The sequence below is a fragment of the Schistocerca piceifrons genome, chromosome 2, assembly GCF_021461385.2.
Source record: "Schistocerca piceifrons isolate TAMUIC-IGC-003096 chromosome 2, iqSchPice1.1, whole genome shotgun sequence".
Taxonomy (NCBI): Eukaryota; Metazoa; Arthropoda; class Insecta; order Orthoptera; family Acrididae; genus Schistocerca; species Schistocerca piceifrons.
This window is the reverse complement of record NC_060139.1, coordinates 80691027-80763115: the sequence shown is the minus strand read 5'-3', so window position 1 is coordinate 80763115 and position 72089 is coordinate 80691027. Positions and strand designations below refer to the sequence as shown.

Here is a 72089-nt window from a genome sequence, read left to right as displayed (position 1 = left end):
TGTATTCTTTTTGTTCCTTTTTCTTTCCAAGAGTTGTAGATTGCTGTTGAGAAATTTTACTGCCATTTAAAAGTATATAATTGAGTATCTGTAGAAACAGAAACATTCAGAGCAGTAGCTAAACATGTGTGACCGTACTCTGCGTACTGCCTCTAAATGAAAATATTGTTTCGAAGTCTTGGCACGTGTGAGATGTCACGGCTAAGCAAACCACATGGTATACTATGTACACGTGCATGCGTCACCACCCAAAACAGAAACTCTACAAAATAAAGTACCAAAAATTTTAAAACTTGTATATAAAAGAGGGAACAGGCTATTTAAACAATCTTTAGTTTCGAAAGTAAACCTATCAGATTTTGGCCTTCAGCTTTATATATGTGGACGTTGTGAGATTCCTGACTGCATATTCAAGAGAATGAAAATACTTCTATTGCGTCAGTCAGTATTTTATTGTTACCTTTCTTTGATCGGCACTACGCGCTTTGAGAATACAGTTTTTTTATAGCGTGTCTTTCCGTTCAGTTCTGTTCACCTTCTAGCCGTTTTTGTAGCCATATATATCTCTTGATGGTACGTATCTAACGACGCAACTAGGAGATAGTTGTCACAGAAAAGAAATTTCTTTAGCTTTACATACTCTACGAACATATATATGGCTTCCTTGTGGAACACAGACACGCGAACAGTTGTAAACAATACAGATACTATATATATATTAAGATGGTATCTGTTCTTTCGGACATGTCCGAAAGAACAGATACTATCGGTGACCATGCAGCACGTTAGAATCACATTACAATGAAATGAACACTCTTAGCTGCTTACAGGCGTTGACATACGTCAACGTGGACAGATGAAAATGTGAGACCGGACCGGGACTCGAACCCGGGATCTCCTTCGTACATGGCAGACGCTCTATCCATGTCAGACACCGAGGACACAGAGAATAGCGCGACTGCAGGGATTTGTCTCTGACACGCCTCCCGCGAAACCCACATGTCCGAAAGAACAGATACCATCTTAGTATACATATAGTTAAGCCTCACCGGCCACTTGATCATCTTCTTCTACTGCGAATGCACAAACAGTGCCCGAACTCTTACGGGGATCGGCAACGCGCCGCGATTAATGAGTATAATGGGCGGGGGCACTACGAATGTAGTGCGGGACAATACGTTGAGAATGTGGGTTTCGTGGGAGGCGTGCCAGAGATAAATCCCTGCAGTCGCGCTATTCTCTGTGTTCTCGGTGTCTGACATGGATAGAGCGTCTGCCATGTAAGAAGGAGATCCCGGGTTCGAGTCCTGGTCGGGGCACACATTTTCATCTGTCCTCGTTGACGTATGTCAACGCCTGTAAGCAGCTAAGTGTATTCATTCCATTGTATTTTAACACAGATACTCACTTATGCGGTGACAACAGCTCAACGATAATTTATGAGCTATGAACAGGAATTTATGTGTAAGATGCGTATCCCACTGTTAGGAGGGTTGATCGTTTTTCATCTCTGTCTTCAGAGCACGCTTCTGTGGACGTAGATTGTAAATGGGCCCTGTACGCCTGCGCGCTGGAAAAACCGTCAGGCGAGTTTTCTCTGGTGTTCCGACAGATATTTTAATTTTCGTTTTGCTCATCACGTCTTTCATGTGACTTCCAGTGTCGACGGAAAGCCTCATTTCGCTTCCCGTTACAAGAAAATGATTTTTAAACTGAAATTTGAGACGTCCATCCGACAGAACGGTGTCAAGTTGGTTTACTGCGGTATTTGTTTTATCGATATGTGTCTACAGGGACAGTAAAACATGAAAGATAACGAGTACTCCAACAGCGGCTGAGCAGCGCCGGTGCAGGGCGACAGCCGTCAGCACGGGCCACGGCGGTTCCGTCCCTACTAGACTACTGGTTACTCTTAATGTTTTACTTTCCGTCTAAATACGTATCGGTAAAAGGAGGAGCTCAGTAGACTAATTTGAGACTACTCTGATGAGAATGCCGGACATTTGCCACGCCGGACATTTGCCACAATTGGCCCTTCGCCAGGTAGCGATCCCTCAGGTAAGGGACGCCATTCCTCGTACTTCTTCTGTCCGCTTTCAAACCGCCGTCTCCACATCTTACTCGATACAACCAGTACGTAAGGGACCTTCTTCTTCGACATCTTGGCGAAAACTGAGCTTCTTTTCCGAAATCGAAATATTTACATCTTTTGGGAAACGAAAGCAAATCCGATCCTTATGTCGGCATGTAATCAGTTCTGCCAAGTTTAAATATAGACCCCTCTGTCTGTACGGTAGCTTTCTTTCGCGCTTACTAATTGCGATAGGAAGTCCATCGCCATGGGAGCAACAAGAAAGGAACGCTGTAAACGGAATGCGAATGTACGCTAATCATTTATTTTTGATCGCTGCATTTGTGCCTGCTTTAATTACTACAACTGCATGCCCAAAAGACAATAAGGAAAGATGAAATGCCTATGTGAATGTTTGAAAAGAAGGACGACATACTCCATATTAATTTACTCAAAATCCGATATCCCTTGTGGCGAAACATTAGTTAATAAAGTGTAGCTGGACAATGGTCAAAACATGACTGAGAGTATGTTCAAGAACAGAGATAAGAACATCTATGATTGACATGTCATCTAAAGTCGAAGTACAATTTTAAAATGTTAGAAATAAGGAAATGGATTAATACAGAATGCTATGCTTGAACCGTACGTTGTTGTTCTACATTGTTTAGCTCTGGTATTTACAGGGTCTCAGAGAAAGCATCCTAGGTTTTGGAGGGAAAAGCCGTAATTGTAATGATCTCCACTAAAACAGAAACAAGAAGAATAACAGGAAAAATAATGTAATCTGTGTTCCAGCTCACAAGCGACATTGAAGCAGGTAGTTCCTGTGACTTAGTATGGACAGAGGTTATATTCGACAACCGGAATAAATTAATAACTGGCTCCTTTTACCAACCCCGCATCTCAGATGAAACAGTTGCTGAACATTTCAAAGAAAACTCGAGTCTCATCGCAAATAGGTACCCTACTCATACAATTACAGTTGGCAGTGAATTCAATCTACGTTCCGTATGTTGACAAAAATACATTTGCAGATCCTATTGTAGATAGAAAACAACTTCCGTAATTGTTCTAAATGCTTTTTTTAAGATTATTTTGAACAATTAGTTCACGAGGCCATTCAAATTGTAAATGGTTACGAAAACACACTTGTCCTCTTAGCCACAAATAATCCTGAACATCAAGACGGATACAGGGATTAGTGAACACACAGTCGAGCGAGGCTCAATTCCGTAACAAAGAAATTCACCAAAACTAAATGCGAAATATATATATTTTTAAAAGCAACTAAAAATTCGGTTGACGTCTTTCTAAGAGACACTCTCCAATCCTTCCAAACTATGTAAGTGAAGACCCTATGTGGCTTAAGTTCAAAGAAATAGTATCAACAGCACTCAAGAGTTCATACCATATAAATTAATATCAGACGGAACTGATACCCCATGGTATACAAAACACGACAGAATGCTACTGCAGGAGCACCGAAAAAGGCACGTATAATTTAGAGGAGCGCAAAATTTCCAAGATTGGCGAAGTTTTACTGTGGCTCGAAATTGGTGCGGATTTCAATGCGAGATGCATGTAATAGTTTCCACAACGAAATTCTCTCTAGAAATTTGGCGAGAAAGGCCGGCCGCGGTGGTCTAGCGGTTCCAGGCGCTCAGTCTGGAGCCGCGCGACTGCTACGGTCGCAGGTTCGAATCCTGCCTCGGGCATGGGTGTGATGTCCTTAGGTTAGTTAGGTTTAAGTAGTTCTAAGTTCTAGGGGACTGATGAGCATAGATGTTAAGTCCCATAGTGCTCAGAGCCATTTGAACCATTTTTCTATAAAAAAGAGGAACACTGAAAAGAGGACAGAAAGTGTCTGGATGAAATACCGATGAAACGTGAAAATGAGAGCTGCAGAACAGGGTAAACACCGGACTGTGAGCAATATAAAGAGGGTAATAATGCCCAAGAAATTGTTAAATGTACCTCAGACTACATAACTTTATGTAAAAAAAAAACTCTTCTGTCACTGCCTGCGTACAAGTCTGCCAACAAGTAACTGGTGAACCAAAAATTTTATCCTCAACGTAACCCAGCAAGAAAAGTTAAGAAGAGACTGGCGGAAGTCGTGGCCACGATGTGGCGGCGCGCGACCTTGTGGAAAAACTGACCATGGTTGAAATTCCTTTCAGAGCATTTGTAGGCGTCATTCAGAAAAACGTCATAAGTTAAGCTACCGAGAACTCCCTAGTGAGATTAATTCGAAATTGTTGAAGTTTAACAGGAAACGCGTGCAGGCAGTGCAGTAATGACCGGAAACATATGTTGTGAAAAAAGAATTCTTACGTTTCCTGATCACTTGGGAAAGTGTGTCCAGACACAGCCAGGTGATATTCCGCTAGCCTGGGAACGGAGTTGTCTTCACTCGTAGAGCAGCTGCATCAGGTACTGGCGTGGTGCGGAGCGGGCTTTGCCTGGGCCGTCAGCCACCGCCGTAGGACGCAAGAAACCCACGTCTGCCGCGCAGAGCTAGCGCACTACTCGCTGCTCCCTGCGCACCCTTTTGGTCAGCGGTCCTCGGGAGAGGCAGCGTCCTGGATTCTCCAGTCCAGAATTTCCGGTCTCCGTCTCTCGTGTCGCAGATGCCACAACGGGTCGCACTCACAGTGCACGAGGTACTACCTACCCGTCTTTCACAATTGTAGTTGGAAACAGCAGTTAATGCTATAGCTCATGCGTATGGCTGCTGCAAAAAATTGCAACGTCGCCTGGATATAGGAAAGTATGAACTATTTATTCTGGTATGGATTAATAGTATCTTAAGTTGTTTGAGTAGAACTTTTCAGTGGAAACTCATAAAAGTCTTGAAATACTGAGCATCAACAAATTCGAATATACTAGCACAATATGCTTACAGTTCGTTACTCAGCAATGGTATGGCTACTCGACGGACATGTCGATGATGCTATATTTACTTATACCTGACAAAGCTCTCTCTCTCTCTCTCTCTCTCTATCTATCTATCTATCTATCTTCCCCATCGCCCCTCTTTGTCATTAAGTGAAAATTCCACGTGGTCTTATTAAACAGTCACTGAGCACAATTTTGCACCGATTACTATTACAGGATGTCAATAATTTGAAAAGGAATAACATGACGAAATGCAGCGGCCAAAACCTTTAGGCAACTAGCTATATTTCATCATTCGAGCACAAAAGTGTTGTAGGTCTCTGCCTATTTGTCTTTAATTGGAAAGAGAAGGGAAATAAATAAAAAAATATCATAGCGCAATAAATTACGCAATACATCCTAACAGAAGAAAAAATTCCGCTATATCTAAAACAGAAATTTATACTGGTGAGCATTTTGTTATAAAATAAAAATAGAGGATGTGATCCCTCAAGTTTTCGTTCGGCGATTGCTTAACACTGTTTTTACGGGCGTTCTGACGAGTTGTTTTTAGCATGCAAACAACAAATCGGCATCGATAAGAGGGATCACATTATTCATTCAATTGCAGTAGCATTGTGATGATAAAAAGAGGAAATATGTTTAATTATTTTTTTGCATAGAGTTAAAATATGGACTGAAATAACTGTCATATGATGTCTGCAGATGTCCAGCTAGCGCAGTGTAGAATTAAGAAATCAGTTTCATCGAGTTTTCACACTCACAACGCGAGAAAGTTTCTATAAAAAGACCGGCCGCGGTGGCCGAGCGGTTCTAGGCGCTTCAGTCCCGAACCGCGTGACCGCTACGGTCGTAGGTTCGAATCCTGCCTCGGGCATGGATGTGTGTGATGTCCTTAGGTTAGTTAGGTTTAAGTAGTTCTAAGTTCTAGGGGACTGATGACCTCAGCTGTTAAGTCCCATAGTGCTCAGAGCCATTTGAACCATTTTTCTATAAAAAAGAGGAACACTGAAAAGAGGACAGAAAGTGTCTGGATGAAATACCGATGGAACGTGAAAATGAAGGCTGCAGAACAGGGTAAACACCGGACTGTGAGCAATATAAAGAGGGTAATAATGCCCAAGAAATTGTTAAATGTACCTCAGACTGGGAAAATCGAGCTTTTTTTGCTGGGTAATTTTAATGCTCTATCTTTTTTTTATTTCATTTTTCCGTTGTCACATGTGATTCTCGAGTGTTGAATTAGCTAACATGCAACTCATATTACTGTAATATAGTAGTGACTTGCTAATCTACTTTAATAAAACTGTGTTTTTAACCCTACTGTTTGAGTGATTGCGTCGCACACTACGCGAGTTAACTGCAGCATTATTCTTAAAGTTACATGTGTACTGCATGGTTCTTCCCATTTTATCCACGGGTGGAGAGGTTGAGAATGCTGCCAGTTCTGACACTCTGCAATATGTAATGTGTCTAGGTTTACACGTACTATTTGCACCTGGATGCGTACTGCCATGTATCTCCACAACATCTAGAAACACCACGTCAAAATGCACTGAAAAGAATAAAGCTAGAAACGAAGAGAGGAAGAGGTGAACATCTTATGGTCTACTTAGTTGTTAGATATGTGTTTGTGTATTAGTGGCGAAAGTAACGGTAGAATATCGACCGTGGCGGCATCAAAGGGAACATCCTAGTATTAAAAGGTTAGGAAATAATATTTTTCTAACTACACGTATTAATACTCTGTAGAACTTAGAGAAGACGAAAATATATCTTTGCCCGTTAAAATATTACCTGTTGGCGACCAATAATAGTGAAGCAATGCATCACACTTCTTTGAAGTTCCCAGTGAGATACCCTTTCATCCTGTAAAGAAAAACACATAGGTTGTGGTGGGAGAGCTCATAACAGAAAAAAACAGTCCATCAACGGCTTGTATAACTCTTAAGTGTTAAGTGACATGAGGGTGCCGTGTAATAGACGAAACACGTCAGGATACATAAAAAAACGGAAAAACTGTAGTTGGTTATGGTTTATTATTCTCTTTTATTGTCGTCTGAAATCAAACGTCACGGATACGAACTACGATAACAATCGTGTTTCTTTTTCAAAAATTCAGTCATTTAGGACAAGTAATTTAGCGACTCATGCAGGTACGTGCGCGCGTTACCACGCCGCTTCCGGAGGTTCTGGGAGACATTTCAGTCCAAGGAAGAATCCTCCCGGCTTATTAACGATGAGGGTTAGTGTGCCAGCCGTTTTGATGTGGTTTTTAGGAGGTTTTCTACATCCCACCAGGTGCATACCTGGAAAAGTTCTCACACTTTCATATAAAAACACACACATACTGATCCACTCTCTATTACCAACATTGCCAAATCCTGACTAACAGGCCGACCCGATGGCGGTACGGGGTAACGCCAAAAATCCAATCGGAGTTCAATTAATTTTGGGTTGCCTGAGATATCACAGCCGTTTGCCATTTGAAAAAAATGGAGGTAAGGGTGGAGAAGCAGCTAGTATGGGCACGGAATGAAATTTATAAATGACGTATACAGCATAATATTTACTTCTTGCCAATTACGCCATTAGTTTCGTTGTTGTTATCCCTCAATCGCTATAATGACAAGACATTAATGCCTCAGAATATGTTCTATCAGCCGACCAAACCTTTTAGTCGTGTCACAAATTTCTTTTTGCCCAAATTTAATTCAGTACCTCCTCATTAAATATCCGATCAACCCATCCAGTTTTCAACACACGTTTACAAAATATTGAAAAATCTTAAATTCCATTTTTGTTCTGAACTACCTCTTGTCCATATTTCACTACCTTACGAAACTATGCTCGATACAACTACCGAGCGAGATGGCGCAGTGGGTTGTACACTGGATAGCACTCGGGAGGACGACAGCTCAAATTCCAGTTCGACCAACATGATTAAGGTTTAACGCGATTACCCTTAATACATTACTGGACATTAAAATTGCTATACCAAGAAGAAATGCAGACGATAAACGGGTATTCATTGGACGAATATATTATACTAGAACTGCCATGTCATTACATTTTCATACAATTTGGGTGCATCGATCCTGAGAAATCAGTATTCAGAACAACCACCTATGGCCGTAATAACGGCCTTGATACGCCTAGGCACTGAGTCAAACAGAGCTTGGATAGCGTGTACAGGTACAGCTGCCCATGCAGCTTCAACACGATACCACAGTTCATCAAGAGCAGTGACTGGCGTATTGTGAAGAGCCAGTTGCTCGGCCACCATTGGCCAGACGTTTCCAATTGGCGAGAGATCTGGAGAATGTGCTGGCCAGAGCAGCAGTCGAACATTTTCTGTATCCAGAAAGGCCCGTACAGGACAAACAACATTTGGTCGTGCATTATCCTACTGAAATGTAGGGTTTCACAGGGATCGAATGAAGGATAGAGCCACGGGTCGTAACACATCTGAAATGTAACGTCCACTGTTCAAAGTGCCGTCAATGCGAACAAGAGGTGACCGAGACGTGTAACCAATGGCACCCCATACCATCACGCCGGGTGATACGCCAGTGTGGCGATGACGAATACACGCTTCCAATGTGCGTTCAGAGCGATGTCGCCAAACACGGGTGCGACCATCATGATGCTGTAAACAGAACCTGGATTCATCCGAAAAAATGACGTTTTGCCGTTCGTGCATCCAGGTTCGGCGTTGAGTACACCATCGCAGGCGCTCAAGTCTGTGATGCAGCGACAAGGGTAACCGCAGCCATGGTTTCCGAGCTGATAGTCCATGCTGCTGTAAACGTCGTCGAACTGTTCGTGCAGATGGTTGTTCTCTTGCAAACGTCCCCATCTGTTGACTCTGGGATCGAGACGTGGCTGCACGATCCGTTACAGCCATGCGGATAAGATGCCTGTCATCTCGACTGTTAGTGATACGAGGCAGTTGGGATCCAGCACGGCGTTCCGTATTATCCTGCTGAACCCACCGATTCCATATTCTGCTAACAGTCATTGGATCTCGATCAATGCGAGCAGCAATGTCACGATACGATAAACCGCAATCGCGATAGGGTACAATCCGACCTTTATCAAAGTCGGAAACGTGATGGTACGCATTTCTCCTCCTTATACGAGGCATCACAACAACGTTTCACCAGGCAACACCGGTTAACTGGTGTTTGTGTATGAGAAATCGGTTGGAAACTTTACTCATGTCAGCACGTTGTAGGTGTCGCCGCCGGCCCAACCTTGTGTGAATTCTCTGAAAAGTTAATGATTTGCATATCAGAGCATCTTGTTCCTCTCCGTTAAATTTCGCGTCTGTAGCACGTCATCTTCATGGTGCAGCAATTTTAATGGCCAGTAGTGTACATTAGAAATGAGTGCCACTCGTGTTCCTATCAGGGGACTTGGAGAGCCCTCATGAAAGCTGATGATGCAGCTCTTATATGGATTACGAGCTTCGATATTGACATATAGTTAATTTTATGTGTAGTTTTGTATTTAAGTATTCTTCTAGTATACATGTACTAACGTCATGTTCCCATACTTTTAAATTGAAAGTGAGACATACGAATAAATACAGGGTGTTTCAAAAATGACCGGTGCATTTGAAACGGCAATAAAAAACTAAACGAGCAGCGATAGAAATACACCGTTTGTTGCAATATGCTTGGGACAACAGTACATTTTCAGGCGGTCAAACTTTCGAAATTACAGTAGTTACAATTTTCAACAACAGATGGCGCTGCAAGTGATGTGAAAGATATAGACGACAACGCAGTCTGTGGGTGCGCCATTCTGTACGTCGTCTTTCTGCTGTAAGCGTGTGCTGTTCACAATGTGCAAGTGTGCTGTAGACAACATGGTTTAATCCTTAGAACAGAGGATTTTTCTGGTGTTGGAATTCCACTGCCTAGAACACAGTGTTGTTGCAACAAGACGAAGTTTTCAACGGAGGTTTAATGTAACCAAAGGACCGAAAAGCGATACAATAAAGGATCTGTTTGAAAAATTTCAACAGACTGGGAACGTGACGGATGAACGTGCTGGAAAGGTAGGGCGACCGCGTACGGCAACCACAGAGGACAACGCGCAGCTAGTGCAGCAGGTGATCCAACAGCGGCCTCGGGTTTCCGTTCGCCGTGTTGCAGCTGCGGTTCAAATGACGCCAACGTCCACGTATCGTCTCATGCGCCAGAGTTTACATCTCTATCCATACAAAATTCAAACGCGGCAACCCCTCAGCGCCGCTACCATTGCTGCACGAGAGACATTCGCTAACGATATAGTGCACAGGATTGATGACAGCGATATGCATGTGGTCAGCATTTGGTTTACTGACGAAGCTTATTTTTACCTGGACGGCTTCGTCAATAAACAGAACTGGCGCATATGGGGAACCGAAAAGCCCCATGTTGCAGTCCCATCGTCCCTGCATCCTCAAAAAGTACTGGTGTGGGCCGCCATTTCTTCCAAAGGAATCATTGGCCCATTTTTCAGATCCGAAACAATCACTGCATCACGCTATCTGGACATTCTTCGTGAATTTGTGGCGGTACAAACTGCCTTAGACGACACTGCGAACACCTCGTGGTTTATGCAAGATGGTGCCCGGCCACATCGCACGGCCGACGTCTTTAATTTCCTGAATGAATATTTCGATGATCGTGTGGTTGTTTTGGGCTATCCGAAACATACAGGAAGCGGCGTGGATTGGCCTCCCTATTCGCCAGACATGAACCCCTGCGACTTCTTTCTGTGGGGACACTTGAAAGACCAGGTGTACCGCCAGAATCCAGAAACAATTGAACAGCTGAAGCAGTACATCTCATCTGCATGTGAAGCCATTCCGCCAGACACGTTGTCAAAGGTTTCGGGTAATTTCATTCAGAGACTACGCCATATTATTGCTACGCATGGTGGATATGTGGAAAATATCGTACTACAGAGTTTCCCAGACCGCAGCGCCATCTGTTGTTGAAAATTGTAACTACTATAATTTCGAAAGTTTGTCTGCCTGAAAATGTACTGTTGTCCCAAGCATATTGCAACAAACGGTGTATTTCTATCGCTGCTCGTTTAGTTTTTATTGCCGTTTCAAATATACCGGTCATTTTTGAAACACCCTGTAAATAAATAAAGCCCCTTCAGAGTCCCAGAAGACCGTTGCCTCGACTTTCCAGGCCGAGGGTGAGCTTTTGTACTTTTTATTTGGACCAGACGTGGTGTGGCGCCACTCAGTGGATACCCTTTTCTTTCAGGTTCGAAGTGATGAACCCATGTTTCATCACCTGTAACGATGTTCGGCAAAAAAATTGTCGCGATCAGCCTCGTAATGAGCAACCAATTCGGTACGGTTTGTCCTTCAGTGTTCTTTATGGTTTTCCGATAGGCGTCGATGAACCGGGAGGGCACACACCTTTCGGTACCTCAACTGGGGGACGAGTGTGTGTGTACCGCCTTTTGTGGACTGGCAAGACAGCCAATCCACTAGGACGGGAGGCCGAAGGGCACGCCTTTAAGCTCACGCAGGATGGCGTGAGGTCTGGAACAGGACAAGGTCTTTATAGTAGCAAAAATAGTACGTAGCTTCTGGAATACTTAACTTTAATCCATAATTGGTGAACATCGGTCTGACGGTACATGCATCACAAGATAAATAGCAATTGATAATGGCGCCTTGCTAGGTCGTAGCAAATGACGTAGCTGAAGGCTATGCTAAACTATCGTCTCGGCAAATGAGAGCGTAATTTGTCAGCGAACCATCGCTAGCAATGTCGGCTGTACAACTGGGGCGAGTGCTAGGATGTCTCTCTAGACCTGCCGTGTGGCGGCGCTCGGTCTGCAATCACTGATAGTGGCAACACGCAGGTCCGACGTATACTACCAGACCGCGGCCGATTTAAAGGCTACCACCTAGCAAGTGTGGTGTCTGGCGGTCACACCACACCGCCAACAGCAGTTGACCGGCGTTGTCTGGTGAAACGTTGTTGTGATGCCTCGTAAAGGAGGAGAAATGCGTACCATCATCTTTCCGACTTTGATAAAGGTTGGATTGTAGCATATCGCGATTGCGGTTTATCGTATCGTGACATTGCTGCTCGCGTTGGTCGAGATCCAATGAGTTTTAGCAGAATATGGAATCGGTGGGTTCAGGAGAGTAATACGGAATGCAGTGCTGGATCCCAACGGCCTTGTATCACTAGTAGTCGAGATGACGGGCATCTTATCCGCATGGTTGTAACGGATCGTGCAGCCTCGTCTCGATCCCTGAGTCAACAGATGGGGACGTTTGCAAGAGAACAACCATCTGCACGAACAGTTCGACGACGTTTACAGCAGCATGGACTATCAGCTCGGAGATCATGGCGGCAGTTACCCTTGTCGCTGCATCACAGACAGGAGTGTCTGCGATGGTGTACTCAACGACGAACCTGGATGCACGAACGGCAAAACGTCATTTTTTCGGATGAATCCAGGTTCTGTTTACAGCATCATGATTGTCGAATCCGTGTTTGGCGACATCGCGGTGAACGCACATTGGAAGCGTGTATTCGTCATCGCCACACTGGCGTATCACCCGGCGTGATGGTATGGGGTGCCATTGGTTACACGTCTCGGTCACCTCTTGTTCGCATTGACGTCACTTTGAACAGTGGAAGCTACATTTCGCGTATCACCCGGTGTGATGGTAAGGGGTGCCATTGGTTACACGTCTCGGTCACCTCTTGCTCGCATTGACGGCACTTTGAACAGTGTACGTTACATTTGAGATGTGTTACTACCCGTGGCTCCACCCTTCATTCAATCCCTGCGAATCCCTACATTTCAGCAGACTAATGCGCGACCGCATGTTGCAGGTCCTGTACGGGCCTTTCTGGATACAGAAAATGTTCGACTGCTGCCCTGGCCAGCACATTCTCCAGATTTCTCACCATTTGAAAACGTCTGGTCAATGGTGGCCGAGCAACTGGCTCGTCACAATACGCCAGCACTACTTTTGATGAACTGTGGTATCGTGTTGAAGCTGCATGGGCAGCTGTACCTGTACACGCCATCCAAGCTCTGTTTGACTCAATTCCTAGGCATATCAAGGCCGTTATTACAGGCAGAGGTAGTTGTCTGGGTACTGATTTCTCAGGATCGATGCACCCAAATTGCGTGAAAATCACATGTCAGTTCTAGTATAATATATTTGTCCAATGAATACCCGTTTATCATCTGCATTTCTTCTTGGTGTAGCAATTTTAATGGCCTGTAGTGTACTTTGAATACATTTATTTAACACAGGCATCTGCCACCCCAGTTAGAACTTTCCCAGAACCGTTAGCGACGAACTTCGTGAAGTCGTTGCTTTGACATATATCCTGTCGAGATCTCGTTCCGTGTAAGAAGAAATTCCCGTTTGTAGTGATTAGCCTAATTGCCAACGGTTACAGGGATAAACTGAGACTGGGCCGACGAGCAACGGGCAGGTCTTAACCGGAACGGCGCGAAGCATTCGTTGTAAGACCGCGTCCCGGGCAGGGAATACGGGTCGCCCTATCCAGCTACGGGACGTTTTTGCGGCCGGCGGGGCAACCGACGCACACCTGCGGAGACGGCGCGTACCGCTAAGGAAGACAGGTAGCGGGAATTTGCATCATAATCGGCGCGTCCCGAGGCGAATCGGTCCCCACGCGGAACTGGAAGGCCGGGCCGGGCCGCTTCATTAAGCGAGCGCCGGTTCCCCTCCGGCATGCGATCGGCGGTCTAGACCAGACCGGATTAGTTCCCGGCTCCAGCGGCAACGCCCGCGCCCCCCTCGCGGCGACAGGTGAAGTCGGCCTGCGTGGCAGGTCGGGCGAGGCGCCAGTCTCGCGAAACCGGTAGCGCCAAGACGGGCGCATTCCTCGCCGGCCGGAACCGGTCCGGGCCAGGAAGAGGAGACGAGAGGAGCAGCAGGTGGGCGCGTTTTAAGGAGCTGCCGGTTAGCGGCGCTGGCCATTCCTTTAACGTCCCGTATCTTCCGTTACACCGTGTTTAACACGTCTACCTCTGCGCCTCTACAACGATCTAGAGGAATCGAGTTTAAGAAAACGCGGTTTGGCGTCATCAGAGCGTTGCGAGACTAGTTCCGCGGGGTAGCAATGGGAAGCACAGTAGGAGCCCGTAAGGGACCGGTGTTCAGTTTTCGGGGAGCGCGGAAAAGAAATAATCCTTCGCACTTTTTACGCGCTTTGGCTCAGTGTTGAAGTGTCAGACTACAAATTCAAAGGTCTTGGGTTCGACCACGGGTGAATCCTGGGCTCTTTGTCTGTCGCCTATCACCTCTTTCGGCTCTAACAATGTTTGTTGATTTGAAAAATCTGGAGTTTCACCATGGTTCGGAGTCCACGTTGAACTGTACGTCCCTCTGTAACTGGGCGGCTAGGTCAGTTCAAAAGGCCGGGTAAGGCCACGGCATACCTCCACCAAGACGACCACACCTCGTAAAGCATTGTGGTGCTCCAAGCAATTTTCGGAGTCGTTGAACACGAAACTTTGTTTAACGGACACCCACAACTAAAAACCGTCATGTTGAATAAAAACACTGTTGCAGCTGTATGGTTATTTTGCTTCAAAATCACTATCAGTTTCGTAATATCAGTTACATCATCAAGTAAAGTCAGTTACAGCATGATGCTGGAGTATCATATGACATAAAATTCTAGGAAGAGGGGTGTCTGGGGGGGGGGGGGGGGGGCGGAAGCTTAGTATCACCTGTGCTGCAGCATGATGTAATTTACTTCACCTGGTGATGTAACTAACGTTACGAAACTGGTCTAGCTGATGAAATACAGTAACCATATGACTGCAGCGGTCTTTTTATCCAACATCCAACATGAATCTTCGAAGTGATGGTTGCTTTGCTTATGTTATGTTACGTTAACCGAGGACCTAGAAAGGACGGAAAGGCTCCGTCCCCGCCGCAGCCGCAGTGGTCCACAACCCCACGACGACTACCGCAGTCCACTTCACCCCTCCGCCGCCCCACACCGAACCCAGGGTTATTGTGCGGTTCGGCCCCCGGTGGACCCCCCAAGGAACGTCTCACACCAGACGAGTGTAACCCCTATGTTTGCGTGGTAGAGTAATGGTGGTGTACGCGTACGTGGAGAACTTGTTTGCGCAGCAATCGCCGACATAGTGTAGCTGAGCCGGAATAAAGGGAACCAGCCCTCATTTGCCGAGGCAGATGGAAAACCGCCTAAAAACCATCCACAGACTGGCTGGTTCACCGGACCTCGACACAAATCCGCCGGGGACCGGCGCTCCATCCCGCCTGGAAATGCTTTACTTACTACATGCTACCTCACCGTTTCTGAAGTCCAGTTTTCATATCGAACATTTTCTGCTGAACTGTTGTTCTTTCTCTTTTGTGCTGGGAGACAAAACACGAAAACTAAGATTAACAAGCAGTTGCATCAGCATCTACATCTACATTTATGCTCCGGAGATCACTGAGAACAGAATGGCAGGGGCGGAGCGTTCCAGGCGCGGATCCGATATTCAGTACTGGAGAGGGGTCTCATATACTGTAACTGTCTCCCTCACGTCACCTCCACTTTCAACGTGCCACATAGTATTAAATAGATAGATACACACTCCTCAACACACTAAAAGACTTTGAAGTGAGTTAAAACACAAGATAATTACTTAAAGGAACATTAACTGATACCAGTTATAAAGTTAAATTTCAGGATGAAATGTCTGAATCTTTTCATATAACAACAGGGGTCCGATAGGGAGACAAGCATATCACTTAATGTTTAATCTTTTACTATAAAAAGCAATTATGGCATGGTAAAAATAAGTAAAAGCAATAACCCTTGGCAGACTATGTCAAATCAAAATTCGTAAACGATATTTAGCTTATACAGACGATCTAGCGATCTTCCCACACGATTGACAAGAGTCGACTCATTTCGTTGGAAAACTCCACGAAATAGCAGCTAAAAGTGGACTGAACTTTTTCTTGAATAAACCCAATTCATGGGAGGTTTTCCTCGACACTTAGATGGACAACTCATGTTTACAGAGTTTGGTAAAATATCTCAAGTACCCAAATTTAAATATCTAGGAGAAATCATCCAACCCTCTGGATTAAATCGCGAAGCAAACAAAGAAAGAATGATAAAATTACAAAACCTCATCGAATTACATGGAATAAGTACAATAAAAATGAGTACACTATGTGATCAGAAGTATTCGGACACCCCCAAAAACATACGTTTTTCATGTTAGGTGCACGGTACTGTCACCTACAGGCAGGTACTCCGTATCAGCGACCTCAGTAGTCATTAGACATCGTGGGAGAGCAGGATGGGGCGCTCCGCGCACCTCACGGACTTCGAACGGGATCAGGTGATTGGGTGTCACTTACGTCATACGTCTGTACGCGAGATTTTCACACTCCTAAACATCTCTAGGTCCACTGTTACTGATGTGATAGTCAAGTGGAAGCGTACAGGCCGACCTCTTCTGTTGACTGACAGAGACCGCAGACAGTTGAAAGGGGTCGTAATGTGTAATAGGCAGACATCTATCCAGACCATCACACAGGAATTCCAAACTGCATCAGGATACACTGCAAGAACTTTGACGGTTAGGCGGGAGATGAGAAAACTTGGAATTCATGGTCGAGCGGCTGCTTATAAGCCACACATCACTCCGGTAAATGCCAAACGGCGCATCGCTTGGTGTAAGGAGCGTAAACATGGGACGATTAAACAGTGGAAACAAGTTGTGTGGAGTGACTAATCACGGTACACAATGTGCCAACAGTAAAATTCGGAGGCGTTGGTGTTATGGTGTGGTCGTGTTTTTCATGGAGGGGGCTGGCACCTCTTGTTGTTTTGCGTGGCACTACAACAGCACAGGCCTACATTGATGTTTCAAGCACCAGCTTGCTTCCCACTGTTGAAGAGCAATTCGGGAACGGTGACTGCATTTTTCAACACGATCGAGCACCTGTTCATAATGCACGGCCTGTGGCGGATTGGTTACACGACAATAACATCCCTGTAATGGACTGGCCTGCACAGAGTCCTGACCTGAATCGTATAGAACACCTTTGGGATGTTTTGGAATACGAACTTTTTGCCAGACCTCACTGACTGACATCGATACCTCACCTCAGTGCAGCACCCCGTGAAGAATGGGCTGCTGCCTTCCGCAAGAAATCTTCCAGCGCCTGATTGAACGTATGACTGCGAGAGTGGCATCTGTCATAAAGGTTAAGGATGGGCCAACACCATATTGAATTCCAGCATTACCAATGGAGGGCGCCACGAACTTGTCAGTAATTTTCAGCCAGGTGTCCGGATACTTTTTGATCACATAGTGTACCTCGTAAGGCTAAATTAAAACATAACACCACAGTAGTCAAGCCTGAAGGTTGCATGCATCAGACATCGCAATCGTTTGAGGCAGATCTTTAACTAAAGACACAGAAAAAGATGAAACGAATGTATAAAGGAAAAGTTTTTGCTCGGTTTGTGTTGAGGTAATCTGGATGAGATGGAAGTTATAATGGTCGCCTAGTCGTAGATATTGCTATAATCGCACTATTTCACTCCCATTTACTGAGCTTGTTAGAACTTGATGTTAGGTTGTAGCCATTAAAATGCATTGTGGTAATCGCTGCTGCTTGCTGGATCACTGCTGTGTCTCGATGCTTATGCTGGCTCTAAATCTGGTTGTCTAGGGGTAAATAGATGAAGGCCCGTGTTTTTGATGTGCTTTTATGATAAATAATGAGCGAAACCAACAAATATTTAAACCTCAAATATTTATTACTCTGGAGGCCATCTTAATTCCACTGTCCATCAAAGACAATGACACAACACAAAGTAGCACTTTTTTTACAAGTTCTTTGCAATGTTTATCCACCTCGAACAATAACACACATACACTTTACCAACGCGACATTCAGATTCCGTCCCCGACCCTCCTTGCTGCTTGTATTTATAACCTTGTCAAAGAATTACTAAAAAGAGATATAGTTTATAAGTCACATGTACATCTGTTATCGTAAGTTGTGCAGAAAAGTTATTAATTTGCATCGAGTGACATAATTTAACATGTTATTAAAATGACAGACAGATTTGTTGACTTGACAGAATAATTCTTTGTTACAAAAAGGCCGTTTTTTAGAAGTTTGTCAATTGACTTCTCTAATTTGCATAAATAAGTAAATAACATGAATTATTAAGAATTACATTGGTTTTCGTCTAAAATAGGAGTGTTTACGTGAATACTGAGTGAAAACGGTCCTAGTGAACAAATAGGTTTCACTGGGTATTTTTATTTAAGGAGATCCAAAATACGTAAGTTGGTCACCATTTTTCGTACTTCATATTAATTATTTAAGATGAATTTAGGGTTTTTACATGATGACATTTGCTGTATCAGTGATCAAGTGATATTAACTTTTGTGTGTGTCAGTTATTCAGTAAAATTTAATGGGTTGACTGTTTATGGGGGCATGTTATGCAATCATTGTTAACATACACAATAACTTTTCTATAATCATTAAATACTCGTTAAACTGGTTGAATTTGGAGGGTATCGCATACTTCGGTAAAGTAAAGCCTTTAATAGGTTCCATTACAAAGTCTAGCGAGCTATATAAAAATTTGCAGAAAATCTCGAACACTTTGATGAAAAGAAGGTTAAAATTTTATGGCCGCATTCTCGGATTTAAAAAAAATACACTCTATCTTGCGCTCTCAATGAAAGTAAAAAATCAGTGGGTAACTGAAATTGAAAAAGATGTTGAGCAAAAAGGCAAAATAAGATTCTACAGAACAAAGTTGCGAACAGAACTTCAACTGACAAACATTAGTTGAAAGCTGAACCAACTGATAAGTCCAAGAGATCACAAGAAAAACCACAACGAGAGGGTGAAGAGATTTTGGGAGAAGAAAAAGCAAGCACATTAGCAAAATAAATTCAATTGCCCTGCATAGCAGGGCATAAAAATGGAAGAAGGTATAAACTGTTTAATTACAATAAAATGTATGAACTGCTTTAAAATAACAATAGTGAATAGGTTTACATGCTTAGAACTTCGCTTCACCATAACATTGAAGATATTGTAATTCATAGCAAAAACATCATTCGAGAAATATTCTTCCGAAATTTGTGGAGTGCAAATTTTATACAATTATTTATGAATCATAACAGGGACGAACTGTCACAAGTTTGGCGACGTGACATTTTAAGCGATATAAAATTGTAGTGTGTCCTCATCATGGTCAGTGGTTCACTTAGCGTTATGTCTGTGAAGTTGGCAGACTGCTATCCGCGTGCACAAATGAGCCACAGGATGTTACTCTCAGTCGTGTCTGCCAACGTTGTGGAAGTCAGTCCTGTTTTGGTGGAGAATTTTTCCTGTTTTGTCTTAACTGCGGTTTTCCTGTTACACCTGTAGACTCATGAAACGTGTCGGATTTGGTGTAGACCGTTGGTACGGTCAGCCTTTACCTGGATGAAATGTTACCTGTCAGCCTAGCCTGCAAGTCCATCCAGGTGGACACGCCGTCACGTATACAGCTGAAAACTATTCCTGGTAAACACAGCTAGCAACTTCTAGAATTTCTTGCCATTTACGAGACTCTTAATGTTCATGATATATATTCTGGAAGTTAACAGAAATATATGAAAATTTGTTCGCATAAAAATGTAACGCATTTACCAAAATGTTTTCCATTTGGAGAGGGGGCATTAGCACCATGACTCCCCCACTGTATGCGCGTCATGAGAGTACTTCTACTTACACCATGGATCAGGGTTTCTTCCCGTTCCATTCACGAACTGAGTGCGAGAAAAAGGATTGCTTGAATGCACCTGCACCCACTGTAATTAGTCTAATCTTGTCTGCATTGTCTAGGGGAGCGATAAGCAAGGAGTTGTACCATTTTTCTAGCAGATTCCTCAGTATCTTGAAACTTTTTAAGTAAGTGTTTCCGGGATAGTTGGGGGCTATCTTCAAGCGTCTGCCGGTGCAGGTTTTCCAGCATGCGGTGACACAGTGCCGTAGGTCAAACTAACCCTTGACAATTCGTGCTGCGCATCTTTGTTCCATATCTCCTTTGCTCCTGTATGACGTGGGTCCCTCATCCTTGAGCAATATTCTAGGGTGAATAGCAGCAGTATTTTATAAGTAATTTCCTTTGTCGACCTATTGAGTTTTCCCTATATCCTGTCAATGAACCCAAGATCACAGCCTACTTAAGCTACAGCTGATCATACGTGATCTTTCTACTTCATTACCCTATACCTTGCTACACCAAGGTATTTGTATGAGTTAACTGATTCCAATCATACTCATTTCTATTGTGATTAAAGGATACTTCCTATTCTTGTTAAGTGACATGCGTAATTTTACGTTCCTGGCGATTTAAAGCAAGTCACAACTTTGAAAGCTTACCGAAATCTGCTGAAATCTTACCGAGATGTGATGGAATATTTGTGCCGCCTTTGTCAGATTAGAAATTAATTTCAGATAACTCCATCATCTGCAGGAAGTTCGACACTACTAATAATGTGGACGAAAAAGGACAATGGAAAACGTAGGCACAAGAATCCTTCGGAAAATCTGTAGACAGAAGCAGTTGGATAATTCCTGCTAGGTACTATCAAATAATTCAGCAGAATATCTCATGGGGCTCCCCCCCCCCCCTGCTCCGCCCCCCCCCCCTCACTCGCTCTTGCTCATGGTTATTGCATTCTCGGGCTCGTACCCATCATCAGATGCAGTTACACAGAGCAATAACACAATATGGGTACGAAAAAGCTTTTTTATTCCATAATATTTTGTGTTAGAGCAATCACTGGATTAATTTAAAAAAAATATGAAAAGAGATGCAATGTCGTCCAGAAATCTTTATTTTGTTCAAGAAGAAGGATGGACTTTCAGTTACTTTATTGAACCAACTATCCTGTGTCCTCGAACATCTAATAGCACCAACGAAAACTGGATGCGCACGTGCAACGATGAAATACTAATATTAATCGGCAGCAAGATAAGTCGCAAGGTTTGAAATTTAATCTCGAATAAGAGCGCAATTTGTGACCAAAGATGGTATTTTTTTCCTGGTATAAAAAACTGAAATAAGTAAACTGAAGAAACTGAGATCCAGGCCAATACGGAAAACAATGTTCGTACTTATTTTAACGTGTAAGACTTACGGAAGGAATAATCAAATATTTCTCTTATTGACGGAAAAAATCGCAACACCAAGAAGGAGCATAAACGTCAGTTGTTAGGCGTGTTTCTACATCTGGAACTTGATGTCTATACAAATATTGCGCCAGTCGCAGGAGAGTGGTGTTAGTGGTGCCACTATGAGGATGCAAATCAGATTTGCTTTTAAACAATCGAGGCAACGGTAATTGTTAATTATGTTTGAGATCGAACGTAGTGAGTTGATGTAATTCAAAATTGCCTTTAAGGTGACAAAGGCAACGGTCTTGCCGCAGTGGATACACCGGTTCCCGTGAGATCACCGAAGTTAAGCGCTGTCGGGCGTGGTCGGCACTTGGATGGGTGACCATCCGGGCCGCCTTGCCCTGTTGCCATTTTTCGGGGTGCACTCAGCCTAGTGATGCCAATTGAGGAGCTACTCGACCGAATAGTAGCGGATCCGGTCAAGAAAACCATCATAACGACCGGGAGAGCGGCGTACTGACGACACGCCCCTCCTATCCGCATCCTCAACTGAGGATGACACGGCGGTCGAATGGTCCCGATGGGCCACTTGTGGCCTGAAGATGGAGTGCTTTATGGTGACAAAGACGCCATCATCAGCACCTGACTGAGTTTGAACGGGATCGTGTAGTAGGGCTACTAGAAGGTGAGACTGCATAAAGACTTGGCAGGAATGTGACCACTGACTGCTGACATTGGTGGTCACGAGAATGCGCGGTCGCAAGAAGATCGGGCTCCGAACGGCCATGTGGCACTGCTGAGAGGAAAGACCTCCACTGACCCAAAATTACCGCTATTTGCGACTTCAGTGGTGTCCAGTGGTAGCTCACTGGAGGGCAGAATGGAGATATGTTGTGTTTTCTGATGAAAGCTGTTTCTGCCTCGGTGCCAGCGATGGCCGCGTGCTGGTTAGGAGGCCACTGGAGGGTCTGCACCCAACCTCTGTGCATGCTAAACGCACTGCACCTACACATGGAGTATGACAGCAGGAGCCCTCTCGTGATGATACCACGCACTCTGAGTGCAAATTTGTACGTCAGTCTGGTGATTCGACCAGTTTTGTTGCCGTTCACGAAAAGCATTCAAGGAGGTGTTTCCCAACAGGATAACGCCCGCCCACATAGAGAGTCTGTAGAAGGGTGATGTACTTGAGGACAATATTATGGAAATGGAAGAGGTTGTAGATGAAGATGAAATGGGAGATATGATACTGCGTGAAGAGTTTGACAGAGCACTGAAAGACCTATGCCGAAACAAGGCTCCGGGAGTAGACGACATTCCATCAGAACTACTGATAGCCTTGGGAGAGCCAGTCCTGGCAAAACGATACCATCTGGTGAGTAAGATGTATGAGACAAGCGAAATACCCTCAGACTTCAAGAAGAACATAATAATTCCAATCCCAAACAAAGCAGGCGTTGACAGATGTGAAAGTTACCGAACTATCTGTTTAATAAGCCACGGCTACAAAATACTAACACGAATTCTTTATAGACACATGGAAAAACCGGTAAAAGCCGACCTCGGGGAGGATCAGTTTGGATTCCGTAGAAATGTTGGAACACGTGAGGCAATATTGGCCCTACGACTTCCCTTAGAAAATAGATTAAGGAAAGGCAAACTTACGTTTCTAGCATTAGTAGACTTAGAGAAAGCATTTGACAATGTTGACTGGAATACTCACTTTCAAATTCTGAAGGTAGCAGGGGTAAAATACAGGGAGCGAAAGGCTATTTGTATAGAAACCAGATGGCAGTTGTAAGAGTCGAGGGGCATGAAAGGGAAGCAGTAGTTGGCAAAGGAGTGAGACCGGGTTTTGGCTTATTCCCGATGTTATTCAATCTGTATATTGAGCAAGCAGTAAAGGAAACAAAAGAAAAATTCGGATTAGGAATTAAAATCCATGGAGAAGAAATAAAAACTCTGAGGTTCACCGGTGACATTGTAATTCTGTCAGAGACAGCAAAGGACCTGGAAGAGCAGCTGAACGGAATGGACAGTGTCTTGAAAGGAGGATATAAGATGAACATCAACAAAAGCAAAACGAGGATAATGGAATGCAGTCGAATTAAGTCGGGTGATGCTGAGGGTATTAGATTAGGGAATGAGACACTTAAAGCAGTAAATAAGTTTCGCTATTTGGGGAGCAAAATAACTGATGATGGTCGAAGTAGAGAGGATATAAAATGTAGACTGGCAATGGGAAGGAAAGCGTTTCTGAAGAAGAGAAATTTGTTATCATCCAGTATAGTGTCAGGAAGTCGTTTCTGAAAGTATTTGTATGGAGTGTAGCCATGTATGGAAGTGAAACATGGACGATAAATAGTTTAGACAAGAAGAGAATAGAAGCTTCAGAAATGTGGTGGTACAGAAGAATGCTGACGATTAGATGGGTAGACCTCATAACTAATGAGGAGGTATTGAATAGAATTGGAGAGAAGAGAAATTTGTGGAACAACTTGACTACAAGTAGGGATACTTTGAGGCATCAAGGGATCACCAATTTAGTATTTGGAGGGCAGCGTGGAGGATAAAAGTCGTAGAGGGAGACCGAGAGATGAATACACTCAGCAGATTCAGGATGATGTAGGTTGCAGCAGGTACTGGGAGATGAAGAAGCTTGAACAGGATAGAGTCGCATGGAGAGCTGCATCAAACCAGTCTCTGGACTGAAGACCACAAAAACAACAACCCAACATGATCTAAAGAGAGTCGACATGTTGCCTTGTCCTCCTCGATCTCCAGATCTGTCTCCAATCGACCACATATGGGACATCATCGGACGACAATTCCAGCGTCTTCTACAAACAACGTTAACCGACCTTGTATTAACCGACCAAGTGCAACAGATACGAATTCCATTGCAAAGTCTGACACCCGGCACCTGTACAACACAATGCATGCACTTTTTCATGCTTGCATTCAACATTCTGGCGGTTACACCAGTCATTAATGTACCACTAGTTCACTTTTGCAATGGCTTATCTTGCGCTTACATTAACGTGTGATCCTGCAATGTTAGTTACTTAAATAAGTTACCTACAAATGCATTTCCAAGATTTCATTACTCTAATGAATTATTTTTTGGTGTTGCGACTTTTTCTCGGTCAGTGTATTAATTAGTGCTTTGATACATACAGGAACGCGGGTGGATGACATACAATATCAATATGAATGCTATTAGCTGAACGTCGCAGTGCTGGCACTCCGAAGAAATCTTTTATCATATTATCGATAGCAGCTCACTCATGATTATGGTGATAAAAGAAGTGAAGAAACATTCGCGCATTCGGACTTCACAGCGCTGTTTGACGAACTGTAGGAATACAAAAACATCTAACAAAATTTCGTACTGTGCGTATTTTCAGTAGAAAATGGACCTCGAAAATTGCAATTTGGCAGCATTGTAAGCATATGTATGGTAACTATCTTCATTCAAGCCATATCGGAATCTGGAAACGTGGGAGACCAGATAGTGCTAATTAATAGCATTAAAATCGCGTTACTATGTGGTACTTTTGGTCCAAGGCATGCTACCTAGAAAAAATATAATTTCAGTGGCGGTTTATGTTGGCACATATGCAACCAGTCGCTTTTAGAATTTTTTATACTATTTATTTTCTGCACCACTAACTAGTTTTCGAGCCACTGTAGTCGCATAATCAGATGACGGTATCACAAGGAAATTTTATCTGTTCCATTCCCTGCAACATCTCCAGCTGATGATGAGTCCACAATGGCTCGAAAACTAGTTACTTCTACAGAAAATAACTCGCTTCAAAAATTCAAAAAGAAAAGACTGCTTGCACATCATAATCACAAGAACCGCCAGTTAAAATCAAATTCGTAGTGCGTCATTCAAAATGGATGTGATTAAAATACGATTTCTGTATTGAAGAACAAGAGAAGCAGGGGTGGAAAAAGAAGAATATGGGTGCAGTCAGCGTTTTTATTTTTTTTATTTTTTTACTTTGCGCGAACGCGGAAGCAATACCGACAATGTACCGGAAAACAAATAGAAGTGTGACACGTGGTAAGGAAAATGAATGAACGCATTATTGTAAAATGCGTACTTTCTATGTTAGTGTTGAGTATTTGCATTTGTTTTCTAGAAAATTTGCTGTATCCTATATCATGCAAACAAAATTATCAAATTTATCTATAACAGGAACCGAATCTTAAACTTTGGGTAGCACTGTTATAACCTATTGAATAAATATGTTTGCCGTACGAATAATTACAGGGTTGAGAAACAGCCATTATTCGCCGTCAATATTGCTAAAAAATTTTAAAGACATCTTTTCATTGCCACTGTGCAAGGAATCACGCTAAGTGCGAATTTTTCATCATCGCATGTAAGATTTAATGTAAACGAAAAAAGATTGTAGAGAAGAGTGAATAAGTGATAAGCGTATTATAAACAGTAGTAGACATTATTATAAATTCAAACCACGTCCACATTTCGTGGCCCAGTTTTTGGTGTCGCAATCTATGTGGGTCGCATGGCACCACTTTCGACTCCCGGCCAGGCCAGGTCGGAGACTTTGTTCCCTCAGAGTCTGGGTGTTTGTGTTTCATCCAAAAAAAAAAAAAAGGAGAGATGCATAAAAATAATACGAAAACTGTATGAAACCTACATAATACACTTTAATAATATTTACTGTAGGTGTTTGTTTGTATTGATACCCAGCAGCAACGAAATGTCTGAGTACAGTCGACAGTGCGATTGTACAGAGATGTGCGTTCTGCAGTTTCTTACCTCAGACGACTGCTGCAAGATCTCTGGTGGCGACGCTGCGTTGTCTCTTTGATCGCTGGTCTGCCAGAATACCCCATAAATAAACTTTCACTGGTTCAGAATCGGAACTGGATAAGGCCAGTCAATCAATTTAATACTGAGAATATAGATTTCCACAAGCAACAATGGACGGCTGGCCGAATATCAATGCTGATGTTCAATCCTTCTGTTATGCTTCACATCCCCAAAATTAAACTGTTTATGAGCTCGGAACTCACGCAGATTCCGATGCAGTTTTGAGCATACTAAACCAAACCATTGACAGTTTACTGACCCAAACGACAATAGTCCGTTTCAGTGGTGGAACACAGGTTTACACGAAGCTGTAACACAACAAAGCTCATCATCGTTCCTCAACTGTCTCTTTTTACGTGACGTTATTCACAGATATTAATTTTCCCAACGGGGCGAAGCATCGACCATATGTAACATAGACCGCGCATTTCCCTATCTCTGGCGTGTTAAAGCTTGAAACCAGCATCTAAGTCACGTGACTGGGGGGGGGCAGAATGCCGAGTTCCTATCTTCAAGCACTGTGTGAAGTGGAGCTGAAAGTTACAGTTTTTTCTATTTATAGCTGAAATCAAGCATTGATTTTGACAATTCAACGAACTGTAGTACCACTGTTACACATGTAATAGTGTAGTTAACGTATTTTCTCCGAATTTCCTGATAATAAAGCAATGGTTATCGTTTTTACATGTGGTCAGGTTGAAGCGTATTGACAGCTCTTTTTAACAAGCGACAGAATATTTGTTATTCAGTGAATACTCCTTTTTGGCACTGTGAATTCTTGTAGTTCACTACTTCCGCAGGAATGGAAGACAATATAATAATTCCGCACGCAACATCAGTTTTCTAAAGATTCCACAAGAATGTGTGTGCAGTGTTATGTGCTATTGTAAGAAAGGAAATTCGTTTATGTGCGTAATTCAGGTATTTACATAAAATACGCGCAAATATTTTCTGACTTTTTCTCAATGCAGTACAGACACTGAAACGATATTAAAATAGGAAGCGTAATATATTACGAAACGTTGATTATGCTTGTGTAATGAGCTACATATTAACAACATGTCGTCTTAAAATCTTAGTCATTCATCAAGTTTTGCATCAAAGGACCAACAGCCATCATAACTTTCGACTCATGGAAATACTTCTGCAAGTATTTTGAAATAGTTACCTTTCACAATTAAGATTTTCATCCGTTTGTGAAGTGTGTAGGGTGAAAGCAAGACTTCTCTGGGCATATATTTAGTGAAGAATTGTAATTTTGTTGCTGGTAAACAGAATTGTCAGCACGTTTCACCCGGCCACACGTAAAAACGATGACCATAGCATTAATATTAGGATTTTCTGAGCAATCTGATTAACTGCACTACTGCATGTGTAATAACAATAAGTCAAATTACTTTCTTGTTAAAATAAGTGCTTCATTTAAGCTACAAATGAAAAAAGCTGTGTCAACTCCACCCTACACTGTCCGTAATAACAAAAACTCGGCGTCCTGCACCGAGTCAAGTGACTTCGATGTTGGTTTCAGTGTAATGATGTCACGCGCAGTCTATGTAATCTGTGGTCTATGGGGCGAAGCTTCTGATATACGTAGTACATCACAGTAATATTACCCAATGAACAACAATACTGATTTGGTACAAAGCATTACATTTCATGTGTACACACAAAACTCATTACAAGATCAGCAACGTTAACGAAAAAAAAAAAAAATACAGAATGAAGAAAAAATACAGACAGGCTTCATTAATATTTTACAGAAACCCTAAACGATTAGTACTAGTAGCTGTATATATAATAATCTAGGTCCGATAAGCCCATTGCAGCCTGCACCAGGTGCCCTCAGCTATCGTAGATGGGCTGTCACGGCCAGTACGCCTATGATCATTTTTTTTCTCTTTTTGAGTTCACCATTTCAGCAATTTCAAAGAATGTGAAAAAATAAACGGTGAAGAATTTCACTTAAGTATAGAGATAGCTGCAGAGAGTAGGAAGAAATATTACCTGCGAAAATAACAAATGATATTAAGAGTTTACCCACGAATAGCAGGGATGGGATGGGGCGGGGGTCTGGCTACAAACGTTAGTCACGACGTGAATGATGAAATAGATTTTAGTTTGCACTACTAATCGCTCTGGACGCAACTGCTACTAGTGTACGTATTCTGGCTTTCTTCGAAGTGTTATTGAATCGATACGTTTGTCAGTTTTGCCGAGATAGATGTGAAAATATCATTTCTACTACGGTATTAAGAGGGGGAAGGAAATTTAGTTACCTTCAGATGCCGGCGGCAGGGTACGACGTTAAATGGCATGCCATTGTTTACCGCGTGCGTATTTGGTTCGATACAACGGAGACGAAACAAGAAATGAAGAATGTGAGTAAGTACCTGTAAGAGTTTGTTACATCCAGAGTTCGCCTCGGTAGCTGCGGGGACAGCGTGGCTAGATACCAACCGAAGGAGCCAGACTTCTTTCCGGCCAGGCAGGGAATCGGAGATTTTCTCCGCTCCAGGACTGAACGTTATGTTGTCCTCATGATCGTTTCATCGTCACCAACATTCAAGTCGCCCACATGACATCAAGGCTAGTATCCGGCGATGAGGGTGTCACACGACAGAGAAGGAGAGAGATTGTACCCAGTTTAGGAGATGGAAGTAAGGTAAGAATTGTAGAGGGAGACCAAGGATTGACTAGTGCAATCAGGTAACAGTTAATGTTAGTTCCAGAAGTTACGCAGAGATGAAGAGTATTACACAGGATAGGCTAGTGTAGAGAGCTCCATGAAACCAGTCTCCCGACCGAAAGCGGCAGCAACAATAGCCGCAGTGCACAACGCACATTATGTGTTCGTCACCTTACTTTTGTTGTTAAATATCCTTTGTACATAATATTAAATACAACAGAAATGTCATAAAGGTAACTTTCTGTCTTGCGATGATGGTATGTCGATTGAAAGCAGTCGCGAGTATTATAAAAACTAAATTAACATTTTGTTTATTATTTATTAACTGAAAAATATTCTTGGTTCTCTATACGAGTGATCAAATATCAACCGTGCCCATTCACTTCCATATTGAAGACTCTATAAACGCATATGAAAATAACATAAGACGTGGATTAAATTGCAAGAGAAATGTGAATTAAGATACGTAGACAATCCTCTACTGATTGAAAGAAAGGAAGACTTGCAAGAGCTGTTGTTGTTGTTGTGGTCTTCAGTCCTGAGACTGGTTTGATGCAGCTCTCCATGCTACTCTATCCTGTGCAAGCGTCTTCATCTCCCAGTACCTACTGCAGCCTACATCCTTCTGAATCTGCTTAGTGTATTCATCTCTTGGTCTCCCTCTACGATTTTTGCCCTCCACGCTGCCTTCCAATACTAAATTGGTGATCTCTAGATGTCTCAGAACATGTCCTACCAACCGATCCCTTCTTCTAGTCGAGTTGTGCCACAAGCTCCTCTTCTCCCCAATTCTATTCTATACTTACTCATTAGTTATGTGATCTACCCATCTAATCTTCAGCATTCTTCTGTAGCACCACATTTCAAAAGCTTCTATTCTCTTCTTGTCTAATCTATTTATCGTCCACGTTTCACTTCCATACATGGCTACACTCCATACAAATACTTTCAGAAACGACTTCCTGACATTTAAATCTATACTCGATGTTAACAAATTTTTCTTCTTCAGAAACACTTTCCTTGCCATTGCCAGTCTACATTTTATATCTTCTCTACTTCGACTATCATCAGTTATTTTGCTCCCCAAACAGCAAAACTCCTTTACTACTTTAAGTGTCTCATTTCCTAATCTAATTCCCTCAGCATCACCCGACTTAATTCGACTACATTCCATTATCCTCGTTTTGCTTTTGTTGATGTTCCTCTTATACCTTCCTTTCAAGACACTGTCCATTCCGTTCAGCTGCTCTTCCAAGTCCTTTGCTGTCTCTGACGGAATTATACACGCATATGAAAGTAACAGAAGATGTGGATTAAATTGCAAGAGAAATGTGAATTAAGATACGTAGACAGTCCTCTACTGATTGAAAGAAAGGAAGACTTTCAAGTGCTACTAAACGCAAATGACAGGCTGTGTAGTACAGAATTCAGCTGAAAACAAATATAATGTGAATCTTATGCTAGTAATGAGACGCAATACAACCGAAAAATTTAAACTGTGGATCTTGGAAGCAAGTTCCAGGTACACATAAGATGTGAACTGTGCGCCTGGGCCATAATAGGAACGTGAAGTCTGCGGGAAGCAGCAAATCATTAACTGCAGGTACTTAAAAGTAGGTACAAGAAAGTAAAGAAAGCAGTGCTTCCGCAGCAGAGGACTTTCTTTCAAGACCGTGAGAGGATTTCAAAACTTTTCTCACAGTCTCGTTATATATTTCTTAGCTCACGTTTCAGCTACACCAGGGAATATTTCTTCCAGGGTATGGTAAGTTTCCCGTGGAAAAATAATGGCTGAATTGCATTCAAATGTTATTCAAGAATTTAAAAAATAATAGAAATACTCGATTGCTTAATAATGCACTCAGAAATAATTTCGAAAGTAAACCCAAAGTATGAACATCTGACAGTGAAAAGAGACAATGTAACTACTTACAAAATAAAAATTCATTGATTCTGTAACGTTACAAAAGTAACTTTCTTATACATTAAACTTAAGTCAGATGACAATAGTGGTATCCTAAATCGCTTGAAAACATTCCATATCAATGAATCCTTCTTAATTTGTGCCGTATGTTTGGGACCCTTGTCATGTTGAGACAAATGAGCTGTTAGAATGGCCGGCGATGCTTCGATTAATGCTTCATTGTGAGATAATGAACGTGGTTGGACCAACGTCTTCATTGAATTCGACGTTTCTAATTACTCATTATACTTTGGGCTCTCTAAGAAATAACCGTCTACCCCAGTGTGTCGCTATAGAAAGTAGGGTATGTGACTATACCGCTGAATTTTGTCTTTGTACACACTCTATGTAAGCAGTGATTCTAGAAAATGTTCTTTCTGGTTAAACAGAACACATGTTGTCCAAGAATAACGTTACCTTGTTATAGTTTTAATTTCCAGACTTCATTTTTCAGGGTTATTCTTTTTGCTAATGTAATGTACAGGCAATACAGCCATTCTGTTCATACCTATAGAGCTGTATACATGTCCTTAAGTGAGTAAATTTTTCGCTAGTTGTGTTTCCCATTACGGATGAGGTAAATTCTCCTTAAAGTTTTTTCGTAACTTCTGGAAGTATTTACTGTCTTTCTCTTTCGTTTAATCTTCTTCTATCCTCCTTTCCTTTTTCTGTGTTACTGATTTTATTCGATCTCAATTGCTTATTTAACTGACGAGTTTCTGATTTCACATCTAAAACTTCAAATCTCTACATAAATTTACGCAGGAAGTAAATCACTTTTTGTATACAAAACCCACATCTAAATATCCATTAGAAAGAAAATGACCGTCACAGTAGTAATTTAAACAAATGTATGTGTAGAAACCGCCGTCAACCACAAAGTAACTATATTTAAACCACATAATGTGCCATTTCGGGTCATGTGTGCCCATCTTCTGGCGCTTCTTTTCTTACAGTGTTCGTATTGTGAAGCGTACTTAAGAGTTGTGAAGTTACCTGATACCATTTTCGGTATTTGTGGAGGTCGTTTCCCTGATACCATGATTCAAAACACATTCACGTCTATTGAATCCTTAAGAGGAGAAGCATCTGAAGAATTATACAAGGGATCCAAAATGGCCTATCACTTGGTTTAAAGTAATTTCGAGACTGATGGCCCCATTTACGCACATAATAAACAGAAAAGTATTTACAAGTTGATCCCTACAAAAAAAGTAAAAGCAGCAACCAGCCACTGTTAATAATGCCGTAGTAGTAGAAACAAATAGCACAGCTGCCGATTTCTGATCAACAAGTTCATTCTTAGGCGGCTATTAAAATTTAAAATTGGGTACTGTATATCTTTGCTTTACAAATGATGTTAGCTGTTCTTAGTTGTGGTGAATGTTCCTTGGAGGGATGGTGCCCTAACAACGAACTCATTTCTTATCTTACAAAGTTGTTTACGTTGTTTTATCTCAATGATAGGTTCAGTTATAGTAAAGTTCTCCTTTTTATTGCTGTTTACTTCAGTAGAGCACCACCACTCAAACGAACTTTCAACTGAACAAGAAATAGACAACATATGGTAAATGTAATTTTAAATATGAACCTATCATTTGCAAACCGGTAACGGTGCTGTTTGTTCCAAGAGAATATCTTTATCGACAGTAGTTGGTTACTGTTTTTACGTTTTTGTAAAAATTATCTGGTATTTTTACTCATCCATGGTCTCATCAAGTCAGTTTTCCGCAAAATAGTACAGAAAAAAATTTGCTCCCTTTTATGAGTAGCTATACATCTAAAATTTTACTTGAAAACAAAAAAAAATAATAATATGGCAATTAGTCGTCGTTCCATTTGTAAGAAGTTTATCCACATCCACGTCTATTTCCATTATTACCGATAGAATTGTGTTGCTGTTGTTCTGTTCTTCAATCCTAAGACCGATCTGATGCTGCTCTCTACTCTGGTCTATCCTTTGCAAATCTCTTCATCTCTGCAGACTACATTCACTTCAACCTGCTTACTGTAGGGAGTCTTGGTAGACCTCTCTACGATTTTAGCCGTTCCTCCCCCGCTTTACACTTCATTCTATTACCAAACTCTTGGGTACCTCGTGGTGTGTCCTGTCAACCGATCCCCACTTTTAGTCAAATTGTGTCATAAGTTTCCTTTTCGATGCTTCCACAGTAATTATTTAATCCTCCCAGATAATCTTCATCCAGTATTCCTCTGTAGCGCCACATTTCAAAAGCTTCTTTTTTTTTTTTTTTTTTTTTGAACCTTTTTATCGCCCTGTTTCACTTCTGTACAAAGCTACACTTCAGAAGTTCTCATAAAATACTTCCTAACACGTTTATATCCTATGCAATCTACAAGTTTCTCGTTTTTGTCATTGTCGAACTGCATCGTCTCTCGTCTCTACTTTGGCTACCGTCACTCACTCGTATTTTGTTGCTTTTGGTTTACTATTGTTGGTACTCATCTCAGAATCTCTTTTTAAGACGTTATCCGTTCCGTTCAGCTTGTTCTCCAGGCCTTTTCCCGATTCTGACAGAATTACCATAAGCTTGTCAAACCCCAAAATATGTTATTTTTCTCCCTGAACCTTGATTCTGTTTCCAGTTTTCCCCCTGATTTCGTTTGCTACTTGCTCAATACATACATTTTTTAATAAAAATCTGGTACTGAGTAACAACTCTGTCCCTTTCCAAATGTAGCTCCAGAATTTGAAAGCGTATATTCCAGTTAACATTGTCAAAAACTTTTTTTTTAAATCTACTAATGCTTTAAACATAACGGAATAAACCTACGTACTTTCACTACAAAATACTGATTTTTTCTTTCAAATCGATGTTGTGAAAAAACATACTCACTGTGTTCAAGTATACAGTACACAAGTGTCACGGAGAGAATAATGGTACAGTTAACTTATTCTTGAAACTAAAGCTTCCTGGTAGCTTAAAAATGTGCTGGACTGAGACACGAACCTAGGACTTTGGCCTTTTCCGTGCAAGAGCAATAGCGACGGAGCTATCCATCTCATCTCCTATCTTCGAAATTTCATAGATCTGAATGCCTTGTTGGACTAGCACTTCTGGAAGAAGTGATACTGCTGTGACATGGCTTACCTACGGACTAGGCGATGTCGTCCACGCGTAGTAGAGTAGTAAGGGTTGAATGAGAATTGGAATGGGTGTAGATAAAAAACTGAGAATGGCGGAGTTGTCTGGTGACTCGCGGTTGCAGGTAGTCATGGGAACAACCGAATAAAAACAACGCATTCAGGCGCATTCAGTTCTCAGCAGCAACATTCGACAGTTTTGCCATTGTTGACGTATCATTGTTGACTGCATTTGTCATCACTGCTGTTGCCTTTCCGATATTTGCTTTTATTTTATTTTTTATTTATTTATTTTCTTTTATTGGCAATATGTAGCATTTAGTTCAGTTTTTGTCCGTTTTTATGAATAACCGTTTTCTTAACGCTTGATTAAAAATGTTTCTTGCAAAAAATGCTTAAAAGCAAATGATTAGGTCGCCAAACAATTAAAAAGTGATCTTTCATGCTTTCTGTTTACATCTTCTCAGCGTTTAACGAACCAGAGTTATCAGTGATGAGTGCAAACCACTGTAAAGGAGAGATGGAACGTCAGTAAATTTTTAAAAAATAAGTTCCAGGATGAATTTTCAGTCTGCAGCAGAGTGTTCACTGATATGGAACTTCCTGGCAGATCGATTCTGTGCCTAGAACAGAACCTTCCCTTTGGCATTCGCGTGCAGTTTTAATCTGCCAAGGAGTTTCGTATCAGCACACACTCCGCTACAGAGTGAAAATTCGTTCTGAAAACAATCCCCCCATGCTGTGACTAAGCCGTTTCTACGCATTATCGTTTCTTCCAGGAGTGCTGCTGGTGATCATTTGTGAAGTTCGGGAGATAGGAGAGGAGGTACTGGCGGAAGTAAAGCTGTGGGAAAGCGTCACGAATCGTGCTAGGATAGCTCAGTCGCTAAGGCACTTTCCAACGAAAGGCAAAAATCCCAGGTTAGAGTCCTGGTGCGGCACACAGTTTTAATCTGCAAGAGTTCCAAGTAATTTTTCTTTTATTTAAACATAAATTTATAATGTAGCGTCAGTTGTTAACCTTTTAAACCAAATAAAAATACGTATTTAATGCCGAAGTTTTCATATTTTAGTTAATCTATACTGTTAATATGCTGTCACATCTGTCAGCTCGTCTTTGAACATGCTATTCTCCAAAACCTCTAGACGAATTTTTTTCATGGAGTTTTCACAGATAATTTGAGCATAGTTTGAGGCACTGTATAGGTTTTAGTTCATCAAAATCAGATCACGAAAAAAAGATATCTTGACTTAAAGCTTTACTAAAACCGTCTGGTCTTTCTGACTGTACGAACGCGCTAATCTCCAAAATTCCTGGACACATTTTCTTGGGGTTTTTGCAGTTAACTTGAATATAGCTTTGGACACTGTAAGGCTTCATTTCATCAAAATCGGATAATGGAAAAATAATCAATACATATTATAGAAGTGTATGTATGTATAAATGGATGTATGTATGTTCCACGTCTCCTCTGAAACCACTGGAGCGATTTCTACTAAGCTTGATATGCACATGATTCACAGTCTAGAAAGAATCTCTGAGGGGCGTGGGGGTAAGATGCACTTACCCATGGAAGGGGTGGGAGTTAAAAGAAGTGTAGGCCACAATGTGTTAATGCCCTCATTTTATTAATTCAGTATTTGAGAATGAGAGCACTTAGCGATTGGCAACAAACTTTATATAGCCGGCCGGAGTGGCCGATGGGTTCTAGGCGCTTCAGTCTGGAACCGCGCGACCTCTACGGTCGCAGGTTCGAGTCCTGCCTCGGGCATGGATGTGTGTGACGTCCTTAGGTTAGTTAGGATTAAGTAGTTCTAAGTTCTAGGGGCCTGATGACCTCAGAAGTTAAGTCCCATAGTGCTCAGAGCCATTTGAACCATTTTAAAACTTTATATAAAATTTCAAACCTTTACGAAAATTTTTTCCTGCTGACACCACCTACAAAATTTTCACTGTTATTTTTCACATCAGGCATGACGTTTTAATTTATTATTACTAACCTGCAGAACGGATTTCGATGAAATTTTGTAACGGGGTAACTTTGACCGTGAGGAACAATTTTGGCTACTTCAGAGGATGTGTGGTTCAAGCTACAAATGAGTTGAAGAATATTACGCGAACTAGGCAAAGATATTCAGTTTTTGGGAAAGCTATTTACTCTTTGACTTTCGAACTTTACCATATTTGTCAAAATGCTTTATTGGTTGATGTGTAATTGCTACGTGATATGATTCAAATTAATGAATAAAATTCTTCTACCACCTTCAATGTGTTTAATTCATACTTCCACACTACTTCAGCAACATGCTGCCTAGAAGTGCACCCCTGCACATGGTGCTCAGTACGATCTACTCAGATGTGATGCAGGGCATGTCGATGCGCCAGGCATTGGGACAGCTTGGGAGGGCGGTGTGCAAGTCCCCAGGCTATGCTTACCCTAACAGGCAGGCATGTGAGGACAGCTGGTGTTAGTGCAGCTACATGCTCACTGTGGTGTCACCGCCAGACACCACACTTGCTACGTGGTAGCCTTTAAATCGGCCGCGGTCCGGTAGTATACGTCGGACCCGCGTGTCGCCACTGTCAGTGATTGCAGACCGAGCGCCGCCACACGGCAGGTCTAGACAGACGTTCTAGCACTCGCCCCAGTTGTACAGCAGACTTTGCTAGCGATGGTTCACTGGCAAATTACGCTCTCATTTGCCGAGACGATAGTTAGCATAGCCTTCAGCTACGTCATTTGCTACGACCTAGCAAGGCGCCAGTATCATTTGCTATTTATCTTGTGAAGCATGTACCGTCAGACCGATGTTCACCAATTATGGATTAAAGCTAAGTATTCCAGAAGCCACGTACCTTTTTTACTAGTTTCACCTCCTTTAACTGTTCCAGACCTCACGCCAGCCTGCGTGAGCTTAAACGCGTGCCTTTCGGCTACCCGTCACAGTGGATTGGCTGTCTTGCCAGTCCACAACACTCACCATCAGTCATCAAAAGCAGAAGTACTTATATGCGAGCACAGCCACAGGAAACAGCTAGTAAATATGTAAATTTGTAAGTACTTCATTTTTAGAAGCATAGTTTTTATTCACCTCGTCTTGAAATAAGATAGTTATTTTTCTCTAAAAATGTCGACAACCCTAGTTATGGCCAGGCCCGGATCCACGATGTGGGGTGTGGGTGGGTGGTACCTACCCCGGGCAGCAATTTCAGGGGGCGCCAAATTCATATTCTTGTAAACAAAAAAATCTTATCTTACCAAGCGCCTAGCGTGCAGCGCACGTTGGTCTATTAATTGTTCATGTGATTTTGAAACGCATCTCTGTTGTTTTTTGAACATTTTTGAACACATTTTAAGCTGATTTCTCAACGAATCATAAGTGATTTTTGAATGCGTGCATAGTGTACGTGATACCTCTGCCAGGGCAATCCCCGTCGCTTCTAGAAATAAAAAACTTTCCGGCAGACAAAACGGGACGGGCCTATACGAGCCAAGCTGAATAAACCCGAACGGGTGAATATGTTGATTGGGTTTGCGAATGTTAAGTGTAGTCATACTTTTTGGCGAAATCCATAGATTCAGGCTACCAGAGTGTAAATAAATGACTAACAGGAAAAACAAGTAAGAAAGATGACTTGTATCTTCTCCATGTATCCAAGAAGACGGAATTGACAGAAACTATTTGCCAGATCGCTACACTCCTGAGGGCCAATTGTACAGTCCTCGGTTAGCAGCCGCTTGATTCTGTTCTCCGAACATCACGGAAAACGCGTTTTGCGAATACTTAATGATGCTTAATTGGAGAATAAATGTGGAGTAATTGAACCGGGGATTCTGGAATGCTTAATGAAGTCAACCGGAGAATAAGTTTTGACAACGGCAAGAATAGATACAGAATTACAAGATGGTTTGTAAGACTGAGGAAGGAGAAGAAATAGGGACATTACAAAAATTACGTGGAAGAATATGGCGATTACAAATTTACATAAAAATTTCATACTGCTACCGATTTTCGATCTTCTGCTTCAGAGGCTGGACCATATGAATGAAAAGTAAAAATATATCCTAACATAAAACTGTTTGGTTTTAGTAGGCCTAATTGGTATTTGATCTTAGTACTTCGTGAATTATATTCTGCCGTTTTATTTATGTAAATAAGGTAGAGAAAAATGGCCATATATTCTGTCGTGTTATTTATGTAAATGAGGTAGGTAAAAATGGCCATTTGTGCCAAAACTGTCTCGCTTATTTGGCGTGTGTCACAAATGCTGAAATATTAGAAAGGCCTATTTCGTTTTATGTAACAGACACTGACAAAATAGACGTAATCAAGTCGAGAAAGCACACGTGTCTTGGATGCTATTCGTATTAACAGCCTTTTCAGTATTAGACAACGACATTTTGACTTTTTATGTAGGAAAACGTTTGACGAACTTTGATGAGGTACTTTAAATGCGAACATTTTAGGTTAGGGTTTACCGTGGCTGTTATTGGCATTAAATGAAACAACAAGTTTACTCTTACCAGTCACTGTTTATTTAACTCCGCGAATTGTTTCAAAAGTTTAAACCTCCATCCTTTAAAACATATTGCAATAATGCTGTTACAATATATATTCATTGTACTTTGTGATAATGTTTCTCTTCTGCTATATGATCCTTGCTTAGTTTCCCGACGCCATATTTGTTTACATAATACGACAGCGCACATGTGACGTTTACGGCAGTGGAAAGAACCTTTGACCACTGGTGGTAATCTGTTTTACTTATCTTATCTTTACCGTTAGATTTACGTTTAGTTTTTGTCGAAAGAAACCCAAAACGATGCTCTGAAATAGTGTTTTGTTTCTCCCACTAGACAGTGCCACCAGTTCCTCCAAAAAGTCGTAACACAGCACACACAGACACACGTCATAGTAACAAATGTAAATCCACCTGATGGTGAAAGTTTATGCGTTTGAAATGCGTCGTGGAGATAAATAAACAGTGACTGGTAACTGAACTTCTTGTTTCAATTGATGAAGTAATGGATTGTTTCGTATAAACGAAAGCGCGTCGTGTAAAGCTGTAGCAAGGTTAGTGAGAAAAAATTGTAAGGACCTAAGGATTGAAGATATGAGAGATATTTGTACTGTCTAGCTTGTTTCTTGTCTGCTGCTTTTATGTTTCACACACAAGAGAAAGTTACTTGCTAATTGTCAAATTTCCTGAAGAGGGCTTCTTTATTGTTTCTTTATTTTTATTTTTTTTAATTTTTTTAAGGGCGTTGGATGTCAAGACATTTTAATTTCCACTGCGGGGTGAATGTAGGTTTACGGCTTCCATTACAAAATACACATATTTGAATTCCACAGAGAGAAATACAGTGACGTGCGATAGAAGAAAGCTGTGTGGAGAAGCGTGGCACTGCACTTTGGCACATTTAAGACAAAATAACATTTTTTTATTAAAAAATGAAATCAGTTGTGTGTGGCTCAGTCTAGAAGTCCGCCGTGAGACCAACACGTGCTCCACATCGATGGCGGGCAGTAACTAGTGCAAATTTGTGGTAAGATCTTATGGGATCAAACTGCTTAGGTCATCGGTCCGTAAGTATACACACTACATAATCTACCAAGTGGCACTAGTTACTGCCCGCCATCCATGTGTAGCACGTGTTGCTCTCACCCCGGACTTCTAGACTGAGCCACACACAACTGATTTCACCAAAGTGTACGGACTTGAACATGGCGTTGACGCAACGTCGAAACTAGTAGCGAAGTAAATATAAAATCTTAAGTACAGCTGGAGGAATTTCATTTCTAATAAAAATTATACCAGTTGTGTCCCACCTTCATCCAGTTTAAATATGGATGTACGAAGATCAAATAACATGTCTTCTATTTCCTCAAATATATATGTTTTATATATGAAACACTCACCGCTAGGTCTGAGACGCCTTGTCACTGTCCGCGCGGCTCCCTCTGTCGGAGGTTCGAGTCCTCCCTCGAGCGTGGGTGTGTGTGTTGTCCCGTGTCCGGACATTTGCCACGCCTTGAAAGGTTATGCGTATCTTAAACAGAGGGAATCTAAAGAAGGTGTTGTCACATGGGTGTGCTTACGCCGAAAAACGGATCACTGCAAGGGAAAGCTGCTTTCGAGGAACGGAGAAGTGTTGAGCGTATTAGAACATCTCTGTGGACCACCTGACGATGCAGCTTTGAAAGTGAGAAAGCAAGTGGAAAGAGCGAAGAGAAGGTCTCGAGAAGAAACTACACAGTTATTGGAGATATACGCGGATGAAATGGGGAATATACATAATAAAGTTTATAACTTTGTTACAGTGATGCCCAATTCAGAATCTATGAAGTGAACCACATGCGTCGTCGATGGAGTCAAGAGTGGGGGAACCAACAAGAGCCTAAGAACTCTTATGAAATTGATCTTCATGAAGATCTATTAAAAATTGGAGATGGCAGTAGTTTTCTTCTGGAAGACGATAGGTTAGAGGTGAGAATAATGATTTTTAGTGGAAGCAAAGGAAAATAAATAATTTTCTTATGGATGAAACATTTAAGAGATGCAGCAAGCAGTTTGCACAGAACCACACCATACACGTAGACTTAGGAGTCCCGATTAAAGAAACAAACGTTCTTCGTACTGTATTTGCACTGCTCCCTAATAAGAAGAAAGACACATATGTTCGTCTGTTTCGTCTGATGAATCAGGCAGTCTCTGAGTGGTGTCCTAAACAAGTAAAGGTGGACTTTGAGGCAGCTGCGATATCGGCCATTCGTCAAGTTTTTCCCACAACTGAAATACATGGATTCTGATTCCATATGAAGAAGAGTTTATGGAGAAGAATTCGAGTTCTCGGTCTAACTGAGGAGTACAACTAGAACGAGGATTTAAGACTTCACGTCAGCATGTGTGCAGCGCTGGCAGTTGTAAAACCGGAGGAAGTAAGCAATGGATGATTGAGATTCATGCAGAAGCTCCTGATAATGGAAAGTTCTCTCAATTTTTGGACTACTTTGTGGATAACTGGCTAGAGAATGAGGATATCGCAATAGAAATGTGGGACTGTTACGGAAAAAGGCACCGAACGACGAATGCTGTTGAAGGGTGGCACAACAAAATAAATAGTGTTATTGGAAACCCTCAACCTAAAATCAACTATTTGGAGGAGTGCTTGAAAAAGGAAGTAGAGCTCACAAACTGTATGTACAAGAAATTGGAAATGAATCTTGAAGGTAAGAAGAAGAAGTACTGGAAGCTGGACGACAGGATAGAGAGAATCGTAAAGAATTATAAAGAGACTGGCAACATTAGGCCTTGCTTGAAATCCATTGCCCATATTCAGAAACTGGACTAAAATACGTTAAAAATAATGCATTAAAAACTATGAAGTCCACTGAGTCCTCGCAGGTTACTGAGATAAAATTATTAAAACATTCAAGCAGCATTATCGGAGCTAATATTAAGTTGTAATTGTAAATAGAGTGTACATTAGTTCAGCGTGTTTAGGCTGATTTTACACACGCCAGAATGGTAGATGGTCATTTATCATTTTCACGGTCCAAAGCCTGTGCAAAGTGTGATGCGAATCAGCCCTTAATGTAAAAATTAAAAAGTGTTTCAAGCTTCACAAAAGTAAAAAGAAAAAAAAATGTTAAAAATATCCCTATTGTTGTCACGTTAAGATCACTTTTTTCTAGCTTCCAATATTATGGCCATACTATTAAATAATTGTGAGTTCTAAAATAATTTTCTGAAGCTTCAGAATCGCAACTATCACCTAAAATATCATGGTTTGTTTCACTGATAGTAGGCGCTTTCGTAAAAGAAAATGGGAACTGAACCTTTGAATTGCACCTAAAATTGACATCCCAAAACTGATCTGATGCTAAGGTTGACAATTTTGGCACCTCAAATATTTTTTATTTAAGTTTAGCTGCAAACATTTATAGTAGATGTAAATTACTTAAGTACATTTGGATATAGTCCTTTAAAAATTAAAATATCTTACTAAATTGTTGATTATCTTTAAACAGGTAAGTAAAAGCAAGGAGCTTACTACTGAAAATTAATTGTTACTAAAGAACATCAGAATACGCCACGCCACAATCATCAAGTTTTTGTCCCTGTTCAGAATTACCGTCGTTCAGGGGCTGGCCACGGTTCACAGGTATCTGAAAAGGGTGAAAAAGTGTGTAAGTGAAAATACTGAAACCCAGAGAGTGAGTAGAGAATATTCATATAGCTGACGTGTACGCTAAGACTAGATTGATTCGACTGTCTCATTCGATTGAGAAAACCGAATGAAAACAAGTGACTGGTCGATCGCTTGTGAAACCAGTCGGTTGTCGCGTCAGTAGTGGTGGTTGCGGGTACAGCGCGACTGCAGCGTTGCCGCTCGCCTGCCGGCCAACACGGGCCTGGCTTGCCAAGCTTTGGCGTCCGGCGCGTGTACCTGCGAGCCCTCGCAGCTGATCCGTGCCGCGGCGGCCTAGAGCGCTATTCAGGCTTCGTTCCGGACGCTTGTCTGGCATCGGCAGGGGCCGGGCTTCACGGCAGTTGTGTGTGTGCGCGTGTGCGTGTGGGTGAGGGTGCAGGGTGCGCGGGACAGGCCGCGGGGGGTGAGGGTGGGGGCTGCGTGACAGACACGAGGGCTCGGCGGCGCGCGGGACGAGCAAAGTTCAAAGCCGGGCCATCGCCGCGGCCGCAGCGACGGCCATTGAATACGTCCGCTGTCTATAAAGCAGCCAGCGGCGAGATCGATGCCGCCCGATAAGGAGCATCGCCGTTGTCAGCGCCCGCCGCGCCTCGCGCACTAAAAATATATCACCGCGCCACGGCGAACCGCACCAGGCAGCGCAGCGCCCGGAAAACAATATCGCGGCCCCAGGCCTGGCCCGCTGGTGGAGGCGCTGGCAGCCGAAAAGTCACCCCGGCTAGCTGAGTGACTCCCGCGCCAGAGCACTAGCAAGTACACTTAAGTGGTGAACACCCCCAGCAGTCGACTTCCTCCAAGTTTGCGCAACTTTCGGAAGTACAAGGGAGCCCATCAAATAGGTAGATTGTAACTGGCGGGGGGATGGGAGGGGTTGCTCGAGCTGTAGGTACGGAGTACACTACTGACCATTAAAATTGCTACACCAAGAAGAAATAAACATGATAAACCGGTATTCATTGGACAAATATATTTTACTAGAACTGACATGTCATTATATTTTCACGCAATTTGGGTGCATAGATCAGTACCCAGGACAACCACCTCTGGCCGTAAAACGCACTTGCTACGCCTGGACATTGAGTCAAACAGACCTTGGATGGTGTGTACAGGTACAGCTGCTCATGCAGCTTCAACACGATACCACAGTTCATCAAGAGTAGTGACGGGCGTATTGCGACGAGCCAGTTGCTCGGCCACCATTGACCAGACGTTTTCGATTGGTGAGACATCTGGAGAATGTGTAGGCCAGGGCAGCAGTCGAACATTTTCTGTATCCAGAAAGGCCCGTACAGGACCTGCAACATACGGTCGTGCATCATCCTGCTGAAATGTAGGGTTTCGCAGGGATCGAATGAAGGGTAGAGCCACGAGTCGTAACACATCTGAAATAGAACGTCCACTGTTCAAAGTGCCGCCAATGCGAACAAGAGGTGACCGAGACGAGTAACCAATGGCACCCCATACCATCACGCCGGGTGATACACCAGTGTGGCGATGACGAATACACGCTTCCAATGTGCGTTCACCGCGATGTCGCCAAACACCGATGCGACCATCATGATGCTGTAAACAGAACCTAGATTTATCCGAAAAAATGACGTTTTGCCATTCGCGCACCCAGGTTCGTCGTTGAGTACACCATCGCAGTCGCTCCTCTCCTTGATCCAGCTTCAAGGGTAACCGCAGCCGTGGTCTCCGAGCTGATAGTCCATGCTGCTGCAAACGTCGTCGACCTGTTCGTGCAGATGGTTGTTGTCTTGCAAACGTCCCCATCTGTTGACTCAGGGATCGAGATGTGGCTGCACGATCCGTTACAGCCATGCGGATAAGATGCCTGTCATCTGGACTGCTAGTGATACGAGGCCGTAGGGATCCAGCACGGCGTTCCGTATTACCCTCCTGAACCCACCGATTCCATATTCTGCTAACCGTCATTGGATCTCGACCAACGCGAGCAGAAATGTCGCGATACGATAAACCGCAATCGTGATAAGCTACAATCCGGCCTCTATCAAAGTCGGAAACGTGATGGTACGAATTTCTCCTCCTTACACGAGGCATCACAACAACGTTTCACCAGGCAACGACGGTCAACTGCTGTTTGTGTATGATAAATCGGTTGGAAACTTTCCTCATGTCAGCGCCTTGTAGGTGTCGCCACCGGCGCCAACATTGCGTGAATACTCTGAAAAGTTAATCATTTGCACATCACAGCATCCTCTTCCTGTCGGTTAAATTTCACATCCGTAGCATGTCATCTTCGTGGTGTAGCAATTTTAATGGCCAGTAGTGTAGTTTTAAAACACTAACGGAAAAAAATAATGGCAACATCAAGAAAAAGTTTAGCGATATAAAGTTGGTACGCGTGTTTTTGCATCTCAGAGATGACAACTATTTGGTCTATGCCAGTCGCATAAGAGTGGGGCTTGTAGCATCGCTACGTGGATGCAAATCGGATTTGCTTTAAATACACGCTGTAACGGTTATGCAGGTTAATTGCCTTTGAGATTGGACGTAGTGACTTAAACCTGCCAGGGTAGCCGAGAGCGCTAACGAGCTGCTTCCTGGACTCGGGGAGGCGCGCCGGCCCCCGATCGAATCCGCCCGGCGGATTAACGACGGAAGCCGCAGTACTGGCCAGCCTGGATGTGGTTTATAGGTGGTTTTCCACATCCCAATAGGCTAATATCGGGCTGGTCCCCGCGTCCCGCCTCAGTTACACGGCTCGCAGACATCTCAACACATTCACGGCGTCTCTCTTGCAGAGTCTTCCACTGGAGTTTAGCTATCATCTCTGTAACGCTTTCGAGATTACTGAATGATCCTGTAACGAAGGGCGCTGCTCTCCGTTAGATCTTCTCTGTCTCTTCTATCAACCCTATGTGGTACGGATCCCACACTGGTGAGCAGTATTAACGAGAAGCTGGATGTTCGTTCTGCGATACCGCAGAAAAACTTGCCAGGAATTTAGCCACTGAGCACGATTCCTGGCAGCGGTGGTCACGAGAGCCGCAAAAAAGACCGGGCTCCGGATGATCATGGGGCACTACCGAGAGGAAATACCATTGTTCCGGCATATGGTGCTGGTGCGTTGTACTGCATCTACAGCAGCGATCTGAGTAACAGCTGGCACCACAGTGACGCAAAGAACTTGTACTAATCGGGTCGGTTACCTCAACGACACCTCCGAACCTTTTGCACTGTAGCGTGTATTCCACTGACCCCAAATCACCGCCATTTGCGACTGCAGTGGTATCAAGCGAGAGTTCATTGCAGGGCTGGGTAGACGTCTATTATGCTTCCTGATGAAAGCTGTTTCTGCCTGGGTGCCAGTAATGGCCGTGTGTTGGTTAGGAGACCTGTTGAGGACATGCAATCAACCAGTCTGCGTGCTAGACGCACTGGATCTAAACCTTGAGTTATGGTGTGACATAATATTTCCTATGACAGTAGGAGCACTCTCGGGTTTAACTCACGTGCCCTGACTGCTAGTTGTACTTCAATCGCCGGCCGCGGTGGTCTAGCGGTTCTAGGCGCTCAGTCCGGAACCGCGCGACTGCTACGGTCGCAGGTTCGAATCCTGCCTCGGGCATGGATGTGTGTCATGTCCTTAGGCTAGTTAGGTTTAAGTAGTTCTAGGTTCTAGGGGACTGATGACCACAGATGTTAAGTCCCATAGTGCTCAGAGCCATTTGAAGCATTTGAGCCCACAAACTGACATCCGGCAACTGTACAACACAATGCATGCACCTTTCCATGCTTGTACTCAACATTCTCGTGGTTACACCGAGTATTAATGTACCTGCATTTCACATTTGAAATGAGTTACCTCGTGCTTACATTAACCTGTTATCTTGCAATGTTAATCACTTAAATATGTTACCTACACAAACGCATTTCAAAGGTTCCATTACTCTGCGTTAATAATTTTTTGAAGTTGCGATTTTTTTTTTTTTTTTTGACAGTATCTTTTGGAGGACGAAAGGCGACTTGTAAGCAGCCATAAAAATTGCCGCTTGCGACCCTGTTAAAAACCTGCCTAATACTGGCTTTTGAACTGTTGTAAAGAAAAGCGCGTGACTAAACTATTTTTTTTCCTTTTCCTGACGGCTAGGGAAGGGGATCGGCCCCCTTTGCCCCCTCCCCTCCCCTAGTGTGGGCGCCCATACAGAAGTAGCTTTGTTGCCCGTTTGTCTGTCCCTTTATGCCAGGAACGAGTACATGTATCAAGTTCAAATTTATGTCACTTGTTAAGGTCTACCGTTCCTTGGCGATGTGAAAATTTTAACTCGTAAGTCAGTTCAATAAAATGATAAGGCCTTTTATGCAACATATTTTAATATCCGAAAACTCAACGTCCCGTTGACCTACAGTGATGAAATTTGGCAAGAAGCGAGGTATCGCAGTACAAGTAAATGGGAAAATCCGAAACTGTTCATTTGTAATTATATCGCACTATAAAACATTTCTTTTGTCATTTGTTATCTGACGTCAAACTTGAAATTAAAACATTCTCGACAGGTTTGGAATCCCAGTGATCGATACCTTGCCAGTATCATTGCCGATATCAGACAAAAACAGTCAGTATCGTCGAGTCCTAGAATGTATAAACCACGTACATAATTCAGTTTGTACAAAACTCTTAGCGCGTGAGTCGCCCTACCATGTGGGAGACCAAGATGTGTGTGTGTGTGTGTGTGTGTGTGTGTGTGTGTTCTGTCAACAGTGGCTCTGAATAATTATACTCGGTTTCACGTGATTTCTGCCCGATCCTTGTAGATTCTATCTGTTATACGTTGTGAACATGTCATCAAGCACAGATCAAAACAATTTTAACTTCTCGGCGTCACAGTAGATTATAGGATCTTTGCTCACTTGTCTTTCGTTGCTTTGCACTGTTATTACACACTACGAAAGAGGTACCGAACTGGTATCTGGTTAGCATACCGGTCGAAGCCGCTACACTCTTTCCTTGAGCTTTGAAACTTTCTGTTGGACCGGTGCCCGAAACAATTCAAAATTGCAGAATGAGAGTTCCGTCATATGTCACTACGAGGCTCGTCGGATACTATTTGAAATTTCCCATAGAGCATCGAAGGACCTACCTTCGTCTCGGTATACCAGCTAGATGCACCAGCGCCTCGACAACGGCAAGGAGCAGAACTTGTTAAACAAAAACTCATTATTGATACTCTATTCTGATTTACACCTAGATATCATCTCTTTGAACGTGCGACCTCCTTAGAAACTGGAATAAAGAAATACAAACAAGAACGCGGAGACTTATGTGGGATGTATTGCCTTCTTTGTCACAATTCCTCTAGTTTGTGACTTTACGGGTGTGAGTTCTTAACAACGAATTCCTACATACAGCTTTTCCACGCGTGAAATGCCTATTGTCCAAGTGTCTCAGTATAAAATGTAACAAATTTTGGGTGATTAGCGTTTCAGTGACACATCCTCTGAGACTCTCTCTTCATCTCCTTTACCGTAATTTATTAGTTATACAGTGTTTTGTTTATGATCATTTCATAAAACCTGATCTCACATCACATCGACTTTGATCTGTGAATTTCGGTTAGTGTAAGCTGAAAGTCTCAATAAAGCATGTTTAACGTCGAAGCAGTTTTCTGTAGTATTACCATCTGTTCACAAAATTTTTACGATAAGAGTAAAACTACCTCCAGCTAGAAGCCATGGTCCCATTCGGAATGGTTACCCCTTACCTCTGGCCTCTGAACACGCCAAGTCTGTTATAGGTGCCCCTACAGTTTAACGAGAACTCTTGAGTTTCGATGCATCTCAGCGCTTACACATCATTGCTAGAGTTTGAAATCGTGAAGTTTTAGTATTTAACACTTATCGAGTGAGCCACCATGGCACGCACATTTGTAACATATAACAAAAGGATGTTCAACGGTTAAAAATTGCAAGGAGCTGCAGTAGTGTTATTAACGTGAAGTCTGCCTTACTGCTGTTCGTCCCCCTACAGCTAATGGGGAATTTTTTTCCAAGATTTTGATTACTGTTTGTTATTATGGTTGCAATGCCAAATGTAACTTTCTCTTTACATCCCTCTCAAATCAGATTTAGTCTGCCTGTATTTACTGTAACTGATATCTGTTTTATCTAGCGTCCTCATTCCTGCGGTGTTGCTTAAGAGTAAGGGAAGAAATTAAAGTTTTTCCCAGATAATTTGGTGCGATTGTGTTCTACTTGTATATAGAAAAACTTACAGGTGCGGTTTTTGAGAAGTATGAAAAAAAAGCTTTATCGGGCTCCTTTTGTTCGACAGGATATGCTGCTGTTTTTGTGTCTAGTAGACACGAATTGCTGCGGGAAAGACAACGTAATAACGAACTTTAAGCGTGGCTCAGGTCCAGTCCAGATATTCTAAAGGTTTCGTGGACAGGTTGAACTTATCATCAGCAATGGTGGCCATAACAGTCTGCCTGTTGGCTCCTGTCTTGGGTTCTTCGGCCGACGTTTGTTTGATGATTTTTCGTTCGCCACTGGCCGGTACTGTCAAAGCTCGTACTGGCGAAACGCCAGAAAAATCATCAAAAACACATCGGCCGAAGAAGCCAAGACAGGAACCAACAAGCAGTTTGTCAACAAGTGGCCATGAAAGCCTTAACAAGCTAATTGGCTTTTGGAACTGTTTTAAAAGCGACAGTAAGTGACATAATTTTTTAAAATAGTAAATATTTTAATTTTGTGTTCGACTGGACGCAGACCTTAGAATATTTTGATCGTTGCTAAGATCGTTCGTACGTAATAAAGCCTGTGAAACGTTTTTTCCCATTCTATGTGGGTACAATTTCCTTTTGTCGTATCACTTGTCCCATTATCTGCCACTCTGCGCTAGTTAAGATTCGGTCCTTGTTATTCTATAGCAAACTTGTGCTTGCTTGCCCTTTGTTGGTGTTCAGAGCACGGGAACTGCATGATCTTGTTCTGGGTTTGTGAAGAACGTGATGGGGACACAAAGTGACAAACTGTCCGTCATTCAGCCAAACCAATATCACAAATCGCGCTGTATCACAAATTCGCAACAAGAACTGAAAAAGTTGAGTGCGTGCTTATTGTATTAAAAAAAAAAAAAAAATCCAATCCCTTCGTTCCGACAAAGATTGTCAGAAGGATCTCCCTTGCTCATCAAGTAAATATCAGAACTGTAAATCACTTTCCAAGTATTCCCAATTGGGAAGCCCTCCGTGTTCTTACTAGTAGGGGATGTAAACAAACAGGGAGAGGAAAATCAGTTTACCTACTGTAAAGTGCTGAGATGTAGAGCTAAATCAGGCGATCGTAGCATTATTTACTATTCTGTAAGGTTGTAGGGTGCTGACTGCATGTAACAGAGTAGCACTTCATGATCTGCGACAGAAAATGAAAATTAGTATTGGTAACAAATCTCTTGATTATTGAGGCTCAAGAAGTTTCTACCTTCACGTACGATCCCTTGTGTAACATTCCTAAAGAACACTAATTTTACTTCCAAATAGTGCAAGTACACAGTTCTTCAAGTCATCTGAAAAGCTGCATTAATGCATACAACTTTCTTCGATTTGCTTGAACTGATTAACTATTGCGACGGAATGTTTGAAGTACGAAGGCTACAGGTTACCTTGAATGCAACTCTGGAAATTCTGCCGTATTTCAATCTCTGGATGAATCAAAGCAATCAGTTTCACGCGTACTGTGCCTGGTAAAATTGCCGATAGCTAAAATCAAGAGGACGTCATACTGAGGGAGAAATTCCATGAAATACTTTCATTGAAGCACCATGCACAAAGTGGTCTTTGTACGCACCTAACAGTCTCTGCTCAGTTCCCACTACTTGTGTGTTCATTACATACAACGTATGTTAATGGTGTTCCACTAGGTGTAATCAAATAGATTGTTCTTATACGCACAGATTACCTTACAGCCAATAATGAGAATGAAAATTTTGATAATGATTTGTACGTATTAATTTTTTAGTGAAAAGACGGTTAAAACCGTCTGACTGCCATGGATTCCTGGTACCGAAGTCTCATAAATAAATTGCAAGAAAAACAATAAAAATATTTCTTCGTATCACACAATCAGAAATTCTACAAATCCAGCATCATACGCAAAAGACATGGCGCTAACGTCAGTCAGTCGGTCCAATGGAATGAGCGTGAACACTCACACTCACACTGAAAGATGCACGCGTGTAAGAATAAAATTTTATTCGACTGTTTTAAGGAAAAGGGTGATATTATTACGTAAAATTTTATAACAAAACATCTGCAGTCGCAACAAACATTTTAGGGCTATGAAACTGCAGGCGAAAAAGGTCTCAGAGACAATGAACGCTATTACTTCACACACTACCCTTGACTGTCTACGGTTTTCGAGAAGCGTAACACGAAGTACATTTCTTTCTGCGCTGCATATGCATTTATCTTCCTTTGTCTAGACACGTGACTAGGCTCTGTAAACATGTAAGATTGTGATGTGTACGACGACCAGGCTTCTAACCACTTCGCAAAAGAGATCTGCTTACTTTTCCCCTGGAGCACAAGTAAGAACAAAATATTTTCTGGTTAGAAGCTTAGGCTACTGTAACACGTGATCCATGGACAAATTCTGTACTCATTTGAAATGTACATACTAGATCGAAATACATGTTCCTGAGTTAAAGCATTTGACCTTTAGGTTCACAAGCAATGAGAAGAAGAAAATAAAACGACGGAAGCTGAGTCCTGGTTCGAAGCTTTCGAAGAGACTCTAATCGGCTATGTGTGAGATCAGCCATCTAGACATTGTCGGGCTTATCGTTTAATATTTAACAAGGAATAGATTACGATGATTGCTTGTTTTCATTTTCTGCTACCAGTCACCTTACCTGTTCAAAAAATGGTTCAAATGGCTCTGAGCACTATGGGACTCAACTGCTGAGGTCATTAGTCCCCTAGAACTTAGAACTAGTTAAACCTAACTAACCTAAGGACATCACAAACATCCATGCCCGAGGCAGGATTCGAACCTGCGACCGTAGCGGTCTTGCGGTTCCAGACTGCAGCGCCTTTAACCGCACGGCCACTTCGGCCGGCTTCACTTTACCTGTTTTACTTTTAATTTAACATAACGCCGTGCCTTTAAAACATTTTCTACCATTCTTCAGGCGTTTGTGCATACAGGAAACTGTTACTCGAAAATATTGTCTTAAACCAGATTAACATACAACTCTTTGTTTACTGTTCAATACTGGAGGGGCTGTTGAAGTATTTGGAGGGAGAACAGTGGTTGGCCAGATATTGCTGACATGTGATGTCTTCTGCGGGTGTTGCGCTGCGGCTCGTTGTTTATTATGATTTACACCACAACCTGTGTAGGATGCAGACAGTTTTGCATCAGTTGTTGTGGTGCGAAAAGGCTGTGGTGTAAATCGTTATAAATAAGCAGACACAGCTCCACACCAGCGGAAGACATCGCTGGACACCAATTTCTGATCATCCACTGCCTCCCCCCTCCCCCTCCCTCTAAATACTCCAACAGCCCTTCAGGAGCGAACACAGCGGCCGCTGTGGCCGAGCGGCTCTAGGCGCTTCAGTCCGGAACCACGCGGCTGCTACTGTCGCAGGTTCGAGTCCTGCCTCGGGCATCGATGTGTGATGTTCTTAGGTTAGTTAGGTTTAAGTAGTTCTATGGCTAGAGGACTGATGACCACAGATGATAAGTCCCATAGTGCTTAGAGCCATTTGAACCATTTTTTTTTTTTTTTTGGAGCGAACAGTAATCAAACAGTTCCATGTTAATGTAGTGTAAGACAATTTATTTTAAGAAAAAATTTTCTGTTTGCTTAAATGCCTTAAGATAGGCAGAAATTGCTCGGAACTGTTGCGTTATTTTGAATTAAACATAAAACAAATAAAGTGATCGGTAGTATGAAATACAAATTCCACACAGCTACGGTTTTCTGACGTTGCCAGTATGGCCACAAGTAAGTATTACGATGAGATTGTGACAGAGGTATACTTGAAAAAGAGTGTGGAATTTTTCATTTCTTTTGAAGCGAAACAACAGAGAAGTTGCTCCACGACGCAATAATCGCACAAGCAATATCATTTTAGGATGATTTATTTTCTGTGTTGTCAATGATACTATGTACTGAGGGAGAGAGAAACCGGGTTCAATTACCGGCGGGGTCAGAGATTTTCTCTGCCTCGTGATGACTGGGTGTTGTGTGATGTCCTTAGGTTAGTTAGGTTTAAGTAGTTCTAAGTTCTAGGGGACTGATGACCATAGATGTTAAGTCCCATAGTGCTCAGAGCCATTTGAACCATTTTTTTGGAAAGAGAAATTACTTTCTTATGCACTGTCACTGCTGTAACTAATGAAGCCCACCTTGCTGCTATTTACACTTCTGTAAGATATTTTTTCACTACCTTTCGACTGCTGGTTACTCAGAGTATGTCCGATAAAATCTTTCAACGCAATTTTTTTTTTTTATTTTCATGCCTATAGAGACTTCCAGTGGGATCCTCCTTATACTTGGCCTGTTTTATTGATCTTCGTTTACTGGAAAGACATCCGTTTCAGAAAGAAGGGTATGTTTTGCCACGACGTCATTTTATTCTCGTTGTTCAATTTTTCCTTTCAGTTTGGTATAATTTTGGCCAACGGCCTTACCGCAGTGGTAACACCGGTTCACGTCAGGTCACTGAAGTTAAACGCTGTCGGGCTGGGCTAGCACTTGGATGGGTGACCATTCGGTCTGCCGAGCGCTGTTGACAAACGGGGTGCACTCAGCCCTTGTCAGGCAAACTGGGGATCTAGTTGCTTAAGAAGTAGCGGCTCCGGTCACTGAAACTGACATACGGCCGGGAGAGCGGTGTGCTGACCACATGCCCCTCCATATCCGCATCCAGTGACGCCTGTGGACTGAGGATGACACGACGGCCAGTCGGTACCTTCGGGCCTTCATGATCTGTTCGGGAGGTGAGTGTAATTTTACTGGACGGTGGGCGAGATTCTTTCTTAAAACATCTTGTCTTGCTAGGTATTCATTAGACAATTTTATCCTTTTGTAATATCCAGTAGACCTACTTCAAATACGATATTTTCGAATTTTTTTACTAACCCCTAACCCCAGTGATTCATGCACATTTGTCCATAACACTCACTGTTTACATTCGTACTCCTCTTGTGTACTTTGTGCTGTCCTTTTTTTTTTTTAGAGAGATTCGATCATTGGCGAAAAAAATAATAAAAATGACATTGTTCCCTTATACTTTCCTTCGACTGCGAACTAACTGATTTTACAAGCACAGATGATATTAACAAACATTTTAAACCACTCTTTTCCCGAAATTAAGTGTTTTAGACTTTCTGCATCACACCGGGGTTGACGTATCATCCGTCATCATCTTTCTTTCCCTTATTTTCTAAGTGCAGGTATTCTTTTTAATGACGAGAACATATGTCGTTGATAAAGATCGATGGTTATATCAAAAGTGATCACATCACTTGGGGTAAAGACTGATATCCCTCTCGTTGTGGTGCATCTCTTACTGTTATATGTCACTTAGTGGTCTCCTTGAGAGCTGTAATGCATTGTCTTCTCCAGGTGAAAAACACTGAGCGAGTTTCTGGCAGGAATGAAAATATAAATTTTCTTAAGCCTGTATACCAGCTTTGGCCATTTTTTACTTGCTCAGTAAACTATACCTTGTTCATGCCATCTTCACTAGTTAGCGCCTGGTACAGTCTTGATTTAATGTCCCATTATCTTCTGTATCTAGACCACTTGATGCCAGTGAAGAATTAAAAACGTATGAAGAGCCAGCCGACAACCTACTACTACCTAAATTCAACATTTCAGCCCCAACCGCAGCACGTTGTGATTAAAAGGGCTAACGTATTACACCGATTGTTTCAAAAAGATTCATTCAGCAGTTTGTCAAGAATATGCTTCTGTATGCATGAAGACTGAAACTTGTAGTAAATTTAACGTAAGACTACGTTTTTATTTCCGAAAGAATCATTCGATTTTACGAGGCTATATCTTGAGGTTCTTCTTACAGTTACGTTTTGATCAAAGCTTTTATTTACTGTTCTATTCAATAAATCGGCAAGAACTATACAGAGTACTGAATGAAGTTGGTATATGTGCTAAATTAATAAGACTAATCAGAATGACAATGACAGAGACAAGAGCAAAAGTAAAGGTCCTTAGCAGAACAAGTGAAAGCATTGACTTTAATAAAGGTGTGAAGCAAGGGGATAGTCTCTCCACTGTCCTATTCAACATTGCCCTGCATAGTGCAGTAAATAAAATCAACAAAAGAGGCACCATATTTATGAAAACTAGCCAGATATGTGCATACGCTGATGACATTGCTATAGTAGGAAGAAATACCAATACACTCCTAGAAACATACCGGGCAATGGAAACAGAAGCCTTAAAAATTGGCCTCATAGTAAATGTAAACAAAACAAAATATATGGTAATGCCACAATCTGAGGCCAGAAGAACCCCTGAAAACCTAAACATCAATGGGAAATGCTTCAATGGAGTGTCCTCTTTTAACTACTTGGAAGCCCTAATAACAAATGATAACAGTATTGGAAAGGCTATAAGAGAAAGAATATAAGCAGGAAACAGAGCTTACTTTGCAAATATGCAGCTTTTCAAAAGTAGCCTTGTTACAAGAAAAACTAAATTGCTAATATATAATTCCCTAGTCCGCCCAGTTATCACATACGGCTCAGAGGTATGGACGTTGACAGAACACGATAAAAATGCTCTAAGAAGCATTGAGCGGAAAATACTACGCAAAATCTATGGGCCAATAAGGGAGGAAGAAGGCTGGAGAATACGCTACAACGCTGAATTACAGGAGTTAATACAAGGCAGGGACATAGTAAAATTTGTTAAATCACGGCGAATACGATGGCTAGGACACTTGGAGAGAATGGCAGAGGATAGAATTCCAAAGAAAATGATGAAAGGTATGATTCATTCAGTTAGGCGAAAAGGAAGACCTAGAAGAAGATGGATCGATGAGGTAATAATGGATATCAGCAATATGGGAGTCCGGGGGTGGAAAAGAGCAGCAAATATCCGAGAAGTGTGGAGGAAGATTGTTGAAGAAGCGAAGGCTCACCAAGGGCTGTAGAGCTACTGAAGAAGAAGATTCAATGTACAGTACCTTCCAGCATACACGCGATAGCTATGCAGATGAAATTCGTACTCGTCCCATATTTTTACGAGCATGTGTGCTGTTACTGCATTCGCTACCGCTGCACTTCACCCAAAGTTGATGAAGTACGTAGGCGGAGTCTCTCACAAACCATCACAAAAATTAATAATAAAAAAAGTCACATGCTGTCAAGTCAGGCGGCCTTTGGACCAGTAGTAAAATGCGAAATCCATACGCCCCTTACTCTGCCGTACTCTGGAGGAAAATCAATCAGCACCTCAGTAGCTGCATTCCACTTGTTGAAGTGGAGAACATACAACGGGTAGCTAACGCTCGAGCTAGCTAGCTAGACTCTTACTAGCAACCACATGAGTTTGCAGTAGGGTTTTGGAGCATATACTTTATTCAAACATTATGAATCACCTCGAAGGGAACGATCTATTGATACGTAATCAGCATCGTTCAGAAAACATCGTTCTTGTGCACTGCAGCTAGCTCTTTATTCGCACGAAGTAATGGCCGCTATCGACAGGGGATCTCAAGTTGATTCCGTATTTCTAGATTTCCGGAAAGCCTTTGACACCGTTCCTCACAAGCGACTTCTAATCAAGCTGCGGGCCTATGGGGTATCGTCTCAGTTGTGCGACTGGATTCTTGATTTCCTGTCAGGAAGGTCGCAGTTCATAGTAATAGACGGCAAATCATCGAGTAAAACTGAAGTGATATCAGGTGTTCCCCAGGGAAGCGTCCTGGGACCTCTGCTGTTCCTGATCTATATAAATGACCTGGGTGACAATCTGAGCAGTTCTCTTAGGTTGTTCGCAGATGATGCTGTAATTTACCGTCTAGTAATGTCATCCGGAGACCAGTATCAGTTGCAAAGCGATTTAGAAAAGATTGCTGTATGGTGTGGCAGGTGGCAGTTGACGCTAAATAACGAAAAGTGTGGGGTGATCCACATGAGTTCCAAAAGAAATCCGTTGGAATTCGATTACTCGACAAATAGTACATTTCTCAAGGCTGTCAATTCAACTAAGTACCTGGGTGTTAAAATTACGAACAACTTCAGTTGGAAAGACCACATAGATAATATTGTGGGGAAGGCGAGCCAAAGGTTGCGTTTCATTGGCAGGACACTTAGAAGATGCAACAAGTCCACTAAAGAGACAGCTTACACTACACTCGTTCGTCCTCTGTTAGAATATCAGCGCGGTGTGGGATCCTTACCAGGTGGGATTGACGGAGGACATCGAAAGGGTGCAAAAAAGAGCAGCTCGTTTTGTATTATCACGTAATAGGGAAGAGAGTGTGGCAGTTATGATATGCGAGTTGGGATGGAAGTCATTAAAGCAAAGACGTTTTACGTCGCGGGGGGATCTATTTACGAAATTTCAGTCACCAACTTTCTCTTTCGAATGCGAAAATATTTTGTTGAGCCCAACCTACATACGCAGGAATGATCATCAAAATAAAATAAGAGAAATCAGAGCTCGAACAGAAAGGTTTAGGTGTTCGTTTTTCCCGCGCGCTGTTCGGGAGTGCAATGGTAGAGAGATAGTATGATTGTGGTTCGATGAACCCTCTGCCAAGCACTTAAATGTGAATTGCAGAGTAATCATGTAGATGTAGATGTAGATGAGCAGACAACGTACCATTGTCGCCGAGGTAAGCTTTCAGTTTTCGTACCGTATGTTAAAGTCCAACCAAAGTTTTTATTTTCATTCGTTTAGAAGACATAATTTTGTGAAGCCAGCACAATCATTTTGAAATATCCTCCACTTGGCAGCAAGCTCAGTTGCGATGCAGTGAAACTGGATTCTTTGTTTTCATTTTTCCCACCTTTGCTTAGGGAAAGATGTGGAATTTTAACGACGCCCCGGCGTTTTCTCGTGCGGGAGTTACACGGAAGCGTTGGCACCAGCTGCTCCTTGCGCAGCGTGGACTTTGACTCTCGGAGCGTGGCTTAGCGAGGGCGGACGGACTCCTAAGCAAGCAGCTGCTGAGGAGGGTGTAAGGCGCCGCGCTGCCGTGCACTGGCGAACGAAACCAACTATGCGCGCCCACTCCGAGCCTGTGAAGCTTTTCTGCCCTAAGAAAAGGGCGCGGCCGCTTCCCCCCAAAATCTCATTACAGGGAAACACTCTCTGTCAGAAGGCGTTTTCTAACGTGCGTGTAGACAAGTTACCACTGCGTGCCTCTTTCGCCTTTTAAGGTTCAGCCTTCATGAAACGAAGTAACTTGCAAGGGAACTTTTTCGTTCATATTGTTGTGTGCCAACCACTCTCCCTAATTGTTCTCTACACACAACTTTTTTATACTCCGCTGGTGAACACTTAGTCTTCTGAGGAAGACCAGCTAAGCGTAAAGTGCGAACGTCTACGGACAGCCAAGCTGAATGTCGAGAGGCTGCTATGTAATCTGGAGAAAAATTTATCTTAGTTCCGCTGGAACATCGATGTGTTTGGGGACAAAGTGCTAACTACGTTGCTCAAGTTTGTTAAAAGAAAAATCTATCCCAATCCACTCAAAGGAAGAGAGAAAAATAAGAATTAGAAGTCCCTTTGATGTCACAGAGATACGACAAAGAGCACAAATTCAGACCATTTGTTTGAGGAACCAATATGACATCCTTTTGAAGTGATGTAAGAAACCTCGAAAAAACGGCGTTTGAGTGGCCAGACATTAGAGACGTATTCCTTTTGAATCAACACCTGATGAAAGAAGCGTGCTACAGTTCACGTGAATAGTTCCAACGAAATTACGGGATATCTATATTTTGACAACCAGAAGGTAATAATTTAAGGCTTGCTGCTCCTAAATTGAACTCCAGTGTTTCATCTCAGTCGATATAGTATCACGAGTGCATTTCACCTGAAGACTTTTTAAATTTGCACAATAGTGGAAATCAGTATCAAGGCAGGGTTCTGCGAAAGCTACAGTACAGTATCTGTAGCATACTATACCGAATTTATCATGACACCAGTAGGTACACGTAAGACATAAGAAATCAAGACGGAATTTTGGGATAAAGACACTCACATTACCATTATAGTGTTAGTGCATTGCAAATACTTTGTCCAACTTCCTTTCTTCCTAATTATCTAAAAAATTCTCTTCGACATTGATTTTCTTGGGGTTTGTAGTTCTTGCAGTGAAATTGTCGCTGACCCTTTGCGTAACGCACTTTTCAACTCACATATGGCCTCAAACTGCCTTCCATTGCGATAAAGAAACCTTGCCAGTATTCCCCAAATGATTTCAACGGGGCTAATACCCAGGCTATCTGCAGGCCAGGGGAATACCGATGTATTTACCTTCAAATCCCTTTTGTCTGTAGCAGAAACATGCACAGATGTTTCATGTTCTTGAAACATTAGACTTCCGGCTCCTAGGCGCTCATACATTCTAATTAGTTCAGTTTCTAGCATCACAGTGTGCATGTCAGAGATCATGCTAATGGTCAGCTAAGCAATACTTCATTTACCTCCAGCGCAGAAGCCTGCCCTAATCGTAACACTTCCACCACCAAAATTTCTGGTCCTTCTTTCCTCCTGCTCTGTTCTTAGATCATTCCAATAACGCTGAAATCCATCCGGACCGTCTAAATTAAATTTTTCTGATCACCGAAGATCACTTTATCCCATTCTGAAGTCTATGATATGCGTTTCTCACAAGGGAACCTCCCCATCGCACTTCCCTCAGATTTAGTTATAAGCTGGCACAGTGGATAGGCCTTGAAAAACTGGACACAGATCGATCGAGAAAACAGGAAGAAGTTGTATGGAACTATGAAAAAAATAAGCAAAATATACAAACTGAGTAGTCCATGTGCAAGATAGGCAACATCAAGGAGAGTGTCTGCTCAGGAGTGCCGTGGTCCCGTCGTTAGCGTTAGCAGTTGCGGAACTAAAGGTCTTTGGTTCAAGTCTTCCCTTGAATGAAAAGTTTACTTTCCTTATTTTCGCAAAGTTATGATCTGTCCGTTCGTTCATTGACGTCTATGTTCACTGTAATAAGTTTAGTGTCTGTATTTTGCGACCGCACCGCAAAACCGTGCGATTAGTAGACGAAAGGACGTGCCTCCCCAATGGGAACCGAAAACATTTCATCGCAAGGTCATAGGTCAACGGGTTCCTCCACGGGAAAACGCGTCTGATATATTCTATACGACACTGGTGACGGCATGTGCGTCACATGACAGGAATATGTTGTCGACCCACCTAACTTGTACACTTGGCGAATGGGTAAAAAGATTCTTCTACCTTGCCCGATTTAGGTTTTCTTGTGGATGTGATAATCACTCCCAAAAAAGTGATGAAAACATAAGAGTTTGTCACATAAACTGCAAGATGAATTGTCTGAAAATAAAAAATTAAACTTTTCACCCGAGGTAAGACTTGAACCAAAGACCTCTCGTTCCGCAGCTGCTCACGCTAACCACGGGGCTACGGCGCTCCTGCGCTCATAGTCTCCAAGATGTTGCCTATCTTGGATATGGGCTACTCAGTTTGCATATTTTACTTTTTTTTTTCATAGTTCCACACAACTTCTTCCTGTTTTCTCGATTGATCTGTGTTCAGTTTTTCAAGGCCTATCCACTGTGCCAACTTATAATTAAATTTGAGGGGGGTGCGATGTGGAGGTTCCCTTGTCAGTAAACTCCAATCTAGCCTGTTTAAGTTTGGGTGTTACAACAGCTTCCTGCAATCGTTTCTTGAATGCAAGAAGGTTGTCATCTGAGAAAATTTGTCGTACGCGTGTGGCAGTTACTGACAACTGTAAAACAGCAACAGGTTGAGAAGAATAACTGTTTGTCGCCACTGTTTTGCCCAAAAGAAACCGTTTCGGTGTCTCAAATAATTTTCTACGTAGCCCATATTTTCCGTTCGGTCCATATCGTACACCCAGTCTAAAGAAATTAGACTGATTTCCACCCTCTACCACATGGATCGTTTATGTCTTATTATATACTGCACTACTGACATCAAATGAGGTATCATTTGACTTAATTTGTCAGTATACTGGATCTCATGCTATTGCACATATAATACGGGCATCTTTTCCAGCCGACAATATTAATTTTCGTATAAATATCCACGCCTTTACACTGGTTTCCACTACTGTATACTGATATTAATTCTGCCGTTGTGACTTGCGCTTAATTTTAACTTGATTGTAAATTCTTCCCTTACAACTTAACTGGGATTACTCACCTACGAGCACCTTAAAAGGAAGAGACTACTGTCGTAGCATGCTGCACATTCTTCTCCTGTCAGATAATGTTTTCACCAGAACAGAAATGAAGTGTTATTCAATCTCTTTTCCTATCCTTTCTTCACCAATATGATATGCTCCAAAGCGAGCAAGACCTCCCAAGAGTTATGTGTGGGTGTGGACACGCTGTGCTACGGCAAACTAAACCGATAAACAGGCTGAAGTTCAGGTGATAAGACCGAAACCAGAGGAGAAGACGATTGATCTACAAATCTGTAGATTGCGGTGTAGGACCTCATACGAATACATATTTTTATGGCTACGCAGTTGACCAAAATCCCTAAATCGAAGACGTAGGTTGGTGTAGTTAATATGTTGCCCATCTCTTCTTGGAGCGTACGCTCTGTGAATTTCAGCAGCAAATCTCTTCGTGACTGACAATGCCTCACTTGTAGCATCTAACTACGTAGTAAGCTGAGCATGTCCATTATGCTCTCGCGTTCACTAAACGAACCCGTGACAAAATGCGTTACATTTCATTTGATCTTCTCCGTGTCTTCTATTAATCCTACGTGGTAACGGTCGTAGACTGATGCGAGATAACCAAGAATCAGTAGAATAAACGTTTTGTAAGCCACTTCTTTCGTCCTCTAATGAATCTCAGCCTTGCGTCTGCTTTTCCACTTTATGCTGCTCCAAAAAGTTACTCTAGGTATTTTACGGTTGGTACTCTCTTCAGTGATTCGTCGCCAATAGCGTAATACAGTAATGGATCTCTTCACCTATTCTGGCGTTGCTGGCTGCAACCAACCATGTCATCTGCGAGCATTTGGCCTTGTACATAAGACTATATTGTAAACAACAACGATAACTTAACGCTCTCTTCGGACGCTTTCCAAATTACCCTTTACATCATCCGATTTCGTCATCTGCTTCGATCACAAAGCTGGTCCGAAATTACACTGCTTGACAGCTGCTTAGGAATAGAAACAATGTTGGGTAGAACTGATCACAGTCAATGGTGGACGAGATGAAACACAATACATACATAATAGAGGGTAAGGTGTATATACAACGAAAAGTGGAACAGATTCCACCACATAGTAAAGCAAGATAACAGATACAAATAACGTTTATGCTTGCCAGAGGTCAGACTCGCAACACAGAGGTCGGTGTCAGACTCTCAGTAAGAACTGATGCACATCTTTTTCATATGTTGTTCATGCTGGCTACAAAATCAAAATGGTTCAAATGGCTCTGAGCACTATGGGACTCAACTGCTGTGCTCATCAGTCCCCTAAAACTCAGAACTACTTAAACCTAACTAACCTAAGGACATCACACACACACCCATGCCCGAGGCAGGATTCGAACCTGCGACCGTAGCAGCAGCGCGGCTCCGGACTGGAGCGTGTAGAACCGCACGGCCACCGCGGCCGGCCATGCTGGCTACCGAACTGTTGAGGAGACCTTGGGTAACATTGTCCCACTCCTCTCTGAAGGCGGTTTTCTGCTTGCACGGTTCGAGGAGGCGGTGTTTGTTGGCAAATACGTCTATGAAGACCTTCCAGGCATGCTCCTTAGGATTCAGTTCCAGTGAGTATTCCATATGTTCAATATCTTCACTTTCGAAGGCGCCCGACATCCCAGCAGTCCTGTACGTGTTGGTATTGTTGTCCTTGAAAAGAGAGTTGGGACCTGCCGCACCACCAGACAAACGGACATGGGCAAGAATGACCTCCCTACAACATCGATGTGTTGTAACGGTACTTCACGCAAAAATATGCAGCGGTTTTCGGTCACTGCATAATGACTCCACACTGTAACGCCTACGTCATACTGATGACGTTCAAGAACATTCTGTGGTGTGCAACTAGTTTCTCCAACCCCCACCCTCTCAGTTCACATTAGCTGGTGGCCAGAATCGCTTGCCACAGTGAAACGTCGGGAAATATCACTCTGTACCGCTCTGATGATCCCCAACCAACATGCTTCTTACACCAACCAACTCTCTCACGACAATGGCGTTGTTGAAATGGCATGGGTTGAACATGCTTCCGAGCATACAAACCAGCCTAATTTAATTGATGCGACACGTCTACCTGTAACGGTTGCAAGGTCTGCAGCGATCAGCCTAGGTCTGAGATGCCTGCTCTTTTTGGCCACTAGGGTTACGTATCGATCATCTTGCGGTGTGGTGGTCCGTCTACAATCACCGTCACGCTTTCAAATATCATTTTGGCGGAGTTTGCTAATCGGGAGATGAGACGTTTGTACGCACCCGTTACTGTCGTCACAGCAGAGACACTTTGATCGTCTTCGAGCCGTGTAACTGCTCGTCCACGATCGTCCAGTTGTGTCTAGCAGACGTTTTGCCGTACCACATGTAATATGGCACGAATTGGTTTCGTAACAACCTGTGTGAAGCACCGTACTGCATGAACTGTCGAATGCACACACAGCGTTCGTGCACAGGCCTCGCTGCAATTAACACGACGCACCCTTTACATTTTCTATTACTGTCATTTGTCGGGTGTTCTGCAGCAATCGTCGGTTGTTCCGCAACAATGTTCCTTAGAAAGTGTCAGTTGTTCTTCACCAGCTGTCAGGAAATGTGTATAAGTTCGTATTTTGTTCACTGCGCGACAGAGCAGAGCTGTATCCAATGTTTCAGAGAATCGAGCTACTCGTCATCATCATAGTCTCTGTGGTACAAGTCTGGGTTTTTGTCCTCTTGGAGTGGATCTACATCTGCTTTTATCCTCTACAAACCACTGTGAAGTTCAATGCACAGTGTGCTTCCTACAGCAGCCTTTATTAGGTCTTCTTCCCGTTATGTTCACGAATGGAGTGCGGGAAGAACGATTTCTTGACTCTGTGCCCTCGGCAGTTATCTTCGTGGTCCCTAAGGCAGCAATGTGTAGATTTCACAACGCTGGCTCATGAAACTGTGTTAAGATATCGGGATTCTTCTCAAGAATTACGTATGAGTGAAACAGCTCACCTTGCCGCAAACCGGCACCTGTTTCATACTAGCTGGGTGTCTCTTTCTTGTGTCTCACCTTCTCTCTTGTTCATGTTGTGGTTGGTCTCAAAGTGCCTACTGACGTTCTAGGTACGCCACTTTCCTGACGGAAATATACAGCCTCAGCTTCTGAACCCTGTCGGTTCCTTACAGAGATCAGTAATTAACGTGGCTAAAACGGCTTTCTTATGTACCGGCTGATCAAAAAGTCAGTATAAATTTGAAAACTTAATGAACCATGGAATAATGTAGATAGAGAGGTAAAAATTGACACACATGCTTGGAATGACATAGGGTTTTATTAGAACGAAAAAAAAACAAAGTTCACAAAATGTCTGACAGATGGCGCTGGACAGCAAAACGTCAGTGACTGCGCATGACAATCGTGTATAAAAGGAGCTGTAATGAGAGAGAGAATCAGATGCGCCAGCAGTCGCAGCATGTTGGCGTTACCTGAAAAGGCGCTTTTAGTGAAGCTGTATTATCAGAATGGGGAATGTGCTAGTTCAGTGTTACGATTCTATCGCCATAGCAAGGGGATTCGAACGGGTAAAGGTTAATTGACAAATGCAGCTGTGGCGAGAATGATTTCGAAGTTCGAAGCTACAGGTTGTTTAGACGATAGACCCCGTAGTGGCAGACCGAGCACAAGGCGTAATGCTGTTGAGACAGTTCAGGAAGAAATGGAGACTGTAGCGGGTTCGTCTATGCACGGGGAAGTCAGCGCTCGTGAAGTCGCACGTCGCACCGGCATTCCATAAACTAATGTTTGGTTGGCACTGAGGCGTACCCTCCGATGATATCCGTACAAAATCAATCGGCATCATGAACTGTTACCTGGCGATTTAGTGAAGCGGGGGACATTTGCGGTGTGGACGTTTCAAATGATGGCGGAAGATGACGATTGGTTGAGTAACGTGTTGTGGATCGACGAAGCTCATTTCACGCTCCGAGGGTCTATCAACGCCCACAACTGCAGAACTTGGGCTACCGAAAATCCTAGAACTGTCGTGGAAACTCCATTGCACGACGAGAAAGTCACGGTATGGGTTGGATTCTACATCTACCGTTATCGGGCCTTTTTTCTTCGAGGAAATGCGTGATTCTGGTTTTGTAACTGCTACCGTGGCGGGTGAGAGGTACTCCGATATGTTACAGAATCGCATCATCCCCAGCCTGGCTGATAAACTCCTGCTGGAAGGTACGATGTTTATGCAGGATGGCGCTCCACCCCATATTGCTAGACGCGTGAAAGATATCTTGCGCCCGTCGTTTGGTGATGATCGTGTGCTCAGCCGCCACTTTCGTCATGCTTGGCCTCCCAGGTCCCCAGACCTCAGTCCTTGCGATTATTGGCTTTGGGGTTACCTGAAGTCGCAAGTGTATCGTGATCGACCGACATCTCTAGGGATGCTGAAAGACAACATTCGACGCCAATGCCTCACCATAACTCCGGACATGCTTTACAGTACTGTTCACAACATTATTCCTCGACTACAGCTATTGTTGGGGGAAGGATGGTGGACATATTGAGCATTTCCTGTAAAGAACATCATCTTTGCTTTGTCTTACTTTGTTATGCTAATTATTGCTATTCTGATCAGATGAAGCGCCATCTGTCGGACATTTTTTGAACTTTTGTATATTTTTGGTTCTAATAAAACCCCATGTCATTCCAAGCCTGTGTGTCAATTTGTACCTCTCTATCTACATTATTCCGTGATGTATTCAGTTTTCAAATTTATACTGACTTTTTGATCACCCGGTACTTTACTTTCTTATCCTTGGCTTGGGCCTTAGTGACCATATGCCTGCTCCACACTCCTCCTCCATCGTTCCCGATTGCGAGCCTCCTGCCACCACTCGCCCGCTCCTAGTCCCATGTCCTCGGTGTCCTTGTCAATATTGTCCTTCCATCTTGTCCGCGGTCGTCCTCGGTATCTCCTTCCAGCTACAGCTCCCAGAAACACATCATGGGGTATCCTCCCTTCATTCATCCTTGCTACATGTCAAGCCCACATCAATCTTCTTATTCTTATTCTTTTTATAATGTCAGGCTGTGCGTAAAACTCTTTTAATTCTTGTTTTTTTCGAATTCTCCATTCCCCTGTTTCTGAAACTATGACAGGACCATATATTTTTCTGAGGATTTTTCATTCGAAAACAAGTTTCTCTTTGTCTGTTCTCCTAAAGGTGAGGCTTTCACAACTGTACATAACCACTGGCATAATTACACTTTGGTACAGCCTGACCTTAAAACTTCTTGACAGGGATCTTTTCTTATACTAAATATTTGACCCCTAGTTGATCTCCTTACCGACATCAAGCCTAAAAGTCAGCTATTACTTCTTCGTTCAGCGGCTCTCGATTTTCTAACAACGTTAATAAAGGACTCTGCAATGCACACTCAACAGTCATCTCTCTTTACGTTACGTTAAAGTTTAGACACAATTATTTTTTTAATACGACAAAAATTACCACCTATTACCACCAGGTATTGGCCATTTTCAGATGAAAAGTTAACTCCATAGACAGGATGCCGTTTTTGGGTTCTATCTCTTTATGATTCTCAAAATCTCTTTTCGTATTGTACTTGTGAAAAGTGTTAAGAGCAGATTCTTCCCGTTTTCCACTTATCTCGCTTTTTTACTGACTAATTATGACAGTCCGACGCAGCAGCATTTGTTCTTTTCAAAGGAAATATTTCGGTATCTGCCTCAGCAGATTTAGGGTAATCACTGAAAATCAAAATCTAGTTTGCCAGGAGGGTTTCTGAATCCCGCTGCTCCCTAAAGCGAGTTCAGTGCCTTAAACATTGCGCTACCTTTCTCCAGTTGCTGTATTTACCACGCGTGCTTGAACAAAAACATTTCACTGGTTTTCTTTATCGTCCGTATCTTGATCATCCAGAAGTTCCCTTAGCGAATTCAGAAAATCTTGGCTATGTGAGGAAGTTTCAAAATGGCCTAGTCCTCTATTGTTTTCTAACTCTTCTTCTCGTCCATAAATCTGATCATTTCTTGTAGATGTTTAACTGACTTTCCTCTTTGACGTATGTAAAGATTCCAACGTAATTACTTACTGACATTCAAACACTGCACTATTTGAACATCATTTCGCCTTTCTGTATCAAAACATTTAGTGACAGTGGTATTTCTCGGTCTTCTGTAACTCACCTCCAAGTGTAGCCTATCAGTATTTAGTAAATGGCCCGTGCTAGAATCAGTTACTATTAATGATATAAAAATGGTAACATACTTTCCTCGACATGATTGATTAATAATGTGCTTTCGGATGTTCAGCCGATTTGTTGTTCCCCTTTCTATGGTCAATATTTCGACGACTGATCCAGGTGCTGTGAGCTTTACTGTTATGTACAGTCACTGCTGCAACTCATCGAACACCCGAAAGCACAACATCAGGTAATACTCTTTTTGTATCTCATGTGCATTAGCACGTGATATGTGATCCCGGCGGACGTTCGAGTCCTCCCTCGGATATGGGTGTGTGTGTTTGTCCTTAGGATAATTTAGGTTAAGTAGTGTGTACGCTTAAGGACTGATGACCTTAGCAGTTAAGTCCCATAGGATTTCACACACATTTGAACATTTTGAGCACGTGATAAACACTCTAAGATAAAAAAAAGGAAACGACACGTCACGAACGAGTTATGCAGACTGATCACAAATTCATGTTCATATAGACATCGACAGTATTTACAAAATTGTAAACTTTGGCGGGCGATGGCTGAATGTGTAATGCTACAGGGCAAGTCTTAGCATCTTCCATGCCGTGTACTCAGCTGGACAGTAACTGCGCCTCGCAGACAGGCTCGTGAACACTATAAACAGATGTAATCATTTCTGAGAGGAGGTATAGTTGGTCCCAAAGAAGCCGGTTGGAGTAACGGACGAAGCACACGATATTTGAATACAAGCAAAGATACTTTTCGACAGTGTTGACAGGAATTGGTGAACCATGGCCACAGACATCGTCAAGAAGGAAGTGACAGAAGGGAAGACAGAATGTGAGGACCGAGCATTTGTGACATCCGACGTGCAACTAATACTTCGATGTCCACGAGAACCATCAACAGGCGGCTCACAGACAGGGGGCTGAGCTCATGGCGCAGCTTGAGCTGACTACCATTGACCCATCCACACCAACGAGCCCGTCTGTAGGGGTGTCGGGCACTTTCGGCCTGGAATCTCACTGACTGGAGTAAAACTGTCTTCGGTGATGAGTCCCGCATCGAACTGAGCCCCGATGACCAGCGAAGGTGTGTCTGGAGATGCCCCAAACAGCGGTGGGATACCAAGCTGACTATTGACCGCCATGCAACCTGACATGATGGATGGTACGGATGCCGTTTCGTTCCATAGCAAGACCCCTTTAGTTGGCATCTGTGGCACTCTTTTAACAGAGCGGTGAATCGACGCTATATTACTCCCCGTTTTGTTGCCCTTCATGCAAGCCATCCTGGGCTTACATTTCATCAAAATAATATCTGATTGCACATGGCGAGAGTTTCTTCTGTTTGTCTTCGTGATTGCCACACCCTACCTTGGTCAGCAAGGTCAACGGATGGCTCCCCAACTGAGAACGTTTGAAACATTATGGGCAGGGCCAGCCAATCAATTCGGGATTTTGACGATCTAATGCTCTAGTTGCACAGACTTTGACACAGTTTCCCACAGGAGAATATCCAACAACTTATCAGTCAACGCCAAGCCGAATTACTGCTTTCATAGGGACCACAGGTGGACCAGTGCGTTATTGATTTGCTCAATTTGTGAAGCCCATTCCCATGAATAAATCATCCAATTCTTCTGAAACTGTAATCATTTGTTTGTCTGAACGTGTACATCACATTTACCGATTTCCGTCACATTCGGACAATTCCTTCGTGGTGCACCGATCATTCTTAGAGTGTATCTAGATGATAGTGAAGCAGTGGGGTGATTCCCATCTCTCTTCCTTTATACGTTTGTGAGATAATGTCTTTGAACCAACTGCCTCGCTAAATGGCTGACAACAGGCCATTGGTATGTATCGCTATAAACAGATAGCCTTCCATGTTGTAGAACCATCTGTTGTCGTCCTTCATTAGCCTTGTAGTCCCCCAGCAGAGTCTTCACATTACAGTTGCTTATGGTTTCCAAAATCCTTTCCAGTATCTCACACAGGGCTTTCTTCCCATCCTCATCGCCGACTTTGATTTGTTCATGTGACTTGATCACTGTAGTTTCTCTGTGCTTCTGTCTGATTGGATTCTCTGCCTGTTTGCGTGAAGTTTTTTCATGCCTATTATATGTAAATACTTAGAACATAGGACGTGTCAAATATCTCTTACTCATTTTCAGGTAGTCCTCCTCGATAGTTGAGTGGTCAGTGTGATAGAATGCTGTGCGAGGGGCCCGGGCTCGATTCCCGCCTGGGTCAGAGATTTTCCTCTTTCGGGGGCTGGTGTCATGTCCTTTTCATCATCGTATCATCCTCATGCAAGTAGCCGCAGTGGCGTCAACTGAAAAGACTTGCCCCAGGCGATCAGTCTGCGCGACAGGAGGCCCCAGCCATAAGACGTTTCATTTCATTTTCAGGAAATTCTCCAGGTGACTATAAGGATCTGTTCTCTCGTATCAGCTCTTCACGGTTCCAGTTCACCTCTGCAGAGTAGTGATGTTTGTATGTTTCTAATTCTCGAAGTACCACTTGCATAGCTCCCGTACAATACGAAAGTCTCGTATCAAATAGTCCAATAATTGGATCAAGTAATTTCACATTATTCGTCTTGTCGATTGCAAGCAAATTCTGAAACGTGTTTTTATTTATTTATTTATTTTTCTCTCACAGCTGAAACGCGCCCTCGTCGCACAAAGAGCTCTCTGTACAACTTAAGCCCAGTCACGAGGTCACCAAGTCACTACGTCTAGACCAGATGGATTTGTTTCCAGGAACTTCTCCCTGAAGTCAAATGCGTTCGATCCGCTTCAAGAGTAAAATATACACTCCTGGAAATTGAAATAAGAACACCGTGAATTCATTGTCCCAGGAAGGGGAAACTTTATTGACACATTCCTGGGGTCAGATACATCACATGATCACACTGACAGAACCACAGGCACATATACACAGGCAACAGAGCATGCACAATGCCGGCACTAGTACAGTGTATATCCACCTTTCGCAGCAATGCAGGCTGCTATTCTCCCATGGAGACGATCGTAGAGATGCTGGATGTAGTCCTGTGGAACGGCTTGCCATGCCATTTCCACCTGGCGCCTCAGTTGGACCAGCGTTCGTGCTGGACGTGCAGACCGCGTGAGACGACGCTTCATCCAGTCCCAAACATGCTCAATGGGGGACAGATCCGGAGATCTTGCTGGCCAGGGTAGTTGACTTACACCTTCTAGAGCACGTTGGGTGGCACGGGATACATGCGGACGTGCATTGTCCTGTTGGAACAGCAAGTTCCCTTGCCGGTCTAGGAATGGTAGAACGATGGGTTCGATGACGGTTTGGATGTACCGTGCACTATTCAGTGTCCCCTCGACGATCACCAGTGGTGTACGGCCAGTGTAGGATATCGCTCCCCACACCATGATGCCGGGTGTTGGCCCTGTGTGCCTCGGTCGTATGCAGTCCTGATTGTGGCGCTCACCTGCACGGCGCCAAACACGCATAAGACCATCATTGGCACCAAGGCAGAAGCGACTCTCATCGCTGAAGACGACACGTCTCCATTCGTCCCTCTATTCACGCCTGTCGCGACACCACTGGAGGCGGGCTGCACGATGTTGGGGCGTGAGCGGAAGACGGCCTAACGGTGTGCGGGACCATAGCCCAGCTTCATGGAGACGGTTGCGAATGGTCCTCGCCGATACCCCAGGAGCAACAGTGTCCCTAATTTGCTGGGAAGTGGTGGTGCGGTCCCCTACGGCACTGCGTAGGATCCTACGGTCTTGGCGTGCATCCGTGCGTCGCTGCGGTCCGGTCGCAGGTCGACGGGCACGTGCACCTTCCGCCGACCACTGGCGACAACATCGATGTACTGTGGAGACCTCACGCCCCACGTGTTGAGCAATTCGGCGGTACGTCCACCCGGCCTCCCGCATGCTCACTATACGCCCTCGCTCAAAGTCCGTCAACTGCACATACGGTTCACGTCCACGCTGTCGCGGCATGCTACCAGTGTTAAAGACTGCGATGGAGCTCCGTATGCCACGGCAAACTGGCTGACACTGACGGCGGCGGTGCACAAATGCTGCGCAGCTAGCGCCATTCGACGGCCAACACCGCGGTTCCTGGTGTGTCCGCTGTGCCGTGAGTGTGATCATTGCTTGTACAGCCCTCTCGCAGTGTCCGGAGCAAGTATGGTGGGTCTGACACACCGGTATCAATGTGTTCTTTTTTCCATTTCCAGGAGTGTATATATACAAAACATTTGTGAGTGATGGCACAGTTAAAAAGGGCATATCATCATGCCCTGTTTCAGTCTGGGTTACACAAGCACGTAGTTGAGAGGGAAACAAAGGAAATTTCGGAAAAACAGTTATATGGTTATCACATTTGCTAAAAATTTCTCCTATTAGAAAACCACTTCATTTAAACAGCAAGCAGATGTACAATGAAGGCCACTGGTCACCAAAATAAGTATAAAATGTAAGTCAGTGTGACTGACTTGTTACCAGATGAAAGGATTTAATACCTAGTATGAGCATGGATGCCAACAGAATGGACGGATATCCCGTTCTTCGTGGACATACGACTCGAACCCATCAACAAGGAACCAAGTTTCGTTTTCAGTCAGAATGCCAAAGCAAAGATTTATTGTACATAAATGTGACTGAAGAAAATAAGTTTATCCTACATGTATGTAGACTTGTAACGTTTTACTTAAGCCAAAAGCATGTAGTGATCTCATCAACAGATAGGAAAATCAGGGAAAAGTGTCAAGTACCTTAGGAGAAGGAACCGTTGGAAGAACAACACGACAGATACAGTTTTAACGCTGGCGGTAGCAAGAATAGGAAGAACAAGTGATGAGTAATGTTCGCTGTCTGGGTGAATGAGTGATGTTGGCTGTTTGGACGAAGTGAATGCAGAGATGTGCGGAAATATCAACGGTGGAAGAACTTTTGTTGTTAATACTTGTTTGTCGGCGAGGCCTGACAGCGCCAACTTCTCTTAGGACAGTAGAGGAAGTATGATATCTAGGTTTCTGTGGTTTGGGGGCTCTCAACTCCGAGCTGGGACATGAATTTGTAGATGACAAAAAACGAAGAAATGTTGGTAATGATAGTGAGGAGACATAAGACACCCTGTGTGTTTCGATGTATTCGTTGTTTGCCTCGACAGCGACGTGTATCGAAATAGCTGGACTGCATCTGGTCTAGGTGTTGCCATCGTACGACTATTGGAGTCTGCATCGCTGCTTCTTGAAACTGACACAGTTTTCAGCAGTTGCTTGATAGGTTGCCAATACTCACGGACTTATGTTGGGTTTAGTATGCCGAAGCATTCAGAAAGAAGGAGGCAGTTTTGGGCAGGGTATGAAATGCCGTCTTCCCGTAGATGGGTGACGCACGAAGAGCAAGGGGTATTCAACATAAATGTTGATGCCATCTCACAGCTTGCCTACTATTGCACTTTCACCTTTTGGGCTCTGAA

General features: G+C 42.9%; 2 pseudogenes; both read left to right on the top strand.

The window, feature by feature from the left end:
• Positions 1–21471: 21471 nt before the first annotated feature.
• On the top strand, positions 21472–21589 carry LOC124778747 (annotated as a pseudogene).
• Positions 21590–52653: 31064 nt separating this feature from the next.
• Positions 52654–52771, top strand: LOC124778286 (annotated as a pseudogene).
• The last annotated feature ends 19318 nt before the right edge of the window (positions 52772–72089 follow it).